The sequence below is a fragment of the Amblyomma mixtum genome, chromosome 7 (genome assembly GCF_055824585.1).
Source record: "Amblyomma mixtum isolate Tamu chromosome 7, ASM5582458v1, whole genome shotgun sequence".
Classification (NCBI taxonomy): domain Eukaryota; kingdom Metazoa; phylum Arthropoda; class Arachnida; order Ixodida; family Ixodidae; genus Amblyomma; species Amblyomma mixtum.
Genome location: NC_143018.1, coordinates 132,956,865 through 133,028,953, shown reverse-complemented (window position 1 = coordinate 133,028,953; position 72,089 = coordinate 132,956,865). Strand labels below are relative to the sequence as shown.

Sequence of the window (72,089 nt, the reverse complement as noted above, 5' to 3'; positions counted from 1 at the left end):
ATGCACTCCAGCACCTTGTCGTGGTTTCCGTGCACCTCAGCGGTCTTAAGCCACTCCTTTAAGTTGACCTTCAGCCGGTACGCGAAGTCAGTGTGCGACTCTCCGCCTTTCTTTGCCCGCCTGAATCGCTGCCGAAAGGCTTCAGCAGAAAGCCGGTACTTTCTAAGCAGTGCGCTCTTTACTTTCTCGTAGTCGTCGCACTCTTCCTGTGAGAGACGAGCCACCACTTCGGCCGCCTCGCCCGGAAGGAGAGGAAGTAGCTTCTCCGACCAAACGCTCTTGTCGATGTGCGCCTTCCCGCATGCGCGCTCGAAATTTACCAGAAAGAGTGCAATATCGTCTCCCACTCGATATGGTGAGACGCGATCCTGTAATCTCTGCCTCCCCTGCTCCTCTGCCGAAGCTACGGGGCTAGGACCCGCCGTATTCTTTCCGTTCGACGCGATTTCTAGCTCCTTCATTTTCCGAGCATGTTCTCTCACTTTTTCCTCTGCCTCACGGACCTCCCGTCTCTCTTGAGCCAAGCGAAGCTCTTCTTGTTCTTTCTTCTCGCGCAGCTCCCTTCTTTCTTGAGCCAAGCGAAGCTCTTCCTGTGCTTTCTGTTCGAGCAGTTCCCGACTTTTCTGCTCTTCTCTGCGTGCGACAATCGTTTCCCGAGCCTCGTCGACCTCCTCCGCCGTTACCTCCTGCTCCCGCATAACCTCTAGAATATCTTTTTTTCTTTTCGCAGAACCTAGCGAAATTCCAAGCTCCTGGCAAATTTCGAGCAGCTCCTGCACTTTTAACTTCTCCATCGTGGTTTCCACCATGCGTTACCACGCCCACTAAAACAAAAGCCTTAGCTTAAAGTGAACAAAACGGTTTTCCTTAAATCAATTTCCCAGATAACAGATCCGCACCTAACATCTGCCTGTGCTAGTACGGTCTGGCGAAATGAGCGGAAAACATGGGGCACTCACCCTGCCAAGGTATAGCTGACGCCCGTCAGTCCCGTAGCTGCCGAGGTCCGTTGGAGCCGGTAACTTGACGTGTCCATCCCGTAGCTGCCATCCAGTTGTTGGGATCGGGGTAGCGTGATGGGGCCGGAGAAGGGATGAGGAAGTCGGCGAAGAGGTTATGATGAAAACGAAGAAAACTTTATACAGGCTATTTACATGATTTACAGAAGAGCAACTGAGAGGGACTCTCAGTGGATGAGGACTGCTTCGCTAGCGGGAGTGCACACACTAGTCCTCAAAACAACACCCCGTTAAATAGCGCACAGATTCCCCAGATCCCCGTCTGGGGAAATAGTTCGAAGAATGACGCCCAATCAGACGGACAGTTGCGGCCACTGTTGATACCGCCCACGGCAGGGGCGGCGCTGGGCCGTGGTGCTCTGCCGCAGCTCGGTTGATGGGAGAGGGTAGAGGCTCAGTAATTAAACACTGCTGTCTTTCACTAAGCACACCACCACTCTGTTCGTTGACCCGAGGGTCGACTCGGCCACGGAACGCCGCCATCGTCGCCGCATCTTCGGCCTTCGGCGATCTTTGACCTTCGCTGCTGCGACCATGGTCCCACGGTCCTGGAAGGTCGCTGCCTAATCCACTTAGGCAGCAGGGGAAGCATCACAGGTCCTACAGCACCCCTCTTTGAGCTTCGCCGCTACCGCCATGTTCCCACGGTCCTCGAAGTTCGCTGCCTTAATCCCCTTAGGCACGAGGGGAGGCATCACAGGCGCTACAGCGCCCAGGAGCGGCTTGATATCTCGATTTCGGCGCTCGCTCACATTGGACTGGGGATGGTAGCACGTGGTTTTCTGCTGCCGGACACCCATTGCTGCACACGTATCACGGAAAACTTTCGATGTGAAATACGTGGCATTGTCAGTGATCAGCCGCTTTGGGAAGCCGTAGCGGCAAAACACTTCACACAGCTTTGCCAGGATCTCCCGGGCAGTCGCTTTTCGCAGCGGGTACAATTCAGCGATCCCACTGAAGTGACACGTGACTACCAGCACGTATTTGTACCCTCGTTTGCTGCGCGGCAGCGGCCCCATCAAATCGCACGCCAGGATCTCCCAGGGTTTGGTGCTTATGACGGGTTGGAGTAAGCCGGGTGCCTTTCCACCTCTAGGCTTTCTCTCTTGGCATACGTGGCATGTTCGTACATATCTACATACGTCAGCCTTCATTCCCGGCCAGGTAGCAAACCGACAAAGCTTCTGCCATGTCTTTGGAGCGCTCCCGTGACCGTCTGCGTCGTGATAGTGCCGCATAGCGGCGCGCCTCAGTTTGCGCGGAATAACGGCTTTGAAACTCTCATCCGAGGCCTCTTTGCCTGGCACGTATTTTAGCAAAGCTCCATCACGGTCCAGCAGGAAGTTCTCCAACTCACTCGCCGCAATACCAGCGACACTAGAGTTAGCGCCAACCACACTACCAGTGGCTTCACAGCGCAATTTGGCCTGACTCGTCGGAGTGTCTGTCTCTTCACTAAGACTATTGATCAACTCCTGACAGAATGAGTCTTCCTGCTGAGCCTTGACAAGCTCTTCTCTGCTGAACGCAACCTCGAGAGGGATCCCCGCTCCAACGAGGTGCACGTGCTCTCGGGGCTTCGAAAACGGGGCACTCCCCGCAACGAGCTCCTTCCGCAGAGGGGGAGACAGTTGCCACTCTGCCTCCTCCTCGTCCTGGCCGGCCGGTTGGGTGTCAGTGACCGGCGCCCGTGACAGCGCATCGGCGACTACATTTGCAGTGCCTTTGCGGTAACGCACTTCGAACTCGAAGCGTTGCAGTGTCAGGGCCCATCGCGCAAGCCTCCCGCTGGGCTCACGCAGGCGTTTCAGCCAGGTTAAGGCCATATGGTCGGTCTCGACCGTGAACTTTGTTCCCTCTACGTACATCTAGAACCTTCGAAGTGCGTAGATGATGGCCAGGCAATTCTTTTCTGTCGCTGAGTAATTGCGTTCTGCCGGCGTCAGGGCGCGGCTCGCAAATGCCACAGGTAGGAGTTCATGCCCCTCCATCTGAAGGAGTACTGCTCCCACCCCGATATCACAGGCATCTGTCTGGATAACAAATGGGCGGTTCAGGTCGGGCAGCTTCAAAGCCGCCGTCTCAGCGATAGCGTGCGAGAGCTGATGAAAGCTCTTTTCCTGCTCGTCTCCCCATATCCACGGAGAAGACTTTCTTAGCAATCTTGCCAAGGGCGCTTGCAGTCGCACACAGTTAGGAATGAAATGGCGATAGTATCCCACCATGCCAAGGTAACGGCGAACACCGCTCACATCTTTAGGCGCAGGAAACTCCAGGATCCCCCGAAGCTTCTCTGGATCAGGAGACACCTGTCCCCGTTTTACTCGATATCCAAGCAAGCTCACCTGAGCCTGGCAGATTTGCACCTTTGCGGGATTGAGCGTGATGCCAGCCGCCCTGAGATTTCCCAGGACATCTCTCAGGTGATCGAGGTGCTCCTCGAAAGTTTGAGAGTAGACGATCACATCGTCCAGGTATGCGAGAGCGTGATGCCATCTGGCGTCTCCGAGTACACGGTCCATCAGCCTTTGGAATGTGCTCGGAGCTCCGGACAAACCGAAAGGCATTCTCGTGAAGTGAAACAGACCTCTGTGACACGTGAAGGCCGTTTTGCACTCATCGCCCGGTCGCATTTCGACCTGCAGGTACCCCTTACTTGCGTCAAGAATCGAGAAGAACTTAGCGCCGCCGAGATTTGAGACGATCTCGTCTATTCTCGGGAAGGGGTACGCATCTTTCTTTGTGACCGCATTCAGCCGCCGATAGTCAACGCACAAGCGCCACGTGCGATCTTTCTTCGGCACAAGAACCACTGGGAACCCCCAGGGACTGGAAGAGCGGCATATGAGACCAGCAACGAGCAACTCCTGGAGCGCCTCGTCGATAGCTTGCCGTCTGGCAGCACTGACGGGCCTTGGGTTACATTTCCAGGGCAGCGCGTCACTCGTATCTATGCGGTGCTGCACCAAACTAGTGCATCCCGGCTGGTCCGTGAATATCTCGTCAAAGTCATCCAACAACGACAAGAGGCGGTCACGTTCGAGCTGTGTCAGCGCACCGGCATCTGCCAGTAAGTTGTGCATTTTCTCCCCCGATCTCGGAGGAAACCTGTGCTGACATGCCGCCGCTGCCGATCTCGGCATTGGGCGGGGAAACCCGCTGTCTCTTAGCTCGCCGACATCTGTCGGTACAGCCTGCTTTCCCTTCTCCGACCTCGGAGAGGGCGCATTGAAGTGGGCCGCTGCTGCCGATCCCGGCATTTGGCGGTGCGGGCTTTGCTCGTGGGAGGTATTTCGCTCCTCCGCGGGCGTGTCGGCCGTGCGTTCTGACAACGATCTCGTTGCAGTCGGCGGGTCGACAAAGGGCCTCAGTGGGGCGCACGGGTTCTCCCGATATCCGCCACGGGCGATGTCTACAACCAGTCCAGTTTTCGCCAAGAACTCTCGGCCTAGAATAACTGGCACTGTGAGACCAGGCAGGTGAACGAAACGCATTCTGCGCACACGCTGATCCCAGCGCACTGCGAGGCGAACGTCACCACAGGACCGCACTTCTCCGCTAGCTAGCTGGAGTGGCGTCCTTCGCTGTCGCAACCGAACGGATCTCCGCCGGAGCTGGGAAACGACCTCGTCTCCTATTAGCGAGATGCTTGCCCCCGTGTCCAGCAACGCCTTAAAGGTTCTCCCCGCAACTGCGAGGGCCATGAAAGGCGCAGGCGTGTTAGTTGGTTCTCCAACTTTGAATGCGGACGTGACGGGGATGGGCTCCCGAGCGTTGGTAGCCTCCGCCGGTGCTGCTACCGGCGGCCTGCCTCGTTTCCCGATCTCGAGGGGCAGTTTCTGGCTATGTGACCACTCTGGCCACAATTAAAGCAGCGCACAGATCTCCATGCTTCTCGCTGCGACGCTCGGGGGGTCTCAGTGGCACCTCGGCCATCCAGCCGTACACGGACCTCCGTGGGTGCTTTCTGAGCAGGCGTGGGCTTTTGTGGCGGTACCCCGCAGATCTCCGGGGGTTGTGTATCAGCACTCCGCAGCCCGTACCTGTAAGGATCCAGAGCACGATCCGATATTGCGAACGGCATCCGCTCGTTCGTGAACGCACCTGCCATGGGAGTGATCTCACCCCTTAACGCTGCAACGCCGCTCCAGGCACACCTAGGCTCGAGGCACTCCTCAGCCGGCGGTGGGGGCCGGTATTTACGGGCCGCTGAAATTTGAGCCTGGACTCGGCGCGCTTCAATGGCAAGCTCGTTCAAATCGCTGCATCTGCAGCCCCTCAAGTAGAGGGAAAATGTCGGATGGCTCTGCCGGATGACACGTTCCACTCGCTCCGAACTCGGAGCTCCTGGGTCTGCATATTCATACAGCTCTTGCATCACTCGTACGAACTCGACAAGCGATTCATCCGGGGCCTGTGTCCGCAGTTCAAGCTCTCGTCGCATACGCAGCTTGTAATCGTGTGGAAGGAACTCCTCCCTGAACAAGCGTCGAAAATCAGCCATGTTGCCTGCTGTGTGGCCAACCAACTGGTACCACCGGGCGGCTTGATCAACGAGTGCGACGGGCAGAACTCGTCTCAGAATCTCGCTCTCGCTCAGGTCACTCGCTAGCTCGTACCGGCGCAGGGCCAGCAGAAAGTCATTCGCACTTTGCTTGTCGCTGTAGCCACTGTAATTCGGTATCGGCACTCCGATCCGAGGGCCGGGCGAGCGCGCTAATTGCAACATCTGCTGCAAAGCGTTTGCGAGGACGTTTGCGATGTTCTCTCCCTCTGCCGGACACACTGCGCGCTCTTCAGCCACCTGGCTGGGTGCGCGTCCCACATTTGCGGGCGTAGTTAGAGCGGGGCCAACTGGCCAGCTTTTGTTGCCTTCGCCAACTGGCGGTGGCTTGTAGTGGTGCTCGGGACCTCCCGGACCAAGTTGCGCTGCGTCACCCTCTGCCATCTGGCGGGGAGCGCGGCCCGCATCTGCGGGCGTTGACGCAGTTAGACCACCTGGTCTGAATGCGTGCGCAGGAGTTGAAATGAGCGAGTAGCCGACGCCAACTGGCAATGGCTCAACGAGCAGTCCAGGATCTCCTGGGTGGAAACTCGGTTTGCGAACCGCATCTGCGGACGCGCCTGAGACGTAGCGGAGCGTTTGGAAGCCACTGACACCTGACTTTGGCTTTCCTTGCTGGCCGGGATCTCCCGGCGCGTAACCAGTTGCGCGACCCACATCTGCGGGAGCGCCTGGGGACACGTTCAGCAGAACGGAACTCCTGTAGCCACAGCCATCTGGCTGCTCCAGCTCGGAGTATTCACCAGGAACTCCTGGCGCACTATTTCGGACGCCAGCCGCGCCTGCGGCTTCATGCATAGCGCCCGACGGACCTTGCGCTACCGCATCCGCGGTCGTTTTAGATGTGGCCACGGAAACGATGCTCGAGATCTCCCGTGCTTCGCCGCATACATCAGCCAACATCATTAGGTCCGGCAGCCCGTAGCGCGGGCTGGTCATGCTGTTCTTCGTGAGCTAGCACCCCACCTGGAACTCCAGAGGGGCCCCACGTTGGTGCGCCAAAATGTGGGGTTACTGGCACGGTTCGGACCCTGAACTCAGGGCCAACGCCACTCCGCTAGCTCGACCACACCTGTGGCCGCGAAGAACAACACCTCCGAGGAATAAGCCCGCAGGCAAGAGCTTTAATTGGGATCTCCCAATAGTTTTCCTCGGTCGCGCGCAGACAGCCGCGGCAGGCAACGGGCACAGGACACAGGCACAGGAGACAGGCACAGAGCAGTTCAGGTCACCTGGGCCGCCGCTGGTCTCGCGTCCGCTCTCTCTCAAGGCTCGCTGTCAACTCTCCATCCGACTGTCCCGTGGGCGCGGCCCGCGCGGCCGCCGAAACCGAGAGCGGTGGGCAAGGAGGGCTGCCCACGTGACGACGCGTAGTCGCGGGCGCCTCCCCTCCGCTCCATGTCGGGGGCCGCCAGAGGAAGAGCCGTGGTAGGCCACGAGAGAGAGAAGGGTGCATCCGGCGGGCGAGGGGCAACATGAATCCCCACAATACATAACATAGTTAAAATCACAAAACAAAAGCATAACATTAAATTCCGCTGGGTTCCTAGCCATGTTGGAATTGTATGTAATGAGAAAGCAGATGTATGCGCTGCACAAGCCCGGAATGGCCAAATAAAGTAAGTGAACATACCGCACGGGGATTGCTTAAAGTTTATCTACAGTAAACTCAGAAATAAGTGGCAGGCAGCATGGGAAGAGCACTCAAACAACAAATTACATTCTGTTAAGCCCATTTAAGGGGAATGGCAATAATGTAGGCATCAAGAACGTTTTACCGAAGTTATTTTATGTCGACTCCGCATTGGACACACCCACCTCACACACAACATTCTGCTAACCAAACAAAACAAACCTCTCTGTGAAATGTGTGGTGCTGAACTCAGTGAACCACATTTTAATTTCATGTATAGAACTAGAACAACTAAGAAAGAAATATTTTACATTTTACAGGGAAAGCACCCAATTACACCCCATGCTACTTTTAGGTGATCGAGCAATGGTTGACATCTCATGTATTTTTAGGTTTCTCAAGGAAGCCAGCATTTTAAACAAACTCTAAGTATAGAAATCTTCACCTTTAACAAAAACTCTAACCTTGTATTTGGGGTATCATAGCCTCAGTTGCTTTTGCGCCATTAAAATCAATATAACTAACTAACATAGGCGTGCAGCTCAGAGAACGGAACAATCGTGGCGAGCTGGCCGTGGTCTCCTATACGGATATTTACGGTAGAAGTACTTTGATTTGGGCTAGTTGGTTCATATTTTGAAAGTAGTTCGGACGGTGCGAAAACAACAAAGACAAAGGAGACACGAACACAACAGGACGGGCGCCCGTCCTGTTGTGTTCGTGTCTCCTTTGTCTTTGTTGTTTTCGCGCCGTCCGAACTACTTTCAAAATTTACGGTAGGCATGCCGAATGCCGCATCAAACACTCAGGGCTTCTCTTCCATTGGCTGCTGACGAATCATCGCTGCGTCACCGCGCTCCAGATGGAAAAATGGGGAGTCTTTGATTACCAAATGTACACACCTATTTTCTACGACGCTATGGTTAAGTTCACTGCCCTTAGAAACCTGCAGTTTTCCATGGTATTCCAGAGGACATCGACTTACAAGCAGCTGCTGGACGCGCTGCACTGCTTGCCCGACCTCGAGGAGATCGCCTTGGAAGTTTTCGACGCCGGCGAAGAATACAAGAACGTGGCCACCCTAGCTCACGTAATTAGGACAAAAGGCAAGCTTAATCGGCTGGCGATCGAGGACTTAGGTGTTGGAGGCGTTGGGCCATATATGCAGTGTGATCCACCAGTCATGTGGTGCATCACGGCAGGGCTACGGAGCAACACGATCATCAGCGACCTTTGCATAGACGTCAGCTGGTTGAAAGCAGAAGTCTGCTGTCTTTTCTCGCAGTTTATCAAACAAAGCGGCTCGCTGAAGTCGTTGCGCCTGTTCAGTTGGATCGAAAGGCCCACCTTTAACGTAGCCGATGTCGCAGGAGCGGTGGAGGACTCGAAGACGCTGGTTAGTTTACAGCTGAATGGCTTTATCATCGACACCAGTGAGACTTGGGCACTGGAGAGGTCCCTGTCCAGTGCCAAGAAACTGCAGCAGCTGGAGCTCATCTCCTGCGGACGGGCCTTGAGAGAGCCGAACAGTGAGCAGAACTCAGGATTCAAAACTGAAAGCGACTCATATAGCGTGGTTCGAAGGATTATGAAGCCCTTTGTCCACATGGTGCGCAATGTGAAGTCACAGCGAATGCTCAGATTCCCTTTATATCTCCATACACCGAAGGACCAGCGGGTGTTGTTCCACACATTGGCGAATGAAGACTCTGTCGAAGATGAATTCATACGTGTTCGACTCATATCACATCGTCAGTAAGCCAGGAACCGGCGTCCAAGTAATAATCGATTGCCTTTATAGAGGTGACCCGCTGATGGACGGGGTAACAGAGTGGGCCCGAGTTGTAAGCATTTTCCTGCTGGTATGCGGAGCAGCGCGCTCGGTTGGCCAATATAAGCAGTTGCACACATTCCACAGCCTATCAACCCTGACGGTGGAAGTTTATGCCTCTGTTGCTGCCGAACAAGCGGAAATTCTTGCTGAATTCCTGAGGCTCACCAAGTCACTGAGCACGATCACATTGAGCTTTGAGGCGAAACGCGTGGAATCAGTGGTTGTGCTCGACGGACTAGCATCACGGCTCTCATCATTGAAGGCTGGTGTAGGCGTATGCGAGCCGGAAGCCTCCTCGCAGACGTCGTCTGCTCGAGTAAGAGGTTACGGGCGCTTACGTACAACTTGCACAGCGGGTATCAATCACGAGTGTTCTTCTCTACGCTCGCCAAGTCCATCCGGAACAACATCACCCTCCTTTCGGTGACGACGGCTGACTTCACTGTTCCAGACAGACAGCCAGACTGTGTTAACGAAGTCCTCACCCGCAACAGCCAGTTGCTGGCTCGCAGCGCACAATTCGTAAGCGGCCGCGCCTTCGACAAAACTGGTGCAGAGGCACTCGAGTTAATCGGCTCGAACCTCATGCTCGTGGAAGAAGTTCAAGAAATGGCGCCAGTAAATAAAACAGAAGCTGAGGACTTGGTCAGAAAGAGCATTGGTGATCTGTACGAGATGGACGGCTTCATGAGAGCAGCCGGTGTTGCCCGGCACAGCGTCGTCTGCAAACAAAGCCCCGACGGCCGGCCCGGCCTAGATGCACTTCCGTGGCTTTCCTGGTTGCACCTGCGTCGATACTTGCGCCTGATGGACGTTGTAGGCCCTTTTATCCCTTTATTGGTCCTCTAAAAAAAGGTAGAAAAAAAATAAAAGAAATAGAGAGGATGCCTGAGCAGCAATGCTTTGCCAGGCTTAGCGCCAATTCAAAATAAATAGAAAAGAACTAAATGTTCCAAAGAAAAAAAATTTTCAGCAAAAAACGGAGGATTTAAAAAAAACTCAGAAGAAAAGAAAACAAAAGGTTCAGCACAGTAAACGTTAGTCGCAGGCAAACAGCCAAAGCACAACGTGAAGTCCGCGGAAAAATAATAAAAAAAGAAAATCCAAGTCACTGCAAAGTAAAGAAGTGCTTTGGACTGGGCTAGTTGGGACATATTTCCATAAATGCTGCGCTGCTTAGTTGCACACGGACAAAGAAACTGGACAAACGCTGAGGTTAAGCGCAATCTACCAACTGAAGTTTTATTCCTTGGAATAGGAAAAAGGAAAAGACCAGCTCATGACGTAATCAGAGGATCGTGAAAGCACATAAAACATAACAGTGCACTGTAACAGCAAGAAGAACTATGGAATGAAACCATGACAAAAAGATCATATGAAAATAAAAACTTTATCTAAGCCCGGGATGAAATCGCACTCAACCCCCACCCCCCCGCGCGCCGCGCATCTGACACGCGCGGTTGATCCTATGCAAGTCTTTTGTCTCTCCGCAGCATATCTATTTCCCTGCGGGAAAGGGCTACGGAAGGGGCGCTAACGTAATCGCCTTATTTGCCAGAAATCATCCGAAAGGCCTCAATTACCTCACGCTTTTTCTTTTCTGTTGCCCGCGCCAAATTACCGTGTTTTGGAAATATGGGCTGCGCTCGTGTTTCAGGCAATGGTTCGCCAAGTTTTCTGCATTCTGCATGGAGCGACATTTCCTCCTGTGCTCCAAAAGCCTTTCATTAAGGCATCGCCCAGTTTGCCCCACGTAGCACTTGCCGCAAGAGAGGTGAATTTTGTAAACCATCCCCTTAGAGCATGGAACAAAGGGCGAAACATGCTTAACGCCGCACGCACTTTTCTCATCTGCAGGTCCTTCCTGGTTAACTTTTATTACAGATGCCTTTAAACTTTAAAGGAGCTGAAAAGACAACCTTCACATCAAACCTCTGCCCAATGTTCTTCAGCCGGTGCGAAATGTCATGCACATAAGGGAGGACCGCGAAAGGCTTCTTTCCATCACTTTGCTTCGGAGGCGAAAGCTCTTGATGTATTCTTAAGTTTCTTAGGCAAGTTTCAGCAACACCAATTAGAGGCCTTAAGGGATATCCAGAAGAACCAAGCCGGCCCATTTGGATAAACAAGCTATCATCCATTTTATCGTCACATGAGGGCCTGCTTCATACAGGACATCGCGATGCCTCTTTTTACAAGCTTGGTGTGCCCGGATGTAAAAGGAAGAATGCCCTTATCTCCTCTCGTTTTATAAAACCAACACATGTGGTCGCCTGAGAACACCATACTAATATCCAAAAATTGGAGCTGGGAATCTGAGGGGCGTTCTGACGTGAATTGGAGCCCATGATGTGCACGCGGGATTAGTGATAAAATATCTTCAGTTCTGGTCTTCGAGTACAAATCCTAAGGCAGGCAAATGAGGAAATCGTCGACATACCTGAATGACCCTGTGATCCCCAACTCAGTTAACTTCGGATGCAGCGTGCGGTTGCCTCTGGCCAAGAACAAATCACTCAATATGGGCGCAATACATGAGCCTATGCAAATTCCATCCTTTTGGGAGAGAATCACACCCTCAAATTCGACAAAAAGTAACTGGAGGTAGGCTTTCAGTAGGTTCAGAAACCGATCCACTGCAACACCACACTTGTTCTGAAAGCCAACTGCCCCGTAGGCGTCAATGCATTCTTCGACAGCAATAGGCACCTCCCTCTGCGAAATATTATAGAAGAGGTCCTTGACGTCCACTGAGAAGCACAGCACCGGGATAGACACACGCAGAAGCGAAACGAGATCTCTCGAGTCCCTTTTTAACATGGGGTCTTCAACCGGCAGAAGGTCCAAAGCGCTCTGCAAGAACTTTGCCGCGCACCTCTGCCAGGTGTCCCGGTCCTCAACAATCACTCGGAATGTCGCTCCTTCTTTGTGGGTCTTCACAGAAAAGAAGGGTTGGAGCGCAAGATTTTTGCTGTTGTTTATGTCTCCAGCAAGGCGGTGTAGTCCCCCTCCTTCACAAATCTTGGCGGCTTGTGTACGGGCAGCACTGAGTAGTTTCAAGTCGAGCTTTTTTCTGCACTCAAAGTTCTTCATGATGCCTTCCTTTGCCTTTTTTCTGTATTCTTCCTTGTACATCACCGCAAACTCCCCGGTTTTGTCTGTCAGAGCGACGCGTAAGTCCGAGTCACGCAACCAGTTGACAGCTCGGTCTGGCCTCAACCGCGACGTGTCCCCGTGCGTTCTAGCAGCCCCCGCAACCGCGCACAAGGCTTCAGCTGCGCACACCTTCCTGTCTTCCTCAGGCGCCCTGTCTGATACCTTGTGGACCATACTGATGATATCAGCAGCGTCAGCTCTCGGTTACACGGAGAACTTAGGCCCTTTGCTCAGCACTTCCTCGACCTGCTTAGGTAGCGTTAGTTCTGTCATATTAATTGGTCCCTTCCTGTCACCCGGAGGCCTGACGCGCTTCTTCGTAATTGTTGGGAACGCTGAGCCCCACATACGCTCACCTTCGGCCTCAGCGACATCCAGAAAGAACCGTGACATGACTTTTGCGTCTCCAGGCCTAAGGTATGCCGAACAGGTATTCCTTATCCCAAGTTGGAACAAAAGTACTTGGCACAATGTTTCTGATCGCAGGATCTTGCCCACACGTCTTGAAGCTGCTTCCGTTCGGATCACTCTTCCAAACACGGCAGTGAGCACAGGTGACGACAGACCATGGCCGAGGGCATACGTCAGAGTACGCGTTCGCCACCGGGCTTCAGCGATGAAATTGATGAACACGCAAATACGAAAAGAAAAAGCGTGAAGTAATTGAGGCCTTCCGGGTGGTTTCTGGCAAAGAAGGCGATTACGTTAGCACCCCTTCCATAGCCCTTTCCCGCAGGAAAATAGATATGTTGCGGAGAGACAAAAGGCTTGCATAGGATCAACCGCGCGTGTCTGTTAGATGCGCGGCGCGCGCGGGGGGGGGGGGGGGGGGGGGGGGTTGAGTGCGATTTCATCCCGGGCTTAGATAAAGTTTTTATTTTCATATGATCTTATTGTCATGGTTTCATTCCATAGTTCGTCTTGCTGTTACAGTGCACTGTTATGTTTTATGTGCTTTCACGATCCTCTGATTAAGTCGTGGGCTGGTGTTTTCTGTTTTCCTATTCCAAGGAATAAAACTTCAGTTGGTAGATTGTGCTTAACCTCAGCGTTTGTCCAGTTTCTTTTTCCGTGTGCAACTAAGCAGCGCAGCATTTATGAAAAGATGTTCCAACTAGCCCAGCCCCAAGCACTTCTTAACTTTATTTCGAGTTCAACGGGCTTCTTTGTTCCCTCCAGACCCCCTCTTCAACGTATTTGTGTGTTCATCAATTTCATCGCTGAAGCCCGGTGGCGAACGCGTATTCTGACGTATGCCCTCGCCCATGGTCTGTCGTCACCTGTGCTCACTGCCGTGTTTAGAAGATTGGCCCCAACGGCTGTAAACGCCTGTTTAATCTTCTCGCTACTGTTGTTTTGTCAGAGTCTAACTCTGTCTTCTTCTCCGGTGCCTTAGGAGGGTCCCTTCCACTGTCCTGCACTATGGTTTCTCTTGTGTGTAGCATCTTCATGTGGCTCACCATGTCGATGCCCTTGAGCGTCTCCAAATGCAGTGGGCATTGCATATTAGTCTTAGAGCGGGTTTTCGATGTGTTTGGGTCCAGCATGGACCTGAGTGAATTATGATTCCTTTTTGTACCCATAGTACCCCTTAATCTGTTGTAGAAACCTGCCCATTTAGTCTGCTCCTGTGACATTGAATATTCTGCTGCTTTAGTTATCCCTACAATGCATCTGTGTAAGCTTCTATTTAGGCGTTGTCTCTTGTTCTCCTTAACTAGTCTGCGCCTTGCCCTCGACAAGTGTAGCAAGAGTGGATTGACAAAAAAGGTGTGTAGTGTTTACGTATTTTTGTTTCTAAGCTCATTCTGAGGTTCTTTTGAAACCTCAGCGAAACTTTAGGCATGCGTCTTTAGTTCTACATGGAATTCAGTTTATTGTCCCTATTCTAGTACTCTTATTTAGTCGTGTGTGAACACTGTATTGCTTAGTATGTATATATGAACACATCAAAATCTGTCTATCATGGTTGTGTAGGCAACAGTTCACGAGTATTACCATGCCTCATGGTTTTAAAATACGTGTGTTTTTGTATTTACAAAGTGTGCATACATATTGGCTGTTTTCTTGCTGACATTAATGATGCCAAGATGTGCACGTGCTTTCAAGAGCTATAGTGTCGTGGTGAATTCGAAATTGCTGTTGGTGATGCTTGTTGGCCGGCTTGTTGTAATGCTGTTTATGCTCATTTGTGTCCCTTCGATCGCTGGTTAAGTAACTTTCCCATCTGCCCTTATAGGTCCTGACCCTGGAAGCATTGGGTATTGGAAGATCAATGGAAGAAAAGTATTGAGATCCGTGGAGGCGGACAAGAAAATGGCCAAAAACCAGGGTGACCAGGAGCGAGAAGTTGCAAATTTTTTTAAGAGTTTGCCCTTGCTCTTGCAAAGAGAATATAACCTATTCGACAGCAAAGCCACATACTGTCGTGGATGCTGACCGTCGCGGAAACAACTATGCACATGCTCCGTCTACAAGAAGCAGGACAACAAGAAGAAGAAGGAGACATAAAGCCGGTGATTGCTGTCCTTTTAGACATGAAGCGACAAGGAGAAAAACAAGAAGACAGAATGCCAGTCATTCCTGTCCTTCCAGACACACTTGTCTTTTATTCTGCGCTTTTCACACCAGTGTGCACTGTTAAAGGTGAGCACTCCGAAAAGTGGAAAGCTAAATCAAGCTTGTGTCTTTACACTGAAGGAATGCAGAAAACAATTTCATGAATTGTCTTGATGGCGGAAACATTGGCACTTGCTGTCCTCAGGATTATTTCTCCAGAGTTCATTTCTCCACACAGTTCCATTTATATGTGCAGCCCTCATCTTGTTACAAAAAAAAATTAAACTGTTCGCTAGAAGGCATACCAAGGGTGAAATGTTGTTATAATGATCATTTGAAGTAGATGCTGAAGTAGAGATCAGTATAGAATTTGTAAATGCATTGCATGGAGTTCAGGTTCGATGACATAATTTTTTTTCTTCCTGTGCCTGAGTTCATGGGCCTCCCTGCGGTCATTTCGCTGTTCACTCGGGCCATCCAACATATTGTCGAAAGCACACCAATCCATGCCGTCATAGGCTTTCGTGCACATCGTTAGTCATGGAAATGCACAGTGCAGTGTACGAGACATGGCTTGGAAGGGTTTGTGCGATGTTGCAGTACTGTTCCTATTTTTCAGAAGCCATACAGTTAAATCCGCATTGGAGTACTGCTGCGACATTCACCGTACAAGTGGCTGCTACAACACCGTACAACAAGTGCCTCATGCTGTTGTGCCTATTTGCGCCTCGTGACAACAGTAAAACGGTAATTTTAGCATGCTTATTTTTTTTATTATGCTGTTCTGTTAGCCAGTTCATGCCTTGCATTGTTGTTCTGCCAATCACGGCACATTTTATTTGTGCTGAAATTTTAAAACTACTAAGGAAAGTACAGCGTGTTTCCAAAGTGGACCTAGTATTAACGGCATGTGGTTCTCAACTACATCTTTGATCTGGGCTGTTTGATTTGCTCTGCTGCTGGGCAAAAGGCACGAATATAGCAGACAGGTGCTTATTTTATATTAGTACTACAGCTGTGCAAGTTAACACTAGATATCTAGCTGAAATGAAGTTTTAATTGGAATGAAAGGCAGATAATTTACTGCTTTTGTTGTTGAATTGTCTGATTTTGGAATATGATAAAACATTTGTACGGCGGGATTAAAAGCACTGGTAGCCGTCACAAACGCAGCACCGATGTTCTGGTTTCGAAGCTCGTAGTTGCCTCGTAGTCTGCCGGGCGGCTGCACTCCTTGTCTTCTTTTACGTCTACGGGTTCGGCGCAACTTCTTCACTACAATCAACCCCCATCCAAGAAAGGGGAAGCCATCCTGGCGACGAAATGATAACGGGGTCGTAGTATGGCTTCAAGCGGTCGACGTGAACGATCTCACGGCCACGGTGGCGAAGGTCGCTGGAGTGAGCTAAAGGTTCTACGAGGTAGTTGACAGGGGCAGTCTGTTGGATGACACGATAGGGCCCTTGATATTTCGCAACCAACTTGATGGACAGGCCCCCTGGTGATGAAGGGACCCACAGCCAGAGGCGATCACCAGGAAGGAAGGTATGGGCTTTCTTGGGCTTTCTTGTACTGGTCTTCTGATGTCAGGGAACGGGCCAGCTGGCGGCACTCTTCAGCATGCCTCGCAGCTTCGGAAACCGATGTGTACTCCGAAATGTCCGCTCGGTAGGGCAGGATGGTGTCTAGCGGAGACGAAGGCTCGCGAGCATACAGGAGAAAGAATGGAGAGAATCCAGTGGTTGCTTGGACAGCGGTGTTATACGCATATGTAACGAATGGTAGAATCCGGTCCCAATTGGAGTGATCGGAGGCGATGTATATGGACAACATATCGGCCAGTGTGCGATTGAAGCGTTCGGTAAGCCCATTGGTTTGCGGGTGGTAAGCGTTTGTGGTCCGGTGGACTTTGTGACATTCATGGAGGAGCACTGCAACAACCTCAGATAAGGATTTGCCTCTATCGCTGAGAAGCTCACGAGGGGCGCCATGCCTCAAAATGAAGTGGCGAAGAAGAAAGGAGGTGCCATCAGTTGAGGTGGCGGCCGGAAGTGCTGCAGTTTCCGCGTATCGAGTGAGGTGATCGACGGCCACGATTATCCAGCAATTCCCCGCTGGCGTGTACGGCAGACGCCCATACAAATCGATTCCCATACAAATCGGTCCGGGCAAGGGAGAAACTGTAGCGGAGCAGGAGGATGTGGGGGAGGAGGCTTGCGACGCTGGCAGTCGGTACACGAGCGCACATACATAACGACGAAGTTATACATGCCGCGCCAGTAGAAGCGCTGTCGCAACCGTTCATAAGTCTTCAACACTCCCGCATGGCCACACTGGGGATCGTTGTGGTAAGAAGCGCAGACAGCACTACGGAGGTGGCGAGGTACGATAAGCAGCCACTTATGGCCGACTGGCATGTAATCGCGTCGGTAGAGGAGGTCGTCACGAAGAGCGAAGTGCTGCGCCTGACGACGAAGGGCACGAGGGGCCGACGAGGGGGCGTCTGCACTACTGTCTTCTTGTATGGGGTACGACCACAAAAACAAATTTAGAGAACCTACATGTACTACAAAAACATTTCTGCGCCAAATAGAAAATGTCCCACGCCGAACTCATTCAGCACCGTTATTCCAAAAACACCGAATCCTGACTATCACAAACATCCTATGTAAAAAACTAGCACTAGCTATATACACTCAAATCAAACAGAATGCATCATCGTTCACTGAGAAATATCTTCATAAAGAACACATGTACAATCTCCGGCATACCATTTATAACAGAGACAGGATTCGTACAAACTACGGAACACAAAAGTTAACATATCAGATTCCTGACTTCTTGAATAAGCACGCCATGGTTATGAATATCATTACTGACAGTTCTTCAGCTCTAGCCTTTAAAAGAAACATTAACACATTTTTTTTGAGCACACAATTTTGACTATTTCCTTTTTTTTTCTGGGTTCCAAGTAGACACCAGATGGTTTTTGTTGTGAATGTTTTATTGTTCCCGCTTGTTTATTTTCTCTGCCTATTACTGCATGCGATTTATTTTGGCTGTTTGTTTCCTCGCAGTATGACTTAGCCCTGTATGCTATGCTGTATTAAATGTGTTCCTTTTATGCTGATCGAAACTTTGTTTAACGATCTGACTGTACCTGCTGTTGAGTGATGTGTTTGGGAAGGGGGAAGGGGGCCGACACTGAGTCAGGCATTAATTTGCCTTTATGTCTGCCTCCTAGGCACCTCCTTTATGTCTGCCTTTATGTCTGCCTCCTAGGCAGATAGTACTTTATTGATTTCTTGGAGGGTAATTAGACAATTGTATTTTTCATTTGTGCCTCCACTTGTTGGGAGCCTCTGTTTTTCCGCTGTGTTTTTGTATTTTAAAAAGACTGTGTATAGTGAGATGAACTTGAGACTGCAGCGAAATGTTCCCCTAGTATGTCTGCCTGTTCCTCTATGCTTGTTTGTGTGCCGGGTGTTGTTAAAAAAGGAATTGTGAAGGGTGAAAAGTTTCCATTTAATTTGCGAACCTGCTCCCACATTTTTTTAGATGTCATCTGACTGTTAATGGATGAAACATAACTCTGCCATGATGCTTTCTCGGCACTCCGACGGACGTACCGAGCTTTAGCTCTTGCCTTCTTAAAATTAACGAGATTTTCATGTGTCGGATACCGGCGAAATTTACCCCAAGCTCTGTTTTGTACTTTTTTTGCTTCCTTGCACTCTTTTGTCCACCATATTTTATGATTTTGTTGCACCATTCCCGACGACTGTGGAATAGCTGTGAGTGCGGCAGTTATGATACAATTAGTGAACTTTTCATTTATCTGGTCGATGGAGAGATTATCTAAAAGTATATTTTCTAAATTTGCCTTTGCTCTAAAAAGTGACCAGTCGGCGAGGTGAAGCTTCCAGCGCCGTGGCCTTGTGGGGATTATTTCGGGTGGGGATGTTAAAGTGATTAGTATAGGGAGGTGATCGCTGCCATATGGGTTGTCAATGACATCCCATTTAAAATCATTAAAAACAGAAGGTGAGCTAAAAGACAAATCTAAAAAGGTCATTTTCCCCGAGGCAGGGGAGCAGTAGGTGGCTTTTCCTGTATTTAAAAGACATACATTGTTTGTGAGGATAAAATCTTCGATTATTTGACCCCTAGAGTCACAGTGCTCGCTTCCCCAAAAGGGGAGTGAGCGTTAAAGTCCCCAACTACTAGATACGGTTCTGGAAGTTCATTGATAAGTTCTTGTAAATCGGCGACTGTTAATGTAGAATGTGGAGGAATATATACAGAACAGAGAGAAATTGTTTTATGGCTGACGACACTGACCGCAACAGCTTCAAGCTTCGTTTTGAGTGCGATTTCTCGAGCAGGGACGCCGCTTTGCACGACAATCGCGACGCCTCCAGAGAGTCTATTTGCCTGTTCACGATCTCGTCTAAAAGTTTTATAATGCTTCAGGATGTTCATATGTTGCGGACCTAGATTGGTTTCCTGGAGACATAAGGCTACGGGTGACATTGACCCTAAAATGTTTTTTATGTCATCGTAATTTCTCAATATTCCTCTACAGTTCCACTGAACTAGAAAAGCCATGTTTATGTTTTGGGGTAGGATCAACGAGAGGTTTACTTATGTTCTGGGGCCGTTATGGTAGCCCTGCCTTTTTTTCGCTCAAGAGAGCTGTTCCGCCGCTGTAGAGCAGGCGGGCTGGGAGTTTGGTCCATCACCTCGGAAGAGGTGCTGGACGACCGCGAAGAAGCCGCGGGTGTGTCGGTGTCAGGCCTCCCCCGACGGGGGGAAGTCCTGCGGGATGCTGACTTGTGGGCCGGCACTCCCTGGCTTGTAGTTGGCAGAGCAGCTTTCGCTGTCTCTGCCTGGGGCGTGGATGGCACTGCCACAGGCGCGGTGGAAGTGGCCGCGGCAGGTGCCGGAGCGCTGTGTGGTGCTACGCCCCCGCGCACCACATCAGCGAAGTTTGGTTTCGCTGTGAAGGAGAATGTGTTGTTAACTGCAAAACGCCTCCTCGCTTCTTTGAATGAAATGTTTTCTTTGGTCTTAATGGTGATGATTTCTTTTTCCTTTTTCCAGGACGGACACGCCCTGGAGTATGCAGCGTGATCTCCTTCACAATTCGCGCAGCGTAGGGCTGCGTCGCATTCCTCAGAAGGGTGGTCCTTCGAAGCGCATTTCGCGCAGGTTTTGCGGCCGCGGCAGCTCTGCGAGCCGTGGCCAAACTTCTGACAGTTAAAACAGCGGCGGGGATTGGGTATGTAGTGTCTGACGGTGATTTTCAGGTATCCAACATCGATTGTTTCGGGCAAACTGCTGGTGTTAAACGTGAGGACCATGTGTTTGGTGTCTATTTCTTTGTTGTCTTTGCGGATTTTGATTCTGTGCACGTCAATTACATTTTGATCAGAAAGTCCTTCAAGCATTTCGGTTTCTGTTAGATGGATGAAGTCAGCTTCTGAGATAACGCCTTTAACTGTGTTAAGAGATCGGTGGGGAGTCACGGAGACAGAGATGTCCCCTATGGAAGCGATGTTTGAGAGTTTCGAGCATTGGATGCTCTCACGGAGTTCGAGGAGTAGGTCGCCGCTGGACATTTTGGATACCTTGTAGCCAGGCCCTAAGCTATCTGTTAAACATTTGGTTACAAGAAATGGGGATATTATTCGAGCTTGCTTTTGGTCACTGTTGCTATGTATCACATGAAACTTTGAGAATGTAGGTTTCTTTTTCGAAAAAAAGTCTGATGCTTCGTTCCGCACTCTTTTGAGAGAGCGATCAAGTTTGGAAAGGGGGGGAGCCATAAAAAATTGATGTTTTTCGGTCATGGTGCCAGCCACCCACCACGGAGTCCAACAAGGGGACGCGACAGGAACTTGAAAGAAAGTCCTGCCCACGCCAGCTGTACACCTTAACTATAACCTAATATGACTCAACCCAGGGTAGTTGGTCACACACGGTTAACCCTCGCCACCAGGAAAAAGAGGAAAAAATGAAGAAGAGAGGAGGATACAGGAAAGTTGTAAGAAAGGAGATAGGACAGTGAAAGATGGAGAGGAGAACAGGAAAAGGTGACTGCCGATTTCCCCCGGTCGGGTAAGGCCGGAGGTGCCGTCTACAGGAAGCTGGGGCCAAAGTGGTGTGTTGCCTCCGCCGAGGGGCCTTAAGGGTCCAAACGCTCGGCATCGGCTCAACCACCAGGATTCCCTTTTCCCCGGACACGGCGATGCCACGCACGGCTAAGCGCGGATGCTCGGGTCCGTGGTGACGCATTGTTCACCATCATCCCCCTGCGGGAATGTCCCTGCGGATGCTCGGGTTAACCCCGTGGTGGCGCCACTCACCAACGGCTTGAACAGCTCTAGTGCATATGTTTTAATGTACACAAAACAAAGAATTGATTTGGTAACAGAGGTTGTTGCTGCTGCCGGACGGCGCCCTACAAGCCCAATTGAGGCTTTGGCGCGTCCGCGTCTTGTATTGTTTATTTGGTGTGAATAAAGTATTTATTATTATTATTATTATTATTATTATTATTATTATTATTATTATTATTATTATTATTATTATTATTATTATTATTATTATTATTATTATTAATTCTCCCTGTCCCGCTTGATATATGGTCGGGGAGCGTATTTCCATTTCAGCGTACGTAGCCGCATTCGGCCGCTGGTTGCGTTGATTGTCTGCAACGTCACATCAGGCGTTGTCATGACAGCATTGAGACGCCACTTTTCGCGCTTTGCTTGCAAATGGCCGTTCGCGTCGTCAGCCGCTCAGGCGCCTTCGGCTACTTCGTGCTCTCTGGCTGGCACGACTGCCTCTGTGACGCGTTCCTTAGTATTTTGCTGTCTGGCTGGCCCGACTGCCTTAGTAACGCGTACCTTATCGTTTACAAGGTGATAGCGGGAGTACAGTAAGTGCATTACTAACATGTTCACCGCCGTTCGCGTCGTCCGCCGCTCAGGCGCCTTCGCCTACTTCGTGCTCTCTGGCTGGCACGACTGCCTCTGTGACGCGTTCCTTAGTATTTTGCTGTCTGGCTGGCACGACTGCCTTAGTAACGCGTACCTTATCGTTTACAAGGTGATAGCGGGAGTACAGTAAGGGCATTACTAACATGTTCACCGCCGTTTGCGTCGTCAGCCGCTCAGGCGCCTTCGGCTACTTCGTGCTCTCTGGCTGGCACGACTGCCTCTGTGACGCATTCCTTAGTATTTTGCTGTCTGGATGGCACGACTGCCTTAGTAACGCGTACCTTATTGTTTACAAGGTGATAGCGGGAGTACAGTAAGTGCATTACTAACATGTTCACCGCCGTTCGCGTCGTCCGCCGCTCAGGCCACTTAGGGTACTTAGTGCTCTCTGGCTGGCACGACTGCCTCTGTGACGCGTTCCTTTTTGTTTACAAGGACATAGCGGGAGTAAAGGAAGTGCATTAACAACACGTTCAACGACGAGGACCGCACGGCTGCTAAGGATCAGAGTTTGCATGCTTCGTGACACGAAGGAATACTGCTGTGCTGGGATCGTGCAAGAAAACTTATCCATCCAAGCAATATACCAAAGCAATTGCAGTTGATAAAAATAATTAAGTGAACGCACAGACAGAAGAAGCAAGAAACCAAAACATTTGAGAGTAATGCAAATAAATTAGTAATGATGGCAAGAAATAACTCAGCACTTGGCATCTGTAAATACATTTGAACACCTTTAAAACAAATGCATACATAACGAAATGACTTTTCTAATGAAGGATTTCAGATGTCCTGGCCCAATTCCCATCTTTCATATGTACTGTGAATATCTCCATAGTGAACACCGCCACAACGAATGTACCTGTACAGTGAAGAAATCTAGCTAAACCTGATGGCTAATTTGTTGCTTTGTTGATTTGTTGCTTTGCAAGTCTTGCTGGTGTCTTCCTGACCGCTGGACTGCCGTCACTACAACGTGACAATATAAAAAAAGCGTGCAGAAAATGTATTCTGCTTGATTAGGCCGCATAACACTACTCAACCTGTAATGTGATCGCAGAAAATGAAAGCCAGGCCTATTTATAAGACGCCCCGCGGTCAACGAAACAAAGAACTGCCAAGAATGCAAAATTGCAGTTGAGCCTTGTGAGGCGGCTCCATCGCACTAACGCCTGTAAGCCCACGATGAGCGCACTATTTGGCGTGCTGAAAGAATGCAAACGGCGTCGGAACAGCGTGACTTCGTCTAAAAAGGAAAAAAGAAAAGAAATGAGTAGTGACGCGCCCGTCGGCGTGCGAAACCGGCGTGGAGTTGGGATTGGACTACAGGCGAATATAGACCAGATTCTTTTACCCTCACACGCAGGCTGCTGGCGCGCCCCTACTCTCGACACCAGTCGCCATCTATCGGCGCGCGCGGACCGAAGGACTGCGGGTCGCGCCGGCGCCGCGCGTAGAATGCATGTTAACGTGTTCGCTTATGCCGTTGTTGTGCTCCATCAGCTAACGTATGAGGGTGTGTGCTGTGCCTCACTACTCACATTTTCTCTCTACCAGACAGTACTGTGGTTATCTTGCGCGCAGTTAGCCGTTAACGTGACATCTGCAATTTTTTTTCCGTTCAATTGGATGTGAGTAAGTGCGGCGAGGCAGTGCGCGTCTGTCTCGTTGTTTGTGCCCACCATGATGATATTGATATTGATGATTAGCGCTCGTGTCCTGTCTTCACCTTTACTGTGTCTCGTTTTTCGCGCTACGTTTTTCAATGATGATATTCTGCTGGCTCAGAATTCTAAACGCTGGCACCGCAGCGGCGACGCTGCTCCACCGAGCCGCTGGTGCGGCGGCGCTGCTCAGGGAAATTGTGGAATAGTATTTTAAACAGCAAGGATTTTTCCCGCGGAGTAGTCGGCCAGGTAGCGTACGGACTGGAAACCGGCACTTCTAAGCAGATTTCTGCGCTGGCGTGTCGTTTGTTGCCGTCTTTTACGTGCGCTAGCATCTATGATAATTTCAGGCGCAGGAATGTGGATTTATTGATTTGAATCAGTGGTATAGTAACTGGATAGGCGAGCTACAGACTGAAGGTTGTCCCGACGAAGCGCGTCTTTTCGATCACCTCCTTGCGCTGAGCTTGCTCTAGCTCCCATTGAACACAATTCATGCACAGGATTGTAAGCACGACCGCTACCGATTTCAGTTGCTCTCTCCGCACGCATGTCATAGGGATCAAGGGGGGGGGGGGGGGGTAAAGAGTTTACCGTAGTGTCTTTCTGCTTTTGCTATCTACCTTAATCATAGGAAAATATGCGCGATTTTAATACATTCATTCACACTTAGCCAAACGCCTACGCAACGCTGTCACACGCGCCGAGAGCTACGGAATGAAATGAACGCGAATGGGACCTCACAATTCGTGAAAGCTGGATTCGCTGCTAATATCTATTCAAGCTTTGATAATTAGAGCGAAAGTACGTTTTTACGCACCAGGTTGCATAAACTATGAAAAATGTTGTTTTTTGTTGGCGCTGCGACTCAGTTAAGCTCACAGCGGTAATTTGTTGATAAACTGGCGCACCACGCATGCGACAAGAAAGCCCTGTTTGCGGGTGGTACTTTATGGCCGAAGGATTAAGAGTGCATTGGTATTGGAACTGCATGCTAACCGCACACCTAATACTTGATATTGAACAAAAAGTTTTTTTTTTGCAGTGGAGCACCAAGACGGTAGCGATATAAGCACGTTCGCGTTCTAAGCGTCAGCACAACTCAAGTGAATGTCAAACTAAATGCCATTAAAACGCATCAATGTGCTCCCTTTAATAGCGTGAATACTTCCTGCAACACAGCCACGCAGCGGAAGTATGCTCGGCAATGTTTTTTTAGCGCCCGAAGCGCGGCTATATGCAGGCGCCGCCGCGGTGCTGCCGCAGCCCCGCAGTCCCCAAAGAAACGCCCGCACCGCGGCGCACCAGTCGGCGGAAAATGGCCGCGCCCAGGAGCGGCTCTGGATTCTGGTCTATACGGGCCGACAGCTGCACTTGCCGCAGGCGAGCGGCGAAGCTCAAAAACCGAAACTACCCGGCCAGGCTATTTTTGAAGCGAAAAGCTTCACTAGGCTCGTCAACATCGCCTTCGCGTGAGCCACACTGCAGATTTGCCAAAGCTGCGCATGCGCGAACCCGAGTGACGTCACGCGGAGCGCAGGTGGCCGCAGCTGCAGCAGCCTTCGTCGCCGCTGCGCGCTGACTCCGTCGCTTGACCTTTCGCCGCAGCCGTGCGCATTTGAAAGGAGGGATATGTAAGGCGCGCTTGCTCATAGAACAGGCGCAGACACTCGCCACGGAAGGAGAAGAAGAAGCAACAGTCGGACGGCGCAGAAACACCGATCCAGAAGTGGCACCTTGGGGGTTGGCTACAGTGCTTCACGTAATAGGCTGGATTTCTACAGAAACGCTTGCCCTGTTGTGACACTTCGACACCTCCCATGGGGACGCTCATGCGAAATTTCGCAAGTAAGCTTTCCCGCATACTGGAGTTGTCCACAGCTAGATGGCGGAGGTCACGCTGAGAGAGTTATGAAGGCGACGAAGCGAATGGCATGGGTGTGCTCATTAGCTTGCAACATATTACGAAACGATAAAAAAAGAAAGACGTGCTTTCGCGTTGCCATTGTTCGAAGCGGGTCGTAGGCCATCCTGATCGCAGCACGTGTGATATGCAGGGAAGCCCACTTGCGGAATTCCGCACGCGATCAAGGCTAGCGGAGTCGAAATGCGATCGGTTCACGCGAAAAACGGCGGATAAGGAAGAGAAGAGTGCCCTTTGTATTGCTTTCCTGGCTCTGTAAACTCTATCGGCGGATAATTTCAGCAGATATTGTGGTTTTGCCACGGTAGAATTTATGAAAGTCAGCGCGGTATACGACCGCTGACGAGTATTCGGGAATTTTCGAATGATCTAAAATTCTCGAATATTAATTTGTCGAATACGAATTAAATACCAAATATATTTGACTCTTATTCGAAATTTTGAACATTCGCGACCCTACTTCAGAGATATAATTTGCACCGAAGTTTGCATTTTTCCAAATGCCATTTTATACCACCCCTTTTTTTGCTGCAGATTGATCTTCTACAAGTTCTGGACATGCCAGCATCACAAACGTAATAAGAGAGCTGACAAGAGAAATACGAGCAGCCCAGGAAAAATTGTCATCAGGATAAAAAAAAATACTGCCAGCACACAAAGGGCAGACAGCCTCCTCTCCCAGCAGTCAAAGTAGTGGGCATGCACAACCACAGCACAGAGTCCGCGGATGCACTAACGATGGATGCTTCGTGCTAGATCCAGCACCAAGGAAACATTGGAATTGTATTTTGAGGACGGCATGAAACCGGCACGTGCCATCCAGCTACACGAAGATGTTCTTGCCCAAGATGAGAGCAGCCACATTTTGTTGCCAAACGGTGCTGTAAATCCACTTCTAAGGACTGTGTATTTACGGCATGATCAATGGAGAGCTGCCAAGTTCGATCCATTGGGAAATCCCCTGCCAAAGCCTGAAGAGAAGACTGCACAGTATGCACCTCAAGGTAAAACAACCTACCATATAAACGCGTGCAAGGGCCGTACTTTTTTTTTCCCAGATTCGAAGGCCAATTTTCGGGGTGCGGCCCATACTGTTTTTTAAAAGAAAACACACACCAATCAGGGAATTAGCAGCATTTAATCTGCGTTCAATCGTCCCTCGCGGAGTCCTCAGACTCCGAGCTGGTGTTCTGCTCAGGTGCACACTCATCCCACAGGAAGTCGTGCAGTATGTCCGCTGTCAACGCGTGGCCTTTGTTACACACTTCCATCACATAGCAGAGCAGCTATTCTTCCAGTTGGGGAACCTTGCACAGCTTGCCGTGGAAAGCGCGCTTTTTGCAGCTTGTGTTCCTCAATGCATCATTTTGGTTGCACCATTGTATGGCGCAATTCATGGCCGCGTCGAATTTCCTGCCCGCCGCACGCTTGCCGTGTTCCAGAGCTAACTCCCAGCCGTGTAGCTATTAAAGGGGCACACAGTCAGGGACACAGACACAGTAACACAGTCAAGACAGAGTCACAGTCACACAGTGAAGAACGCAGTCACAGTCAAAGTCACACCACGACAAAGCCGCCTATGCTCAATAAAGGAGCACGGGGCGCTCCTCTGTGCAAAGCTTGGGGAAGAGAAATTAGAGGAAAGAGAGGAATCAGCGTGAATAATTTGGAATTGTACTACTTATGAGGTGAATCATTTGAAGGAGAACAGGACAAGCAGCAGTGACTCGAAGAACGGAGGGGCAAACAGATGGTGTGATGTCCGATGAGCAAAGAGATTTTAAACGGGAAACTAAAGGAGCAGTAACGGAACAGTCCCGGAAGTAATGACTGATATCTTCACATAAAAATCTACAGGAACAAATTGAAGACGGAGACAGGCTAAATCTTTTAAATCACAACGGAAATCTACCATGCCCAGTAAGTAAAGTTATTAGAGGATTCCTGGGTAGACGAATAGGGGAAATATTAGGTGTATCAGGGATACAATTGAATATTTCAGTGCCACCATTACTCTCGCGCCAAAAAATGCCCCATAAATGAAGTGAATAATGATGCAAACGGGAATGCACGCAACGACGTGAAAGGGTAGAAATATGTAAACTTACAAACTGCCCGGCACTACCAGCAGCTTGGTCGGCTAACTCGTTACAGAAAATTCCGGAATGACATCGTATATGAAATAAAAGAAATGGGGCTAGAGAAGACAAACGATAGAGATCTTTCTTAATTGCAATAATAGTAGGATTGTAAGAAGTAACTGAAGACAGGGCAGAAAGCAGAGATACAGAATCAGTGTAAAAATGAACAGGCGCAGAGTGAGGGTTGTGAATAGCATAAACAACAGCAGAATGAAAGGCTACAAGATCAGCGGCATAGGCGCTAGAGGGTGCCAAGAAGCCATCGATCGCAGCATGTCATACAATGGAACAGTGAGAGAAAAGAAAAAATTACGAGGAACTTTAGCGGCTAAAGTGGTGAAAGGTGAAAGCCTGAGTGCTGCATTCTGCTATGCGATTGTTCACTGCACATTTTGTTGGTGGATTAATTAACTGCCAATTAATGACGCTCAAGCTACGCCTTTAGGAGTGGAAGGCGACAGCGTGTTGTAGCGCTGCCACGGAGTTCAAGGAACGCCACTACCCGTTCGGAGCGGTGCGTTGCCCTTTGAACGCAACGCTTTTTGAGGAAAGGAAATGGGGCTGTAATTCTCTTTCATCTCGGTGGACACCTGAGCCGCACCACAGGAAGGGAGCAAGTGTGAGTCAAAGAAGAAAGAGGGGCCGTAATGAAGAAAATGAAAATTGTATTTGAGGAAAGGAAATTACGCATTAACGGTCTCACATATCTCATTAGACGCTAGTCGAAAATTGTATTTGGCGAAAGGAAGTTGCGCAGTAACTGTCTCACATATTTCAGTGGACACCCGTCAAAATTCCCACGCGCTGACGTCACGACAATTTGCACCAACCTGAAACGCGGACAAATACGCCTTGCTCGTCGGTAAATTGGTTTTTGAGGAAAGGAAATGTATCTGTCTCTCATATCTCGGTGGACACCTCAACCTCGCCGTAACGGGAAGAGAGGAAGTTGGGAGTGAACGAAGACCCCATATTTACTAGACGCTCCTTTGTTCATTCCAAACCATCGAGTTGGCATGGCGGAGTCAATAAAGAAAAAAAAAAGTTGGCATGGCGGAGTGGCAGCGTGCTCGACTCGCACTCCGGAGACCGGGGTTCGATTCCCAAGCTCGGCCAATTTCTCACTCGGTTTTATTTATTTATCTGGTCTGACTAGAAAGATTAATTAGACTAATTGGTTAAGTAAGCAATTAACTAAACTCAGTCATACTTGCTTGGAGCATCACTATACGATCCCTTTAATTGGTGGCATGGTTAGTAGTCAGAGTACAATTCGCCCCGTTTGAAATTCGCGCACTGTGACGTCACGACCTTTTCGGCGAATTGAAAAGCGTGACATTTCTGTCGGCAGCTCCTGCTTACAACGATGAGGCATTAAAGGCTTCCGCCTTAAAAGTTTATTTCTGTGTCACGTCAGACGGTCTTCGCACGAGGCCGGCCACCGGGAGCGGCAGATGACGGCTTCGGCAGCCGCCCCACGTGTGAGCCCCAGTTGTTCCCCTCTGGTGGGGCTGTGCTTGGCACGGCGGGGACCTGTGCAAGAACAAAGCGGTGGCGTCACGACGTGTAAACACAGCCCCGGCGCAAAGTTGCTATCCTGCTTATCTTTTACTCGCGAATACTTCAGCTCCGGTATGGCGCGCACTGCCGAGATTCCCGACCGTGGTGGCTGCTTCTAGACAGAAGCGCGCAGTGTGAAAATACTCCTGTACATAGATCCTGGTGCGCGTCAACGGCCCCGAGGGAAACAAAACTAACCACAGACCTCCGCTCCGGCGTACCTCATAAGCGCAGCCCTGTGGGAGAACATGCCAGAAAATAATCTTGGACCCTTTAGAAAACCGGTGAGTCCCCGGCGGCACTGGGGATCGTACCCAGCACCTCCAGAATGCGAGGCGGATGCTCTACCGCAAGGCCACCGCTGTACTAAGGAAGCTCCACTAAGGACGAACCCTATAGTACGGTGCCGTGAGCTATGCAGTAGACCACGTATAAGCTCCGTATGTGCTCACTGTGGGGGCATGGAAAGGAACTCTAGCGTGAGCGCGCTGTGGCCAGCCTCGCAGCCGCGGACGCCGTTCTGCCAAGTGATGAAAGGAATGTTGTCCTCAAACATCAATTAAAAAAGCTTTTAACCTAGCTCAAGTCAAAAGAAGCATGATTATAAATTACCTCTACTGACAAAATATTATGCAACTTGTTTTGAAGGAGGCGCGTTAAAAAAAAAGAGATACTCTTTCACCGCCACTAGATCAACTTTTCTAAACTGATTGTAGTAGAAATGAGGGTTTCGCCACTAGAACGCGATACGCCGTTCACTATTCAACGGAAACCAAGACCTTTCAAGACACGTTACCACCCTAAGCGAGAGCCCATGCATTAATTTCTTTACGTCCCACTACTAAAATATGTCCTTGGCGCAACCTGGAGGAGGCCTGAATTGGGCTTCAAAGCAGCCACCCCGCGATTGCTCGTTGAGGCGTAGGAGAATTCGCCATTATATGCTTGCGTCATGTGAATTTGTTAAAAGGGAATATAATGTGGAGACAAAACTCTCCGTGTTTTCTAATAAGCAGGGAACTGGCCTGCCCTGTGTGCTACCGTTCATAAAGACACATTCCCGTTCTCACCTGTCCGCCCAACGTGGCCGCCTCCCGAGGATGCTCTCTGCATGGCCCAGGTTTGTTGCGAGCGGCAGCTCTCTCCATGCTTCCCAGTCGAAGCTCCTGCCTGAGAAGCTCGTTTTCTCGCAGCATCCGACGCATTCGTGCCTGAGCCTCCGGCTCCGAGAGTATGCACAGCACTTCTTCGCAAATGTCGCCGCTGCAACTCCTGCTCTTCAAATGCCATCACATGGCACGCCGGGACTTCATTGTTTCGCCAGAGGGCTTGATATGGACTTCGAAAGAGGGAATGCATGAACACACTTCGGGGGTCTTTACAGTAGCTGGACCCACCATACTCGTTGGGGGAGGAAGAAGGGTCTGTGTGGCCCAATCCAGCTGATCGCGGTGTTGTACTAATTTCTGTTTGCAGCTGTATCTCTGCAAGTGGTTGACGGGCCGTGGCCAAGTGCAGCGGTGCAGCGGTGGCAGTGGAATTCTGGGTGGACGGCCCTAGGTCGTTCACCGGGCTTTCGTCTTCGACGTAAATGCTGATCTCGGGCACGCCGTACTCACGACCCTCGCCAGGCGGCAACGTGCTTTCAGGGAAAGGAGTTGCATCGAGAATCTCGCCGAGTGGTGTTGACGTCCTGTACAGGTGACTGGGCCGCTCAGTTATCGGCACTGTACCCGCCGCTTCACTGTTGCTGGTGGCTTCCTCGGCGTCGTACCAACCAAGTGAGCCACGGGACAATTGGCAGCAGTCTTGTGCGGAACCTGGCCGTCCTTCGTCTTGTGGTTCACTGTATTTGTTCCCTTGTCCTGAAAACTGAAGCTTATCCCCCGCGCTGCTCTCAGCAGCGACGCTTCAGCGGCTGTTAATTGTTCTACGTTTTCCTCATTCAACACATGACTTTGGGAGCTTAGGTCTTGAGCCAAATTCACCGATGTTTTCTGCTGAGCCATGTTTACTTCGTTGGTAGTCTCTTCAGTCTTTTTTGGGCTTTTGAAGCTCCGCACAATAGGCAATACAACGCTCACCTCTTCAGGTGTTATGGCGACTTCAGGACGTCGACGCGTCGGCGTTGGGGCCACACGAAGCGAACGTCGCTTTTGACCAGTCGGAACCTGAACTCGTGCTGAGCCACCTTTGCAACGTAGCTTTGTAGCCGCAAGCTTGCGCTGCGGGTTGGTAGTAGAGGGGGCGTTCGAGCAGCTCATGAGTGCACGCAGCTCGCTGCGTAGAATGTTCCTCAAACAGCATCGGTCACTTCCTTTCGGAGGTTCAGCGGCTCGCTATGCGGCGTGGCGAGCTTTACGCGGCCGTTTTGAGTTCTCTGAAGCCATCGCAGGATGCGCGAAATCCCAGTAGGGCGCACCGGTCCTCAAGGGGTGCCGCACGCAATCTTCTCTCTGATGTCTCCGCCTTCGTAGCTCTGTAGCTGGTCCCTGATGGTATGAAACTTGATGGCTCTTCCATCAAAGCGGGTGCGAGACTGAAATTTCTAACCTCTTTTTTTTTTCTTTGCAGTAACCAACTTCTTCCTCTTCTCTCAGTCTGAGATATCTGCGCGTAGAAAACGGTAATGAAAATTGTTTGTGACGGAAGCATATCATTTAAAACCTTCCTGATCGCATATCGGCTACATTTTTTTGCGTAATCTGAATGCCAGATCGCAAGCAATAACTATGAGCGCCTTGGATTCCCATTTGTGTGAAAGGAATATAACAAACCCATTGGCTCATCGCCGCAGGAATGGCTAGCACCATTAAATAATTGTGTGACGTACGTCTTAGAAGACTAAAAAGGCCTATAATCCCCATCGACCGCGCACTAAACGCTCCTCTCACAGTACAGGTGTGGACTGTTCACATTTTGCTCGAAGCGCACAGACACGATTTATATTCCTTGCAAAATGCGTCTCGACGCAGCACTACCTGTCCTATGAAACTTAAATAATTTATTTAACTTATTATTTGTTTATTAATTCATTTCTCTTAATTAAGTTTGTAGTTAAATGGAACATGCCTCAAAACGCTTGTTACTGACACTGTAGTCTTAGCTCGTTTGGTAGCTTGCGCGAGGTTGAGGTCATGTAATAGCTGCTAAGAGAAACATATCGTTTAGCTTGATCTTGAAGCTTTACGGCACATCTGTATATGTAGACACTCTAGGGAACACGAGGAGGAAGCTAGACGCCTCGCGCGTAAACGCCGAAATAGCGCGGGGTACAGCGACGCCGGCATCATCAAACGACCAGGCGCTACCCCCCCCCCCCCCGCTTCCCATGCAACCAGGAGGAGAGGCACGAAATTTTTGGATGCGTGCTTTTTTGTTTGCAATTATGCGCAACACAATAACGTACATGAGTCACGTCGTGGAATTTAGCTACGGCAGTTAAATAATTTATAACTGATTTTTTTTCTTACGTTGTTTGGGTTTCAACAGTCGAACGATGACTTTGACGTCATGAAAAACTTAAGGTCAGCGAGTCATGCAAAATCTGCGATATATTCGCTGTTTGTTTATTTTTTTGAGATCGCAACTCTTGGACTGGCTTAATAGTTGGAATGCATTGAAACGAAGAAAGCAGGGCCCATACTGCAGTTTTTGTATGCCTCACGTCACTTGAAATAGGCTGTTACGTCACAGCCGCCGTTTGGCTGCTGAAGCCGAAAGATACATGTCAGAAAAAAAAAATTATCTTATAGTCAACATTACACTAACTGGGAGACCTGATATTATATCCTTTATTGATCAGACTGCACAGTGGGTGCATATCATATACGCTGAGAGCCCGATCGCACCAATGCTCTTGTTCCTTCCGGAGTTTTGGTTTTCTGCCATTCCCACGAAATGAGACGAAGAGCGTTGACAGTGTCCACAAATGCTGGAGAAAAGCAGAAGCCCTCGATGACCCTGAAAGTGGCCCCCATCAACTCAGTGTCCGAACTTTCATTTGAAAGAATCCATGGTGGTCGTCCTGAACAAGGCGTGTGTCTTGGCAGGAGGTGAGAGGCTTCCGCAATGAAGGCTCAAGCAAACTTGTGTTGACTAATGCTCTGATTTTTCTTTCGACAGGGCAAAGAACAGAGCCGAAACATAGGCACAGACGGTTATTTCCATACTTATTCAACTTACGAGTCGGTTACCAAGTGTTCTTAGTGAAAGCGATCCATCATATTTACTTCTTGAGCTTATTTTCATTGTCCGGCTGATGTCGACGACGAAGCGGCAATGACACATGCTCGCAGTTCGCACTATGGGCCGGAGAGAGAGAGAAAGAGGAAAAAGAAACTATCTTTGTTGGGGGCCGTAGGGCCCCTAGTCGAGGTCTCCAGAGGCCGCAGATGTCACGCGAGCCCGGTTGATAAGCTTGAGCTGGTCTTCCAGGCGTCTGCATTGTCCTATACTGGGGCCGTGTATCTTTGGTGCTAACTGAGATTTTTGGCAAACTCTAATGTGATATAAGGTAGAAGATTCTTTGCATTCCGCGAATTGCCGATGTACCGGCTTGTCGAGCGTGCTCACGAGGTTAAGGCTGGACTGGGCTCGTCCTGTATACATATACCACCGCATGATCTAGCGAAAGTCTACTTGCCTATGCGAAGTTCGAGCCTAATTAAACAGGTAAACAAGCACAACCAGTACATTAAAGAGGAGCGCACCTTGCTCCCTCCTCCATCTACACATCTCATCTCACAACAACCCCATATTGTTCTCATCAGATCGGAAACACCGAACATATGCTTTTCACATGCAACGCACTCCTTACCCCTCCGCCCCCCCACGCACGCGCACAGGCACACACAACCTGGAGCGCTTGGCCATACTCGGTGGCGCTGGATAAACAGCGGGCTCTAGCCTAAAGGTGTCCCACCCTCTGGGGTCTTCGTCTGGCTCCGAAATAAGGCTGTTCTGACTGACTGACTGAGCCTCACTCGATTAATGAGAAAGACGGAGAGGCTGCTAGCTGTCCGTTCATATAACTCTGCGCAGAGAACGGATCAACCTTATGTCTGCACACGGGCTTTGAGACACGCCGCAGTGGAGGGCTCCGGATTAATTTGGACGACTAGGGGTTCTCTAACAAGCGCTTACTTAAGCCAACACACAGGCGTCTTTGTATTTCGACTGTAACGACGTGCGCCGCCGCGGACGGCGTCAGATAGCTTGCGAACGGCAAACGAACGCACAGCCAAACAGCCACCACGACGGGTTTCATGGTCACGTCATGATAATGGGCATTGCACATTCTATTCCGCCATTATAATCATAACCAACGCCTTCTTAACACGAGTGTCACTGGTAGTCATCAAATTAAGTTGAATACCAACATTCGCAAGGAAGAAGAGGAGGAGAAAAGCATTTATTTAGTAATGTACAGAGAGGTGCTCGGGGAGAGGCCCCTAATGGGTCTCACCCCTTACAATACTAGGCGGAGTCCCTCATTCCGGGATCCCGTTGGTCGAGACCGCTAGGACAGAACAGAGTTGTTTGCAACAATAAAATTCCTACCGGGATGCAATCGAGCACACTTCAATGTGTAGATAAAATTCGCGCCTTTTCTACCCGTGTTTACACAAGGCGTGGTCGCTTTGAAGCTATGTCACAAATGATGTGGGATCCAGCTTAGAGCACGTTGCAACGTCGCTGTCGTACGATTCCTTCGCAGTTCGCTCGCAAGCTTGTTTATAATCATCAGCAATGGCGAAGAGTTTGCGTAGTAAGTGGAAGCGAGAGATGCGAGCAAAAAGCGAGAGAGGTACTCTGTCAAAGAGCTGGCTAAGCTGAAAGAGATGCTGGCTGCTGCTGTTGGTGGTTCGAAGAACGACAGTGAAATGTCCGACATGTGCATCGTCGTTGATGCCAAGCAAGCCACCGGGCGTCCTGATGCGCCTGATGAGCCGTCTGGCGCACAAGTTGATGACCAGATGGGAACAATGGACATTGACAAGCCTGTGCGAAAGTACGATCCAAAGACACTCAGAGATGAGCACGGCACCTACCCTGTTTGGATGAGCCAGAGGGCAATACGGAAGCTAAACGCTCAGCATGGACGAAAGTCTCGGAAGTCAGCTCGCAAGGGTGTCAAGAAAAACAGGCAGCGGAAGTCCACGCATTAGTTTTTTTACATTTGTTCATTACTTGTTAATATAAAGCACATGGAAATAAAAATGGAATGCTCACTCTTGAAAAAAAGAGAAAAAAAGAAAAAAGAAAACAAGATGACACTTGATTTTTCTATGGTTCCAATTTATGGACGACTTTCGTAAGAAAGCAGCTCATAGAGGATGATGCAAGAGCAACATAGCGGTATCCACTGAACGAGAACTCAAACGCTTGGAAATGCCCTGTCTTCGTACATCGTTCGTACATCGAACGGCAGCAGCGACGACAGCTTGCGAGACACGCCTAACGCGCTCCCCTGCTTCCTTGTGCAGATCACTTTTGCCGGGTGCACCAGCCGCCCGAAGTACGCCGGCGTATTATCGCGCTTCGTCAGCACGGTCAACCACGGAACCAACGCCAACAGGCGTCAGGAGGCGATACTCGTCAGCAGCACACGTGGTCTTCAGTCCTGGTTTCCGGTGGAGCGCCGCTTGCTATATAAGAGGCATTCACTTCCTGGCCTGGTCACTTGGCAGCAGCGACGACAGCTTACGAGACACGCCTAACGCGCTCCCATGCTTCCTTCTGCATGTTAGTGCTCGTAAAAGCAAACTTTCCTGACTCCTTTCTTTGCCATCGCTGCTGCCAAGCACAATTCTACGAGTATCTGTGTGTGTGTGTGCTAGAATGGCTAAGGATATTGCAAAATTGAAAGAGGAATTCCGTAATGAGTTCGTGAAGCTAAAGGAGGAATTTCAAAGAGAGGTGAAGACGTTACTTGAATCTTCCGAACGGGGCCTGCGGAACGAAGCGCACGAAGTCAAAAAGGAGCAGACGGAACTGACTCACAGCATTGAGTATACGCAGAAGGACATAGAGGAACTAGAGAAAAAATTGCAGCTAGAAGTGGAGAAAAATTCGAAACTAATGATCGAAAATCAGGAGCTCAACTCCCGATGTGCTTCCTTAGAAAAAAAGTCTCGAGATCTTGAGATCCGGCTTGTTCAATGTGAACAATACTCTAGAAACCACAATATTGAAATTCAAGGTGTCCCAGAGAATGAGGAAGAAAATTTGACTCTGATTCTGTGAAAACTTGTTGATGCAGTCAAAGAACCAGTCACAGACTTGGATGTCGAGGCCTGCCATCGCGTTCCCACTCGCAACTCCGGCAAATCTAACATTGTTGTTAGGTTCAAATCCAAAGCCAAGCGTGATGATATGCTGCAGAAATCAAAAAAGATGCGGCTTATTGTCGAGGATGTTGGACTGGAAGGCACGGCTTCAATCTATGTCAACGAACACCTAACGCCCGAAAACAAAAAACTTCTTGGAGCTGCAATAGCAAAGAAAAAGGAAGTTGACTGGAAGTTCGTGTGGACAAGAAATGTGGCTATTTACGCACGCAAAACTCATGGATCCAATGTCATTCGCCTGTATCTGCACGATGATTTGTCAAAAATGGAATAGTAACTGGTCGCTCAGAAGATGCATCTTTTTTCCGTTTGTTAGACTAACATGGAAGATACGCCTCTTTTCACACCATGGGAGTTAAACTGCTCTCTAAGAAACAATAAGTGCGGTAAATGTTTGCAAATGCTACACTTGAACATGCAGTGTGCTTTAAATAAGACGGATCATTTGAACAGTTTTCTGTCAAGCCTTCAGTGCACACTAGACGTAATCATGCTATCTGATACTTGGTATCGCTTCGATAGTGACGTTATTCGATTTCCAGGCTATAATATCTTCTTTCTTAACCGAAGCTCAAAACGTAGTGGGGGCGTCGCCCTTCTAGTAAAAGAAAGCTATTCGTGCCATATCTTATCGGAACACAGTGTGAGGAACGAGAATATTGAAATGCTTACAGTCCAATGTCGCCGTCAATCATTTACCGTCGTTTACCGCCCACCACAAGGCAATATGAATGAGTTGCTGCGTGTTTTTGAAAAAGAACTCACTTTTTTGTCCGATAATTTCTTATCTTGTATAGGAGGTGATTTTAATATAGACATGGGTGTTAACAGTCCTGAACAACAAGAATTCACAATATTGCTTAAAGCCGCTAGCTTCCAGAACGTTATAAATAGCCCAACACGCATAACTCCCCTTCATCTACCATTATCGACCTTTTCATCACAAATTATGATGTGCCTCTCACCGCAGGGCGTTTTGCAGTAGACATCAGTGACCATCTACCTGTTTTTCTGCGCGTTGAGACTAAACCCCTCCAATACAAACCTTTTTAGGCATAATCTTTGAAGAACACTTGAGTTGGACACTGCATATTAATAAGATTCATGCCAGCATATCAAGGTCATTATGTGTATTATATAAACTTCGAGACCTTGTTCCGAAATGGCTGAAGTGGCAGTTATATTATACCCTAATTCAATCACATCTTCATTATTGTTTACTTGTTTGGGGATCTACAACGAAAACTAACCTCACGAGGCTGATAACATTACAGAAAAAAGCAATACGATATGTCGAAAACCTTGCATACAATGATCATACAGGTTTGTACTTCACTAAGCATACTATTCTATAAGTCAATGAATTATTTGAGTTGAAACTGCTTTCTTATGTGTTTAACGATTTCAAACATCATCCCACTAAATATGTTCAATTAAACTCTAGTAGTGACGCGCCTTATAAATTAAGGCACGTCAGTTACAGAGTACCATTTGTAAGGACTAACTATGGAACCGAAATGCTTTCATATTTAATTCCCAGTCTTCTAAATAAACATACACAGGCCATAGAAATTATTCAGAAATCTGTTTCCCAAAAGTCATTCAATAGAAATGCTAAAGCTTACCTCCTTTCTCGCCCGAATGATTAAAATTCTTGATGTCCCTGTTTTTCCGTCAACTCTTTGAATTCTCGTGTTTTTCTTGTTGTGATGTGTCTTGTAAATATTTACTTTAATTATGTCATTGCAAAAGTATGCACCTTCCTCCTACTTTTACCTTGTATAATTATGTGTTGTTTTTTCTAATGAGAGTGTATGAAGCTCTTGCTTCTTTTGCCGCTTGTCGTGAGCATTGTGTCGGGTGCTTGGGCCCCGTCAGGCAGAGTGCATCTGCCTTTTGCCCCTGCATCCGAGACCTTGTTGTCTAAATAAAGATCTATCTATCTATCTATCTATTTAATCCACGTCGGCAGTGTATTTCCCAGAAAAACCTTGAAATATTTAGAAGTCGCATAGAGCTAGTAGACTGGGAGCCTGTTTTCTTAAGCACCGACTAGGATGCTGCCTACACAGCTTTCTTGCGACTCTTTTTACCAATCTATCACGAATGTTTTCCCACTGTTGAAGTAAAACTGCCGAAAAATGCTCGCAAACCATGGATGTTCCCAAGACTTATAAGACTTGTAAAACAGAAGCACAGGATGTTTGCTGAATTTATTAGGACTAGGGATACTTCACTATTGGCCCGTTTTAAAGCATTTCGGAACTCTTTGAACAAAGGACTCAAAACAGCTAGGACCACTTACCACAATAACCTTTTTGATAAGGAACTCTCCAATCGCCCTAAAGAAAAATGGAGGCGCCTTAATCTACTTTTGAATAGAATTACGCATCCAAATAACATGACAAGTTTAGTAGTTGATGGAGCTAACCTAAGTGGGTCTCGTTTGGCCGGTGCTTTTAATAAATTTTTTACTACCGTTGGCAGTCGGTATCACAGCCCTGACTTCTCAAAATTTCTTGGTGATAGACTTCCACAATCCCTCTTCTTTGAACCTACAGATGAAAATGAAGTGTACTCTATTTTAAAAAACTTGACAGACACGACAAGCTTTGACTCTTGCGATCTCCAGAGCCGCCCAATAAAGTATGTCCTGCCTTCAATAGTTCCCTGCTTAACGCATATATATAACACGGCGCTGACTACAGCCCACTTTCCTGCTGATATGAAACTTGCTAGGGTGGCAGTAATCTTCAAAAAGGGGGATAGAAATAATTTAAGTAATCACAGGCCCATATCTGTCTTACCTTTCTTCTCCAAGGGGCTAGAACGCGTAATTCATCATCGAACTCATAATTTCCTTCTAAAGCACTCTATTATAAATGACTGCCAATACGGGTTTACCAAGAACAAATCAACAGAACATGCATTACTTGATCAAAAAGAATATATATTAGGTAATATTGAATCCCAGAAGCTCACTCTTGGAATCTTCGTAGATTTCAGCAAGGCGTTTGATACCCTCAATCATAGCACCCTCTATGCAAAACTTGAACATTACGGTATACGTGGCCATGCCCTCAACCTTTTCAAGTCGTATATGTCCTCGCGTTCACAATATCTTGTCATCAATAACTGCCACTCTGATGTCCTACAGATTTCAAATGGAGTGCCACAGGGTAGTCTCTTGGGTCCTATACTTTTTAACTTATATATAAACGACATCACTAATATAAACAACGACATAAAATTTACTATTTATGCTGATGACACCACTTTGTTCTGTTCCTCCACTGCTATTAACCAATTAACCAATTCAGCGAACTTAGTATTGACTGCTCTGAAGGAATAGTCATCCTCAAACTCCTTGACAGTAAATAAGGAAAAAACAAAGGCGATAATATTTCATGCTAAGGGCAAGTTGGTAGAGAATGGTCCGCCTATCTTTTTCAGTGGCACACAAATTGAATATGTTCAATCATTCGCATCACTTGGTGTATATTTTACCCCTTCAATGTCATGGGATGCTCACATAAACAAGGTCTGCATCAAGCTTTCTAAATCCATAGGTATCGTCTCTCGCCATAAGTATATCTTACCTACAAAGACAAAACTTGACCTTAACTATGCATTCTTTTTTTCATACTTAGGGTACTGCTATTTGGTATGGGGAAATACTACAGTGTCCAATTTGCAAAAGCTTTTTCTTCAACAGAAGAAAATGCTACGAGTCATTACAAATTCCTGCTATGACGCCCCAGCTCGTCCCATTCGAATAAAATACAAAATAATTCCAGTTCCTAGGTTGTTTGAGTACAGGTTTGCCTGTTTTTATAAAAAGCAGACTGCAAGAGATGACCCCTTTTTGTCCCGTATTGTGCAGCTGGTACACAACATGCCGTATACCACTAGAAACGCTGAAATGTTTTCGGTACCCAGATGTAGAACAAACTATGGTTTTGCTATGCTGAAATATATACTACCAAGATGTTTGAACTCTTCTCTTTATAACAATATAAACACAATGTCTTTTCGTGGACTTCGTGAAACTTTTATTGATTAGGTTGTATTAGTACTGAAATACATATGTCGACCGTTTTTTTTTTCTTTCCTTGTCATTGTTTAACATATCTAACCCCATACCTGCATTAAAGCAAAATCTATTTTGTTTGATGTGTGAATTGTTATTTGTATGCCGCAAGAACTGCCTCTGCTGTCATCGTCGACTTTTTCGGGTGACAAAGCCCGTCAAGCGGTTATTGTAAACCGCTTTTATTTCGTCACCCACGCTTTCTGTAATGGCAAAAAGCGAAATAAACATTCATTCATTCATTCATTCATTCATTCATTCATTCATTCATTCATTCATTCATTCATTCATTCATTCATTCATTCATTCATTCATTCATTCATTCATTCATTCACTTTGGTATGAGAACACTGGCTGAGACAGCTTTGTCATTTGCAAACCAAAGGAGGGACGCACAGCAGACGGTTGAATGAGGCACATTGCCAACTTAGCCGCAGAAAGGTTGACGCTTTCAACAGACGAAAGAATTAGAAGGCGACTTACTTTTGCTGAAAACGAGGTGCACCTTTCAGCGCAGTCCTGGTAGTAAAAGGCATCGCGGGAAAACTGCAAACAGCAGCGTGAAACGAAGTGCCTACAAGCGCGAGACAAAGAAGGCAGAGAAACGTTGTGAGCGTCCACTTAGTGCGCGTAGCAAGCGACCGCTAGCGACCGCAACGCCAAATGGCCAGACGAAGTACTACATTCCAAAAATGCAAAATAAACAAAGCAGCAACATAAAAATAATCACAAATTGCATCTCATACTTTTATGTCACGCTAAGCATTTATAACTTGCAAAAAGGTTTATTTTTACTTCAAACAGTTAAATTCACGTAGACAGACTGTAGACTATCACCACCGAGCGGAGCGACACAAAGCAGCAAGCTGAGGCGTTCAGGCGCCCCTCTTGAGACCTGCCGTGGCGAAGGGAAGAATGCGCGCGAGCCTCGAGCGGACTGCGCCAACATGGCGAGGACAGCATGGAAGAAAGCGGCGATGGCGCGACGGCAACATTCTTTGCTCGTGGCCAACCGAGGCCGAACGAAGAGGCGTTCGCAACAGGAAACAAATTTCATGATTTGCGTAACTTTAGTGCACCTTTACAAGTGGTGGGCTAGTTGTACTCGATGTGGACCGTGATAAACGTGATCTCGGAGTAACTATGACAAAATGCGCTGTCAGAGTTTGAGCACAAAGCGCGGACTTTGCACCGGTGCGCCTTCTCTTAAAAAGGTGCAAATATCGGTGTAGGGCACTGAAATCTAACAGTTTATGTGCCACATTTGCATGTTTCATTCATTGCTTGGAATAAAACGTGAAGGTTAAAAATGCTTGTCATGATCTATATCATGTTTAATCAATGGTGGCAGCTTTCTGCCAATCGCCTGAACATATTGGCCCGTCTTCGTAACATAGTCTTGAGTTAGACGTTTCAGTAACCGCGGATATCTTAAACGGACGTCTTGAAGTTTCCAAAAGACATCTGGCCGTCGACGTATATGAGACGTTTCATTCTAGCGCAAGACATGTGAAGCCATTTCGAGCTGTTCAAGGATGTTTATAAGATGTTCTGTGTTTCGTGGGACTTGATTGCAAAGCAGTGCTACAACCACTTTTTTGTGTGTGAGAAAACACCCTGATATTGTTTTTCTGCCAATAGTACGTGTGCATGCGGCTATCTGAAAAACAAAGAACCACTCGTTCGCACACGTGAATTTACGCACTAAAGAAAACAGCTGTGCATATAGGCAACTTCCACACAGATCAAAATTACGAGGTGGCGTACGTAAATTGAGAACTGACTTCATGCCGACAAAAAAAATAAGAGGAGTTAAGCTTTATGCACACATGCTCGGACCTCGTTTTGTATTTTGCCTGTGAGAGCATAGTGTCCTTCCAGAAGTTCTGCACGAAAGACTTCGGAGCTCTTTTTCGACTCTTTAAAAGTGTGCCACAGTATTTAGTCTACAAAAGCACTGTGCTGAATCTCACTGTTTCACATAGTCTGTCACATGGAACAACTGCAGAAACAGAGTTGTATGCCCTGCTTGTAGACTAGAAGCAGATTTCCGTTATTCTGCGCGACAGTTTATTTGTACCCTCGAGATGTCATATATTTGTAGAGTGAAGGAGAGGGCGGAACGTCGCTTGTCGTATAGCCGCTCAGCATTCACAAAACAAACTGATCGCGGAAGTAATTCGGAATGTAAACTGAGTGCGTACGCACTGGCCCTACTCGACAGATGTAGTACGACTAACATACACACCTAAGACAGTCGCAAAAAAGGGACTGACATCACTAGCTTCCAAGAATATTCCGAGCTGGTTAATCTAGTCATCCCTCAAATTAAGTAAAATATCTCCTAAAGTTGCTTGACAGTTGTCCTGCGCAAAGTCCGTCGACCGCTGTCACAACCAGCGTTACGCGCACGCTGTTTTTCACCCTCTGGGTGCCGCCAAACTCCTCCGATTTTTTTTTTACCTACGTCAGTCGTCATCACAACGCTCAAGCTCTTGCGACGCCATAATCAGGGTATTTTCCGGCAGTTTTTTACCGGACTGCCTCACTGCGGAATGAAAAGCTTTTTCAATCATTGCACGATTTTATAACGAAAAAAAGAAAATTAAAGTGGAAGCTCCGACATGCCGATTGGCGCCACCTGCGTCTTAGTAGTGCGTGTAGCACGAAGCCGATCGCGCATGCCAGCACGGCGGTAGTTCCCAGCATAGCCACTAGATGGCAACACATTTCATTGCGCATGCAATCATAGTGGTCGTTTCGAACACAGACACTAGACGGCGCCATATTCCCAGTACAAAACAGTCTATAGAATTCCAGCACACCTGAGAATCGGTCCCACGGCTCCTTTTCCTCGGTGGCCTTTCCTTGTGGCATTCGCAACGTCCCAAATCCCGCCACGCAGATCCGCCAGGGCCCATTTTAAGTACCCTACCCGTGTGACTCACACGGCGGGGTCTTTGCGAAGACTCACGGGTGATGCATGTCTGCATCGATTATTCACGTCTACTTCGAAGCGCTTTAAGAAATGTTTTATCCCAAGCAATGCCAGCCACGCAACAAGAATTATGGTCAACCTGCCTTATTGCGGTGTTCTTCGTTTAGCTTCAACAGGGCTTCGCTTCTACACTCTCAACTGGCTCACCGCATAAGCTAGCAGATGTATGTGCTCGATATGCGAAGTGAGAAAAAGCAAGTTTTGAGAACTAGGCTTCATACCCAACCATTGTCAAGCGGTTTGAGGATTTCCTTGTGACACATTCTTGAGACATGGACTGAGCAATCTGTTCTTTATTTAAATGCCTAAGCGCACATGAGCAGCATAGATAAAAGAACAGACAACGGAGGCCTAATCAAGGCACGAGGCCGTGGTAATTTGGTAACTGCTGTGGTAATTTTATTGCAATATGGAGAACGTCCGAAGCCCGACTTTCTCACTCTCACTGTAAGCAAGTATTTGGCAGCGAGCGCTGCCTACCGACGTTCCTTACATCTGTAGCGGTCATGAATCCTGTACACTAAGTGACGCACCCCGAGAAGCGGACCGTGCGCTCAGCGGCCTAGCCAGCTTTTGTCTGCAGGAAATCAATGCGAATATATCAATGAGAATATCCTATGCGAATACGATTACATGACTCATCGAGAAACAAATGCGGCGTCTGCGATCTCACAAAAATACCTGATGACGTCACCGTAATATCAAAGAAAAGTAGTAGTAGTAATATTGATTTTAATGGCGCAAAAGCAACTGAGGCTATGATGCGCCAAACACAAGGTTAGAGTTTTTGTTAAAGGCGAAGCTTTCTATACTTAGAGTTTGTTTAAGATGCTGGCTTCCTTGAGAAACCTAAAAATACATGAGATGTGAACCAGTGCTCGATCACCTAAAAGTAACACGGGGTGTAATGGGATGCTTTCCCTGTAAAATGTTGTAAAATATTTCTTTCTTTGTTCTTCTAGATTTATACATGAAATTCAAATGGGGTTCACTGTGAGTTCAGCACCGCACATTTCAAAGAGAGGTTTGTTTTGTTTGTTTAGCAGAAAGTTGTGCGGGAGGTGGGTGTGTCCAATGCGGAGCCGAGATAAGATAACTTTGGTAAAACGTTCTTGATGCTTACATGATTGCCATTCCCCTAAAATGGGCTTAACAGAATGTAATTTGCATTAACAGAATGTAATGCTGCCTGCCACTTATTTCTGAGTTTACTGTTGATAAACTTTAAGCAATCCCTGTGCGGTATGTTCACTTGCTTTATTTGGCCATTCCGGGCTTGCGCAGCGCATACATCTGCTTTCTCATTGCCCACAATTCCAACATGGCTAGGAACCGAGCAGAATTTAATGTTATGCTTATGTTTTGTGATTTTAACTATATTATGTATGATGCTTCCTATTATGGGTTCAGCAGCATTCCTGGAGTGCAGTGCTTTGAGCATCCTGAGGGAATCGGTGTAAATGATGCTGTTTTTGATGCTCTCTCTTACTATTTTTTCTACAGCTACAAAGACGGCATAACACTCAGCAGTAAAACCTGATGCGCATTCTGGTAGTCACATTATCTGTTTAGTATTTTCTTGGATTACCGCACTTCCAACGTGACTGTTTTTGAGCCATCGGTATAAAATTCAATGTAAGTGTCACACTTTTCTTGCAGTGCAAAGAATTCCTGTAATATGTACTCGTTTGGCGTTTGCTTTTTGTCTAAATGTGTCATTGTGAAGTCACATACTCAAGGCAGGCTGTACCATGGTGGCAAATATTCATTCCTTTGTGCAATATTCGGCAAGCAGTCTATTACTGTTAGCTCTTCACATTTGTCTTGAAAGCGCAATAGTAATGGTCTGATAGAATGTTGTTTGTTGATGAATAATCTTTTAGATGGGCCCTTCTTGACAATTGGATGGCAGATATGTTTCGGAAGAGAACGGATTTTTAAGACATATGTGTATGTAAGTGCGATTCTTCGCTCCTCAAGAGCGGGCTCATTAATTTCAACGTATAGGCTGGCTACTGGTGATGTTCTGTAAGCTCCAGATGATAGGCGTAAATCAATATTATGAATGGGGTCTAATCTTTTCAAGTAGGATGCTCTTGCCGAACCATATACTATGCACCCATAGTCAAGCTTGGAGAGCACCAGAGAGCGATATATTTGTCAAAGGCTTGCTCTATCGGACCCCCACCGTTTCCGTGAGAGCACTTTTAAGATATTGAGGGTTTGAGAAACTTTCTTTGTAAGGTTAATAATGTGTGGTAGAAATGTGAGTTTCTTGTCGAAAGTTAGGCCTAAAAATTTGTATGCTTGTTTAATGGGTAGCGCAGTATGATTCATGTGTATATTGGGATCGACCTGCAGGCCTCGTCGCAATGAAAAAAGAACAGCTACTGTTTTTTGAGGGGAAAATTTAAATCCATTTCTGTCTGCCCAAGCACCTAGTTTATTTAGTGTGATTTGTATTTGTCTCTCACAGGTTGATATGCTGGAGGACGAGCACGCAATTTGTAGGTCATCTACATAATCTGAATAAATTATGGACTTGGGTATTTCTTTAGCTAAGGAATTCATTTTTATTATGAAGAGTGTCGGGCTTAGAATGCACGCACGGGGTACGCCGTTCTCTTGGGTGAAAGCGATTAAGAGAGTTGCTCCTAGGCGGACTCGGAATGTGCGGTTAGCCAGGAAGTCGTTCAAGCAGTTCAGCATCTTGCCGCGGATACCTAGCTCTGCAAGGTCACGGAGGATGCCGAACTTCCACGTGGTATTGTAGGCCTTCTCCAAGTCGAAGAAAACCCCAATACAGTGCTGCTTGTGGATGAACGCCTCCCGGATGGTGTTTTCTAGGCGGGCAAGGTGATCTGTGGTCGAGCATGCTTTTTTAAACCCACATTGGTGTGTATCTAATAGTTGCCGAGATTCAAGTACGATGGTCAGTCTAATGTTTATTACGCTTTCGAAAGATTTAGCAATGCAGCTGGTGAGGGCTATTGGTCTGTAACAGCTATGACTTGTTGGTGGTTTTCCGGGTTTGAGAAAAGGTATTATGACTGCTTTTTCCACTCGTCAGGTATATTTCCAGTTATCCAGATTTTAATAAAGAATTTTAACAGTGCCTCTACAGCAGCCTCGGAGAGATGGGCAAGCATAGCGTAATGCACGTTGTCTGGTCCTGGTGCTGTCTTTTTTCCAGAATATAATACCTTATTTATTTCTTGCAGTGTGAGAGGCTGGTTGTAATCCTCATGTATACCTGCTCCGGATGGGAATTTGTTTTTCAGCTATTGCTTTGTGTTTCTGAAATGTGTTTGTGTAGTTGGATGAGCTTGAGATCTCAGCAAAATGCTCGCCCATTATGTTGGCCTGTTCTTCTAAAGATGTTTGTGTCCCGGGTGCTGTGAAGAGAGGAAGTGTGAAAGGGTCACCAGTAAATTTACGAACTTTTTTCCACATTTTCGTTGATGTTATTTAACTATTTATTGAGGAGACATATTTCTGCCAAGAGGTTTTCTCTGCATTTCTTCGCACATACCGCGCTCTGGCTTTTGCCTTCTTAAAGGTAAGTAAGTTCTCTCCAGTGGCATATCGACGCAGAGCACTCCAGGCTTTGTTTTGTTGTTTTTTTTTGCTAATGTGCATTCTTGTGTCCACCACACTTTATGTTTCTTTTGTGCAAGTCCTGTTGTTTGTGGTATAGAGAGTGTTGCGGCCGATATTATGCATTCAGTAAATTTCTCATTAATTTCATCTGTGCTGAGGTGGTCAGAAAATTCCTTTTCCAGAGTGGCACTTTTTAAAACATCCCATTTAAAATCATTAGAAAGTAATGGTGATGCGAAAGCTAAATCGAGAAAGCTCATTTTTGCTGAGCTTGGGCAGCAAAATGTGGCTTTTCCCGTATTTAAAAGACAGACATTATTCGAAAGTATCTTCGATTGTTTGGCCTCTAGAGTCACAGCGTTCGCTTCCCGAAAACGGAGAGTGAGCATTGAAATCGCCAACTACCAGAAATGGCTCCGGCAGTTCATCGATCAGGCCTTCTAGATCTTGGCATGTTAATGTTATGTGTGGGGGAAGATATACAGAACATATTGTTATGATTTTGTAGCTGATGACGCTAACCGCAACTGCCTCAAGGTTTCGTTTCAGTTCGATTTCTTGAGCCGGGACTCCGCTTTGAATGACGATTGCGACGCCTCCCGAGAGTCCATTTGTAGCTCGCGATCACGCTTAAATGTTTTATAATGTCTTAAGATATTTGAATGTTGAGGACCAAGATTGGTCTCTTGAAGACATCAAGCTAGATGCATCACTGACCCTAGAATATGTGTTATAGCACTGCAGTTCCTCAACATTCCTCTACAGTTCCATTGAACCACAAATGCCATGTTTCTGTTTTTGGGTTTGATTGGAACGGAAAGAATTTACTGTTCCGGGCCCGTTACCGGGCCTCTGTCTTTTCTTCGCTCGTGAGAGCCGGTCCGCCGCTGCAAAGCACGCGGAGTAGGAGTTGTATCCATTACCTCACGAGAGGTGCTGGAGGACCGCGAAGTTGCGGATGTGTTGGTGTCGGGCCTCCCCCGACGGGGGGACGTCCTGCGGGATGCTGACCCGTGGGCCGGCACTTCCTGGCTTGGAGTTGGCAGAGCAGCCTTCGCTGTCTCTGCCTGGGGCGTGGATGGCCCTGCCACAGGCGCGGTGGAAGTGGCCGCGGCAGGTGCCGGAGTGCTGTGTGGTGCTACGCTTCTGCGCACCACATCAGCGATGTTTGGTTTTGCTGTGAAGGAGAATGTGTTGTTAAGTGCAAAACGTCTTCTGGCTTCTTTGAATGAAATGTTTTCTTTGGTCTTAATGGTGAAGATTTCTTTTTTCTTTTTCCAGGACGGACACGCCCTGGAGTACGCAGCGTGGTCGCCTTCGTAGTTTGCGCAGCGTAGTGCTGCGTCGCATTCCTCAGACTGGTGGTCCTTTCATGCGCATTTCGCGCAGGTTTTGCGGCCGCGGCAGCTCTGTGAGCCATGGCGAAACTTCTGGCAATTGAAACAACGGCGGGGATAAGGTATGTAGTGCCTTACGTTGACTTTCAGGTATCCTACTTCAATTGTTTCGGGCAAGCTGCTTGTGTTAAATGTAAGGACCATGTTTTTGGTGTCTATTTCCTTACTATCCTTGCGGATTTTGATCCTGTGGACGTGAATTACATTTTGTTCGGATAGTCCTTGAAGCATTTCAGTTTCTATTAGGTGGATAAAGTCAGCCTCTGAGATAACGCCTTTAACTGTGTTGAGGGATCGGTGGGGAGTCACGGAGACAGAGATGTCCCCTATAGAAGCAATGTTTGCAAGTTTCGAGCACTGGATGCTCTCGCATAGTTCAAGGAGTAGGTCGCCGCTGGACATTTTGGATACCTTGTAGCCAGGCCCTAAGGTATCTGTTAGGCATTTGGTAACAAGAAATGGGGATATGATTCGGACATGCTTTTCTTCACAGTTACTGTGTATAACATGAAACTTTGTGAAAGTTGGTTTCTTTTTCATCAGAAAGTCTGCTGCTTCGTTCCGCCCTCTTTTGAGGGAGCGATCAGGTTTGGAAAGGGGGAGCCATAAAAAAATTGATGTTTTTCGGTCATGGTGTCAGCCACCCAGCATGGAGTCCAACAAGGGGACGTGACAGGAACTTGAAAGAAAGTCCTGCCCACGCCAGCTGTACACATATACTGTAAGCTAATATGACTCAACTCAGGGTAGTTGGTCACACACGGTTAACCCTCGCCGCCAGGAAAAAGAGGAAAAACGAAGAAGAGAGAATGATACAGGAAAGTTGTAAGAAAGGAAATAGGAAAGTGAAAGATAGAGGGGCGGACAGGAAAATGCGACTGCCGATTTCCTCCGGTTGGGACAGGCCGGAGGTGCCGTCTACAGGAAGCTGGGGCCAAAGTGGTGTGTTGCCTCCGCCGAGGGGCCTTAAGGGTCCAAACGCTCGGCATCGGCTCAACCACCAGGATCCCCTTTTCGCCGGACACGGCGATGCCACGCACGGCTAAGCGCGGATGCTGGGGTCCGTGGTGACGCATGCTCACCATCATCCCCCTGCGGGGATGTCCCTGCGGATGCTCGGGATACCCCGTGGTGTCGCCAGTCACCAACGACTGCATGCTGCAGACGTCCCCCTGCGGGGAAATATCAAAGAAAATAAAATATCTTTCCAAGGTGCGGGGAATTGATCCAAGGTCTTCCAGTTTGCGAGGCCAGCATATAAAACCACAGGCCGTAAAACCACGTCGCTTCTTCAAGAGCATAGGCGAACGTAGTGCATGCGTTGCCTTACGACAGTATGCTAATGAGTAGGTGTGTCACTAAAAAGGAAGATAACATAATAAGAACGTAAATAAAATTAAAAAGAGATGAAAATACAGAAACGATGCTTTCGCATTCATAGCACACAAGTAGACTTGAGTGCCCTCCGCAATGTTTGTGGCACAGCTCCGTCAGTATACAAACTTTGGTTGGTTTAGTTTGGTTCATTGGGGTTTAACGTCCCGAAGCAACTTAGGCTATGAGGGACGCCGTAGTGAAGGACTCCGGAAATTTCGACCACCTGGGGTTCTTAAACGTGCACTGACATCGCACCGTACACGGGCCTCTAGAATTTCTTCTCCAAAAAAATCCTACTGCCGCTGCCGGGATCGAACCCGCGTCTTTCGGGTCAGCAGCCGAAACTGATTTTCAGACAAATGCCGAAGCAGTGATGCCGAGTACAACTCTAAAATGTGACTTATTAACAAAACGGTGTACCCGCGCGCAACCCTGAATAAGGAATAAAACCTGCGAAATCTTGCATTTATCTCCCTACATTAAGAAAGTCGTCGTTAGTTTTCGGTGTCAGTCAAACTTCAAGAAAAATACGTCTCGTGTGACGGTTAACTGAGCACGCTTAATTGAGCACGCTAATATTATGTGGTAAGGCGCACCGGATTGTACACCAGCGACAGGCCCATATTGCTGACATCGGCACGCCTGCCTGAATATTTCGCTGCCCGTGACCGTACAGGTGGTCTCTGAGGCTATGCTTACCTGAACACGTGAATGAGCCCAGGTTATAGCGATAGCCCTCCTCGCTAGCATGCGTCAGCCTAGGGCGGTTTAAACTAACTGGCCGCGACGTTGCATAAGGACAAATGTCGCATTTGAAGCGTCTGTCGGCGGTGTGTGTTAGATTGTGTCGAGCAAGAGTATTAAATTTCGCAGCCGCAAAAGAAGGGTCTTTTCGTTGTGTGCGTCCGCTTGTGCGCTGTTGAGTTGCAAGGGTTTGCCGTTAAAAAGAGTGCGTGTCGCACTTGAACGGTTTTTCACCCCTGTGTATACGCTTATGTCGAGTGAGGTTGCCGGAGTTGGCAGCTGCAAAAGGGCACACGTTGCAAATGAAGTTCTTCTCGCCAGTATGCATTCGCTTGTGCACAGCTAGATTTTCAGAATGAGCAGTTCTGAATGTGCGCTACTAAAATGTGGAGTGACATTTCTAGACTCCGCTGGTGTAGAGGGACACGCGTCGCGATTGAAAGGGATATCACCAGTGTGCGTACTATCGTGTGTAGTGACACATCTAGGCTCTTCAGGTGTAGAAGTAGACGTGTCCCGATTGAAGAAGCTTTCGCCAGTGGGCATACTATCGTGTGTTGTCACACATCCAGACTGCATGTGTAGGACACGTGTCACGATTTAAGTTGCTTTCGCCAATGAGCATACTATCATGTGGAGTGACACTTTCAGACTCCGCAGGTGTAAAAGGAGACAAATCGCGATTGAAGTGGCTTTCGCCAGTGTGCATACTATCGTGTGTTGTGACACATCGAGACTCTGCAGGTGTAAAAGCAGGCGTATTGCCACTGAAAGGCCTTTCTTTAGCATGTGTATATGCTTGTGCGCAGTTAACGTTGCAGAGTCGTCAGTTGTAAAAGGGCACAGGAGACACTCATGCAGTCGGCCTCCTGAGTGGCATAGCATATATTTCTTAGCCTCGCACATCGCAAACACCTCAGGGCCCTTAGAGCATTTAAATGGCTCTCCTTCTGTCTCAGTGTGCATGTGTCTCGTAACATCGGCAAAGTACGCTGAAACGTAGGCGCAAAAGGCGCAGCTGAACACATCTCTTTTCAATACTGGTGCCTGTCGCCCGAACGAGTTCTGCTTAATAAGTGAATACAGGTGATAGGGTGCATTGCTGGTAGTGTTCACCGCCTTTTCATGCTGGTCGTTGTGTTCGAATGAGCCCAGAACACAACTTCCGTCGGGCTAGTCGGGAAAGCACACCAGCTCTGCAAATAATACTGATACAAGGTATTTCGTTAGAGAAAATCATTTTTGTTTTCCCGCTTCCTCCGTCCGCATTATTTTCGTGCGACGGTTTAAGCATGCCAGGTTGTTGGTCGCAGCGAAGAACAATTCTCCCTAAGATTCATGCTAAAATAACGCACCGTTCGCGGACATTTTTAGGAAACGCACCACGCCAACTACATCTCTAGTATTAAGGAGAGGATTTATGCAAGCTTTCAAAATAGTACTTGTAGTGTATCTACCAAAAATATGTTGCAAAAGGATTTGCCGGGCTAGTTGGTTCATTTCTGAAATAAAGAGTTACCTGCGGGAAAGGGTTAGGACACCAGGGAGACACATTCACTACACAGAAGAGTGACAACTTTGTCAGTCTGCGCTTCTAAGTGTCGTGAATGTGCCACCCTGGTGTCCTAACCCTTTCGCGCAGTTAACTCTTTATTTCTGTATCTACCGTCGTGTGCTGTTAAGGCAGCTCTGACATCACACCGAATGTAGGCAGCACTGTGCATGACATTGTGCTCGTATAAACCACTGTATGTGGCGGAGCTTGACGTTGACGTCTTTTGTAACGCTCTAGCACTTAAAGCTTGAAGCGGTCAGTTGCCCAAGTTTGTGCAAAACCGTGTATGTACTACTGTATTATATGTGCATTGATGCGATGAACTTGAAGCTGTTTTCCTCGTGCTCGTCAGCGCAAACAAAAAAAATGCTTTTCATTTAGGTTGGTTGGTTGGTTTATGGAGTTTAACGTCCCAAAGCGACTAAGGCTATGAGAGACGCCGTAGTGGAGGGCTCCGGAAATTTCGACCACCTGGGGTTCTTTAACGTGCACTGACATCGCACAGTACACGGGCCTCTAGAATTTCTCCTCCAAAGAAATTCCAGCCGCCGCGGCCTGGATCGAACCCGCGTCTTTCGGGTCAGCAGCCGAGCACCATAACCGCTGAGCGACCGCGGCGGCCTTTTCATTTAGGATGACAAATTTTGTTTTGAGGAGAAAAATCGTATCACAATAACCACTTAGCAATATCTATCTGCTCATCACACAACTGATATCATGCCTGCAAGTCTCATATACTGTGAAAAGGAAGCACGAGCTCTCCAGTAAAAATTTGGCAGTCATAACACACACGTGCAGCAAAGTACAAATTGTCACTCTTGGTGTGTTGCCTCCGCCGAGGGGCCTTAAAGGTCCAAACGCTCGGCACTGGCTCAACCACCAGGATCCCCTTTTCCTCGGACACGGCGATGCCACGCACGGCTAAGCGCGGGTGCTCGGGTCCGTGGTGGCGCAACTCACCAACGTCTGCATGAATCAGACGCCCCTGCGGGGAACAGAAGGCAGTGACGAATCCTGCCTCCAGGAGTGGACATAATGGCCAGTGATGCTGGTCCTCCCTCTTCTGACCTTCCTGGCCGTTTTTGAGCGCGTTTACGTTGTTGGGGGATGTCCATCTTGTTTCTGTTGAAGCTTTGGTGGGGGACAGTCCTCTGCCACCACCTTTCTGCGGGTGGTGGTCTTGGAAGTAGGCCCTTAGAATGAGGCAGCCACAAGCGAATTTGTACCGCCACAAGTACGTGTCTCAACGGTAACCGGTGCTACTTCTGCTTCGCGAAGGCGGGGTGTGCCCACGTGGGCAACGGTAGACACCTTTGAAGCTGATTGAAGACAGTGACGAGTCCTTCGAGGAGAGGAGATAACGGCCAGTGATGCTGGTCCTACCTCTTCTGACAGTCCTGGCCGTTTTTGAGCACGTTTACGTTGCTGGGGATGTCCATCTTGTTGCTTTTAATGCTTTGGTTAGACGTAGAGGCTGCCACAAGCGAATTTGTACCGCCACCAATACGTGTCTCAAAGGAAACCGGTGGTTCTTTCGCTTCGCGAAGGCGAGGTGTGCCCGGGTAGGCAACGGGCTCCAGCTTTGAAGAAGACATTCACGAGTTCTGCTTCGGGTAGAGGAGACAGTGGTCCAGGATGCTGGGGCTAGCTGTATTGATCGCCCTGGCCGTTTTTGGCATGTTTACGTTGTTGGGGATGTTCATTTGGCTTCTGTTAAAAGGAGACTGAGGAGAAATTGAAGTTGGCTTGTATCGACAGAATACCAGCTCCTAATTACAAAAACGCCACACACACTGACAACAATGCTCTCGTAACGTAGAAAAGAGCAAGAACCAAAATACAGGTATCGCCACCACAGGTCAAACTCGCAAGTACAAGCGTGATGACGTAAGAGGACAAAACAGTGTTGCTAGAACCATTGGTTCTAGCAACACTAGGACACGAGAAGCCACAAATCACTGAGGCGCACCCAATGCATGCGCAAATCTCCTTGACGTCGCCAGATGGCATCGCGTAAACGGCAGCTACGCGCGCGCCTGCAGCATCGGGACCAATCAGCACCTGCTCACCGGCGGTAGGCGGGCTTCCGGTATTCCTCTAACGGTAACAAGGTACACAACTAAATGTGTCTATTTGAGAGAACTTCGCTGATGAGGGGGAATGGCAGGTGCAGCCAGTAGGTGTTCACCCCTTCTCCATTCAGCCAGGAGGAGGTCGACTCGGAGGCGGTGGCGGAGAACAAACTTGGGGTCGCAGTCCAGGCTGGTTGCCCTGCGCTGGCTTGTGCCCTTAAGGAGGCCCCGGCCACTGTTGACGAGCTCGGCCTCGCCCTGGGGGGATGGGACTGCTTCAGTATGTCCAGCAGGGTCTGGAGGGGACTTGGAGGTTTTCTCCTCCATGACTTGAGGAGGGGGACTTGCTCTCTATGTATACACAGCCAGCCGGGGTGGTACGGGCAAGACGCATGCACGCACCCGTAGGGACTGTCGCTGGCCTGGGAGAGCGCGGCGGCAGGGGTGTCACGAAAGGGGACGGCCGCTTGGTACCAAAAAGTGTCCGCAGAAGTGGAGGCGCACTCTTTCCCACACAGGCACCAGCACGGACACACACGGACGGACACACACACACACCAACTCACACCAACACTCGCACCAACACTCTTCTCTTCAAGCGTCCAGGGCACTTCAGCAGCCACAGGCTGCTCCTGTATCCAAAGGCTCCTGTTCCAAAGGATCTAAGAAGCCCACAACGGCCCTGACATCCCCGGCCATCACTCGGTCCCGAACCCAGTTCCTAAAGACCACTGCCCCCCCCCCCCCCCCAACCCACGCACCACCAAGCGGGCTCAAAGGGACCGTGGACCAAGAGAACCCTCCCGTCAGGGGCCCCCGTCCACCGCTCCTAGCCCGGACAACAACCAGGCCGTCCCCTCACCTGAAGCAACCTACGAAAAGGCCCCAGCACTGCAGGCTCTGCTCCAGGCTGCCTGCTCAGTGCCCCACCCTAAAGGGACTCCAGCTGACAAACCTCCGATGCCCGCTTACACACCTGCCCCTGCTGGAACCATGGTGGTACCCACGGAGCCCTCCACAATCTCCCACCCAGCTCCAACCCAGCCCTCCAACCAGGAGGACGAGCCCAGGGACACCCGGCCCCAAGCACAAACACCAGCTCCCCAGAAGCCACACTACAAGGTCCCCAACCCTTCACATCATCTCCAGAGGCGGAGGACCTGTCAGGATGGATCCCGGTCTGCCGCAAAAGCAAGCGCACGGCCATCCGCAACACCCACCTCACCACCGTCCTGTTTCGGCCCCGACGGCCCACAACGCTCCAGGCCGCGGTCAAGGAGGACTGGAGTGCCCTCCTCTACTCCATGCCAGGCGTCTGCGAGGTCCGCATCAACCGGCGCCGCAATCTCATCTCCGCAGACGTCCTGACAAAGGAGGCCCGACTCCACCTTCTCGACCAGAAGTCCCTCCTATCCAACCCAGTGGTGGCCTTCGAGGAAAGGCCAGCCGACGGCTACATCGGCATCGTCCACGGCGTTAGCAGGGAAGTGGACCCCGTCACCATCGCCGACTCCATCGAGTCCACGGTAGAAATCAAGGGGACCAAGCGGAGCCCCTGTGCGGTGGCTGTGCGCTTCAAGGTCCCACCCCCCGAGGAGGTCCTAATAGCAGGCATGAGGTTCCAGGTCCAGCCACTGACAACCCGCCCTCTGCAGTGCCCGCTATGCGGGGGGTACAATCACGCTGCGGCATCCTGCAGCCGCCCCCCCCCCCCGCTGTGTTACGTGCAGCGGACACCACTACCGCTCAGTTTGCACGGCTGAGGCTCCTACCTGCCACCACTGCGGGGGCGGGCACAGTGCCTTGGACCCGACTTGCCCCACTCGACGGCAGCAAAGCCAAAGAGCGACAGCACTCCGACAGACGGCCAGCCTTGACGACCGAAGGGCCGTCCTGAGAGAGCTCCGTCCTCCGTCCAGGGCCGTGCTCCACCCTGGACCTGGCGTTCACGTCACCAGGGGTCCGGTATGACTACCAAAAGGCGGACGACACCTGGGGGTCGGACCACTTTCCCCTCTTCCTCAGACCCGCCCCCAGCTGGTCCCAGCAGGACAAGTCGTATGCGGTTGTCCGTTGGCAAGTATTCCGCTCCCTTTGCAAGGAGATCCCCGCAAACGGGGACTTCCTGGACCACGTGGCGGCCTGTGCCCGGCAGGCCCTGACCATCACCAAGGTCCCGGCTGGCTCTCCTGTTCCTGACCTCCGCCTCCTGAACCTCAGGGCAAACAGGAGGCGCCAGGAGCGGATCACAATGAGGACCCGCCTGCCTGCAGACTGGACTGCCTACCGCCGCATCTACGCTGCCTGCCGGAGGCATGCCAGACGTCGCCGCCGGGAGAGCTGGACAGGGGTATGCTCGGAGATCCAAAGGTCCAGCCACTCGGGCAAAGCCTGGCGCCTGCTGCGGTCCCTGGTGAACCCGCGTATCCCCAGGCACCCCATCCTGGCCATCGCAATCTCCAGGGCTATCAGCACTGACACCCTGGCAGAACTGATGGCCGACCAATTCTGCTCTCCCAGCCCACCCGGCCCCACCTCCTTCGGAAGCCTTTCCTTCCGGTCCAGGCCCCCCCTCCCTGCTGAGATCCAGGCCCTGGTAGCTGCCCAATGCAACTCAAGCATCACGGCCCACGAGCTACAGGCCGTCCAGGACTGCCCACGAAGACGGACCGCTCCGGGGGTCGACGGCATCACACACCAGATGCTTCGCAACACCATCTGGAACTCCGCGACCCTCCCCGAGGACTGGCTGACGGCACTTGTGCCCATCCTCAAACCCAAGAAACCCTCCCGCCTGCCATCCTCTTACCAGCCGGTCTCCCTCACCTCCTCAGCCTGCAAATCCATGGAGGCAGTCGTCCTCCTGACCCGCCTCACCTGGATACCCCAAGTAACTGGCTTCCTCCCAGAGCAGCTGATGGGTTTCAGGCGGGGCAGGTGCACAGCGGACTCCATAGCTGACCTGGTCTCCACCCTTGAGGATGCACGACAGAACGGGGACGCCGTCATGCTGGTCCTGCTGGACGTCCAGGCGGCCTTTGACACCCTACCACAAGGCATCATTGACGAGGACAACTGCCGCCTGGGCGTCACCGGCCGGCTCCTGGAGTTCATGCGGGCCTTCCTACGGGGCCGCTGTCACAAAATTCGGCGCATTTTAGAAACAAAGAAAAACCGCCGCGCGCACGGCGTCTCGCCGGCGCGAGCCCAACGGGAGAGAGGGAAAGCCCACGCCGAGCGCGTGCCTCTCTCCACCGCCCCGGCGGGCGGCGAAGGAATGAGTCATCCACGTCGATTTCTCTAGAGCATGCGAGTCGTTTCGACTGTTAACCGGGGGAAGAGGGGGAAGCCTTGCGTGCGCTAAGACATGTCCCCCCTCCTCTGCACTCGGACGTCGGCTACGCCGCCACGACGGCGCCACGCTAGAACACGCTGGAACCTTCGCGAAACGACTCCTGACTTTAACCAATGAGGACGCGCGGCCGGCGAGAGCAAGGAAGGGAAACTACACAGGAGATACTGCTGTATGTGCGCGCCTACTTTGGCGCATACAACAAACAGACGTGAGAGCGAGCCTATAAACGAAGGACGCTGACAGCTATCAGTCAGTCCGGACCGCCGTTTAAGCTTCATCGAAGCGCGCCCGTTCGACTCCCGGGAAAACACCACTCGGCCAGCATCGGACCAACGAGGTAACGGTCGCCAGTCTGCGGGACGGCATCGTCATGGAACTCTGGTCGTCGGACTGCCGCAGTGCCCGGTGAACAAATTGTGTTTTGCTTGTTTACCTCTCTCTCTTGTGTTAGTGCACTTTAGGTGCAATATTGCCTTTGTATTGTACTCTCTCTCGAGTTTAACTTTGCACGAATTGCATTGTTTGTTAATCACTTGGTATGTGTTTGTACGAGTGATTGTGAAATCCTCTGTATCGTCTCAATTGCTGTATAAACTTTGTTATTGTTTGTGAACCTTTGGCTCCGACCCATTCTCTGGCTTGCGACCAGCGAAAGCTGGGCACCGAACGCCCAAAAACCTCTTGTCACTTGGTAGCTGGTCTCCGCTGAGTTTGCCACGCTGAGTCGAGGGCATCTCCTTTGAGTCCGAGACTGCTACCCCCACACGCTCTAAGGGTGTCTGGGAGCTTCCCACGTAAAAGTGCGCGAAGTCTGGGTGACAATATATTCTGGCGTCCGCGACAGGACGTTTGGTGTTTGCAAGCACAGAGAACGGAGAAAGAGTCCGATGGAGTTTACGAAAAGGTCGTAAACGAGTGGTAGCAGCAGAGCGATATTGTGAGGTGCCGCTCCGAAGCGGTTACTGATGTTCACCGTTTAGAAGTATCCATTGTCTTGAATGTAGAGTTCGGTCTCCAGATATGAGATTCAAGGAGCTAAAGGAGCTAATAGAGGTCGGCCTCCAGATGGGGATGACCGGCGCCGAACTTCGAGAATGGGTGGACCAGGAGAGAGACAGAGCTGAAAAAGATAGGGAGGGAGAAAGAGAATGGCAAAGGAGACAGGAAGAGAAAGCGAGAGAATGGCAGAAGAGACAAGAAGAGGCGGAGAAGCTCTCTGTGCAACGAGAGAGAGAATGGCAGAAACAACAAGAAAGAGAGCGCGCTAGAGAAGCCGCTGAGAAAGACAGGAAAAAGAAACATGATGAAGAAGAAAAAGAACGGAAAAAGCGAGAAGAAGCGGCTGAAAGGGCTTTTGAAAGAGAGATGGCAATCATTCAGAGGAAGATTGCTGAAATTCGGGGTTTGAGGAACGTCAAGGATCCAGCGCAGCCTAACCCCGGAGAGGCCGGGTGGAAGACTAACGAGTCTAATTTGTTGACAACCACGGAAGAGGTTGTAACTAGCTCCACTAGTGAGAGTGAGGTTGTGGAACAGCCTGTTCCTGCAGCTGAAATCACAGAGAGGGAAGGACAGACCGGAGTGTCGCTTCCTCAGCAAGTTGAAAGTGTAGCTACTGCTCAGGTAGTACGCACTGAAGTAAAGGCCGACCTGACGCTGCAGTCCGAGGGGACCCTAGAGCTGCCGCCTGAGGACGAAGAGGCAGTTGGGATCTCTATGGAGGAGTCCGAGTGCTACACCTCTGAGTCCAGCAGTGCCCACCACGAGAAGGAGTGGTTAAATGGCACTGAGTGTGAAAGCTTAGACGTGGTAATACCTGAAGAGAGCGCACTCAGTGAAGACCCGGAAGCCGTTCCGAGTGAACCCTCGAGCAGCGAGGAGCGCTTTCCCGATGAGGAAGGTGAGGAAATTTGTGCCTATGAAAAAGGCGAAGAAATTTTTGCCACTGGCGAAGGAGAATGTGCAGTGGAAGGAAACGAACAGACTGGGCAAAGGTCTGTTTATGGCTGCACTGAATGTGACCAACTGAAGCTAGGAGTTGACAACAAAGGAGAATTCATAAGTGAGAACGATTCTCCAATGACTCCTGAGCCGAGCTCTGAGCATTGCGCTCGAAAAGTAGGCAAAAAGAAGAAAAGGAAGAAGGACTTGGAAGAAGAAAGCGCAGTCCTCGAAGAACAAAAGAAAGCTGAACCAGAAGCTCCATCGCGAGAGAAGAACTCGGATGACGCAATTGGCAGTGAACCGGGCTTGACCAAAAGGAGAACTTGGAAGAAGGAAAAAAGAAAGAGAAATGAGTCGGACATCACCCAAGCAGGTGAAGCCGAAAAGCAGAAGCCCTGGAGAAAATTCGGGAAGAAAACGGGAAGAAACAGAACCAAGCTGAAGACATCCGCGTCGAATGCAAGCGAGCTACACGAACATCGTAGCAAAGTGAGAAAGAAGCTGCTACGAACAAGCCCAGCGATCAGCAAAGACTCAGTCTGGAGGCGCAAACGCAAACAGAAAAGCGCGCGCCGCGAAGGAGAACACAAGAACTGGAGCCGTCATGAGCGAACTGGCGTTAAATTTGTTCGCAACAGACGCGCTAACCACAGGAAAAGGGGAAGGGTTCGAAGCATGAACCGATGCAGAGAGAGCGGTACGAATAGGAAGCTGGGCCAAAACAGCGTTCGGAAGAGAAGCTTCAGAATGAGGCGGAAGGAGAGTCGAACCCGAGACAGGAAGAAAACACGGAGCCGCGTGCGCAAGAGAATCAAAAGCACGACCAAAAGCTTGAGGGGAACAGTCCTGTCCCTAACCTACTCTGTAGGCCAAACTTGGAAGTGTAGGCGAAAGTGTGCCTTGTATTTGCGTGCTCCATGTTTGTAGCCTTGTGTTAATGTACAGCCCAATCGCGGCGTGTTTTTATGTGCATTCTCAACATTGTACTGTGCTGTGCATGTGAAAACATCATGGCATTGATGTATGTATTTTCGCATGTGGTTTGTGAGCGCATGCATGTGCGCGCGAATTGTACCGCCGAAACGCGGCGTGTTTTGAAGTGTTGTGAAGTTTTGGAGTGCAATCTGTCTATTGTACTGTGTTATGTATGTTAAAGCATCAAGGTATTGATGTATGCATTTTGGCATTCACCACTGACTTTGTGAGCGCATGCATGTGCGCGCGAATTTTGTGTTTTGTGAATATTGTTACACAATATTCTTAAAGTAAGGGGCAGTGTCACAAAACTCGGCGCATTTTAGAAACAAAGAAAAACCACCGCGCGCACGGCGTCTCGCCGGCGCGAGCCCAACGGGAGAGAGGGAAAGCCCCAGCCGAGCGCGTGCCTCTCTCTCCACCGCCCCGGCGTGCGCCGAAGGAATGAGTCATCCACGTGGATTTCTCTAGAGCATGCGAGTCGTTTCTACTGTTAACCGGGGGAAGAGGGGGAAGCCTTGCGTGCGCTAAGACATGTCCCCCCTCCTCTGCACTCGGACGTCGGCTACGCCGCCACGACCAACGTTTGGCCACGACGGCGCCACGCTAGAACACCCTGGAACCTTCGCGAAACGACTCCTGACTTTAACCAATGAGGACGCGCGGCCGGCGAGAGAAAGGAAGGGAAACTACACGGAGATACTGCGTGTATGTGCGCGCCTACTTTGGCGCATACAACAAACAGACGTGAGAGCGAGCCTATAAAAGAAGGACGCTGACAGCTATCAGTCAGTCCGCACCGCCGTTTAAGCTTCATCGAAGCGCGCCCGTTCGACTCCCGGGAAAACACCACTCGGCCAGCATCGGACCAACGAGGCAACGGTCGCCAGTCTGCGGGACGGCATCGTCATGGAACTCCGGTCGTCGGACTGCCGCAGTGCCCGGTGAACAAATTGTGTTTTGCTTGTTTACCTCTCTCTCTTGTGTTAGTGCACTTTAGGTGCAATATTGCCTTTGTATTGTACTCTCTCTCGAGTTTAATTTTGCACGAATTGCATTGTTTGTTAATCACTTGGTATATGTTTGTACGAGTGATTGTGAAATCCTCTGTACCGTCTCAATTGCTGTATAAACTTTGTTATTATTTGTGAACCTTTGGCTCCGACCCATTCTCTGGCTTGCGACCAGCGAAAGCTGGGCACCGAACGCCCAAAAACCTCTTGTCACTTGGTAGCTGGTCTCCGCTGAGTTTGCCACGCTGAGTCGAGGGCATCTCCTTTGAGTCCGAGACTGCTACCCCCACACGCTCTAAGGGTGTCTGGGAGCTTCCCACGTAAAAGTGCGCGAAGTCTGGGTGACAGCCGCACCTTCCGGGTCCGAGTTGGTGGCCAGCTGAGCTCTCCGCGTCCCATCCTCACGGGGGTCCCCCAGGGTCAGTCCTGAGCCCTCAGCTCTTCAACCTGGTCATGGCCGGGCTACCAGCTGCCCTCAAGACCAGGTCCTCAAACAAGGTGCAGTGCTCTATCTATGCGGACGACGTGGCGCTTTGGGTGAGAGGGGCACCCTAGAGGACCCGGTCGATGCGCACCGCCCTCCAGAGAGCCCTGGACTCCTCAAGGACGTACCTGAAGTCCATCGGCCTCACCGTGTCCCCTACCAAGACTGAGGCCCTCCTTTATCATCCCAAGGGTCTCCGGGCACGTATCAACACCCTGAGGCTTGATGGGACCCGACTCACGTGGAAGTACCAGGTGCGTTACCTAGGCCTCCAAATTTGACCGTCGCCTCTCATGAATACCAGCCACAAAGGCCCTCCTGCCTCGTCTGCGGCAGGTCGGCAGGGCAGTCCAACAGATCCTTGCCAGGGGACACGGCTGCAGCCCCTTCCTGGGCCCTCCACCTCTATCATGCGGCTGCCACTTCCCTAGTGACATACGCCCTACCATTGGTGACACTACCACCAGCCCGCTTGAGGTCCCTGGAGCAAATCCACCGCTCTACACTGAGGCAGTGCATGGGCCTTCCTCGGTGCTCTCCCATTGCGGCCACCCATTCAGAGGCTGGGACCTGGCCACTGTCTCTCCTCCCCCTCCAGACTGGGCTTCGACACCTGGACCGCCTGCACCACTCGCCAGACGGTGGGGCCCTCCTGTCCCGTCTCAGCCAGGCCCCGTCTTCCCGCATGGGGCTCCTATGGAGACCTTCACCCGGCTCCTTGCCCCTCCTACAGCCAAGGAAGCAGCCCCCCCCACCACCCACCAGGCCTCCGCTCTCCATCTCCGCGAACCTCAAGGACTGCAGCAAGAGGCTAACTCCGGCCGCTGCCCTCCAACAGAGCATTTCCGCTCTGCTGCACGAGACACTGGAAGGTCACCTACAGATCTTCACAGACGGCTCAGTCCTCCCGACCACCGGACAAGCTGTGGCAGCCTGCGTCGTGCCAACCCTGAGCCTTGGCTTGCCGGCTAGGATTCCCGGCCAGCTCTACAGCGGCAGAACTGGCCGGCCTCCATCTGGCCGCAGACCTCCTCAGTCTGATTCCTGCATGGGCAGCAACCAACCGTCATCCTGACGGACTCAAGGGCTGCCCTCCTGCTCCTACGCCAAGGACAGACAAGGGAGGACACCGTTACCCGCCTAAAAGCCCGCCTGATGACCATCAAGGACTCTGGCCGCCCTGTTTCCCTGAAGTGGGTTCCCTCCCACGTCGGCATTGCGGGTAACGAGGCGGCAGACCAGGTGGCCGGAGCTGTTCACACCAGCGGCTCTCCTATCCACCCAGCGGTGACCCAACTGGACTTTGCCCGCCCCGCTCCCAGGCGGGCCATTCAGGGTCTCCACCCAGATCCCCGAGTGGATGCGGGGGGGCGCTTCCTAAGGGTCCCTGACGGCCTGTCCCGTAAAGAGCACTCCCTACTCCTGCGGCTCCCAACGGGCTCCTCCTGGACGCAGGCCAGTCTCCGTCGCCATGGCAGAGCCTCCTCCCCAGCCTGCTCCTCCTGTGGGGCCGACGAGTCCCTGGACCACCTCCTCTGCACCTGCCCAACCCTGGACGCAGCACGCACCACCATGGTCCAAGGCTACCGTGCCCTAGGCCTGCCCGCCACCTCAGCCCAGGACCTGCTCCACCCTGCCCGCAGCCCCATCGCTGCCTTCAGGCTACTCCTGGAACTCCTCCAGGTGACAGGCCTGGACACTGGGCTCTAAACTGTAACCCCACCCCAGCTGCCCAGCTTTACCCCCTCCAGGGCCCCAGCCCCCGTGCACCAGTCCCGGAGCATAGGAGCCCTCCGCGGTGCGAGCTGCACCACACGCCAGAGGAGCCCTGTCCAAGTGACGACCACTGCGCGCGCGCATCCTGCGAATCCCCCCCGCCCCCATCCCCACCCCGCTTCAAGCAGTGCCTCCGTTCAAAAGGGTGGCAGAATGCGAGCGTGCCCCCCCTCCCCCCCGTAGCCACAAGTAGTACTAGTAGTAGCAGTTCGCTGACGACTTCGAGAACGGGCTCCATCGTATCGCTGGCAAAACACCGGTGCAAACGTAAAAGAAGCGACGGTAGCGACGGCCGCAATAGCCGATAGATGCCTTCAACGTGCGGCCGGCGGTAGCTTTCATTTCGGCTGCTACTAGGCCACACTGCTGGCCGCAGAAATCACGGAGTCTGCGTTACGTCATGTGCACGTCATGTTTCACGTCACTTAGTCCGGTGTCGTCATAAGAGAATCCCAAGTTTGAATCAGAGCGGCGGGAAAAACTTTGTCAACTTCGAATCCAAATTTGTCAGAAATAAATGCATCTTTCGCTGCCGGCCAAGTGGCAACAAAGCCATGACAATGCCGAACTATCGGATTTCGCTTTAAAAGAAATAAAAATAGAGCTCTCTTCACTGTCCCTTTAATGCACCGGTTCTGGACAGTCTTCAGTCACCTCACCTTTCTAAGGGTCGTCCTAGAAGAAGACACGTAGACCGATGTGCAGGCAGCCAGAAGCGAATTGGTACCACCCAAACTACGTGTCTCAATGGGAACCGGTGCTTATTTCGCGTGGCGAAAGCGGGGTGTGCCCGAGTAGGCAACGGGTGCGAATTTTGAAGAATAAATTGACGAGTTCTGCTTCGGGTAGAGGAGAGGGTGGTCCAGGATGCTGTTGCTAGCTGTACTGACCATACTGGCCAATTTTGGGCGAATTTACGTTGTTGCGTGTGTTAATCTTGTTTCTGTAAATGCTTTGGGGGGGGGGGGGGGACCGTCATCCGCCACCTCAGATTATTGCGTGTGGCCCTCGAAGATGGCCCGTAGGCTGGTGTGGAGGCAGCCACAAGCGTATCTGCACCACACGAGCACATGTCTCAACGGGAACCGGTGCTTCGTTTGCTTCGGGAAGGCGGGGTGTGCCAGGGTGGACCAGGGGTGCCATCTTTGAAGTGGACTGGCGAAGTGGTGTCTTCACTCACAAAGAAAAGTCTAAACACGGAGGCAAAACTACACTCCGAGGAGGTGAAATATGTCAACTTTATATCAAAAAGGTTCTGTCACATTTGAATATTAACATCTGCAGGCACGCTTTGGCTCCCTGGTGATGAACGAAATGTCCCTCAAGCAAGAAAATGGAAGATATCGATCCAGAACAGTGAGATCAGGTGCTGCCCAAAATGACCATCAGTGTCTAAATGAGAGGATGAACGACTGAGGCTTCGACCAAGACAAAGGGACAGTATTCATTCTGCACTTAGCAGTCCTGAACGGTGACCTCCGAAGAGTGCTGTCGCCTGAACAGCTCAGTCTTATCTCCATTGCCAAATGACCTGTTTGCGTGAATTAAGAGCATATTACCAATTTTTGGGCACTGAGCCTGCAAGATGTTGATTTAGGAATGAAATGCTTCCAATAGCATTTTCTAGTGTCACTAAGTTCCAATTTGCTTTCATTCTTTCAGGTGCCCCTCAATGAAGACTTGAAGACAATGAAAAGCGCCCCCATGCTAGTAAAACTGGAAGTATCCATCTGTAAGGCGTCTCAGAGGGTACTTGGGTTTCGTCATTGCTGCTGCTGCTGCCCTCTGAGCTCTCTGAATCGCTATCCAAAATGATCAGAGTCAGTGTAGCTGCACAGTCTTATGAAAGCATGTCAGTAGTAACGTAACCACACCTCCATGGTTATCCAGCGATTTTTTAATTTGTGCTAAAAACAGCAAACTTTGCTTGTCCCGCACGTAAGTGGTGGCATCACATTCTGAAGTGTTTCGGCAAAATTCATTTCTGCTCAGCGATTCATTGTGAACATCCGAAGATAAGTTTTTCGTTCAGAGAAATGTGGAGAGTTAAACTATTCAGAGTAACTGAGCAATTTGCCGTTGAAAATTTTAAAACAATTTCTTGCATATCACAGCGGACTATGTGTGATGCTCCGGACGGAGCAGATACCATCCTTAATCTACAGATCAGAAAGAAACTGCGGCCATCCATGGCTTGTGCAAGCGATCATTACTGTGTTTTCATTGTTTTTTTTTGAAGCTTGGAAAAATCAGGACGCTGGAATTGCAATTGCGGCGATGAATAAAAAGCATTGACTTGATGAAGAAGTTGACTCGACGACCAAAAGAATGTTTTCAGCAGCTTTTCTGAGTTGGTTGGTTGAGCGGCTTCGGCAACTGGTAACAAAACAGAAGCTACGAGTGACCCACATGGCTGATAATAAAGACCAATTATTTGTCAAACACTTAAAGAGAAACCTTAAGACATTCTTAGCCACTGCTGGGAAGTGCAGTGGTACTAATACTGGCAAATAAGCCTTCGAGAAAGCAGATGGTTCTTCTAGACGGTTGGAACGCTGGTATTGATTGTAGGATGGCAGGCCACATAATAATCAATCATCATCATCATCATCAGCCTGACTACACCCACTGCAGGGCAAAGGCATCTCCCATGTCTCTCCAATTAACCCTGTCCTTTGTCAGTTGCCGCCACTGTATCCCCGCAAACTTCTTAATCTCATCCGCCCACCTAACTTTCTGCCGTCCCCTGCTACGTTTGCTTTCTCTTGGAATCCACTCCGTTACCCTTAAGGACCAGCGGTTATCTTGCTTTCGCATTACATGCCCTGCCCAAGCCCATTTCTTCTTCTTGATTTCAACTAAGATGTCATTAACCCGCGTTTGTTCCCTCACCCACTCCGCCCTCTTCCGATCTCTCAACGTTACACCTATCATTTTCCTTTCCATAGCTCGCTGCGTTGTTCTTAACTTAAGCTGAACCCTCTTTGTTAGCCTCCACGTTTCTGCCCCATAGGTGAGTACCGGTAGGATACAGCTGTTGTATACTTTTCTCTTCAGGGATATTGGTAAGCTACCATTCATGATCTGAGAGAACCTGCCATATGCGCTCCACCCCATTCTTATTGTTCTAGTTATTTCCCTCTCGTGATCCGGATCTGCGGTCACTACCTGCCCTAAGTAGACATATTCTCTTACTACTTCCAGCACCTCGCTACCAATTGCGAACTGCTGTTCCCTTGCTAGGCTGTTGAACATTACTTTGGTTTTCTGCATGTTAATTCTTAGCCCCACCGTTCTGCTCTGCCTGTCTAACTGGTTGATCATGCTTTGCAGTTCTTGTCCTGAGTGGCTTAGCAAGGCAATGTCATCAGCGAATCGCAAATTACTCAGGTATTCTCTATTAACTCTTATCCCTAACTGTTCCCATTCCAATCCCCGGAATACCTCCTGTAAGCAGGCAGTGAAGAGCATTGGCGAGATCGTGTCTCCCTGCCTGACACCTTTCCGTATTGGAATTTTATTGCTGACTTTATGGAGAACTATAGTAGCTGTGTAATCGTTATAAATATCTTCCAATATTTTCACATAACACTCTTCCACACCCTGATTCCGCAATGCCTGCATGACAGTTGAGGTTTCCACTGAGTCAAATGCTTTCTCATAATCAATGAAGGCTATATATAGGGGTTGGTTATATTCTGCGCATTTCTCTATCACCTGATTGATAGTGTGAATGTGGTCTATTGTCGAGTATCCTTTACGAAAGCCTGCCTGATCACTTGGTTGACTAAAGTCCAAGGTTGTCCTGACTCTATTAGCGATTACCTTAGTAAATACCTTGTAGGCAACGGACAATAAGCTGATTGGTCTGTAATTCTTCAAGTCCTTGACGTCTCCTTTCTTATGAATTAAGATAATGTTAGCGTTCTTCCAAGCTTCTGGTACTCTCGAGGTCACAAGGCATTGCGTATACAGGGTGGCTAGTTTTTGTAGCACAATCTCTCCTCCGTCCTTCAACAAATCTGCTGTTACCTGATCCTCACCAGCTGCTTTCCCTCTTTGCATTGCTCCTAAGGCTTTCTTTACTTCCTCCTTCGTTACTGGCAGGATGTCCCATTGCTGTGCTCGACTGCCTCCCTCAGTAACTTGATGATTACATTCGCTACTGTATAGATTTGTGTAAAATTCTTCGGCTAATTCAACTATCTTATCCATATTGCTGATGACATTGCCCTGTTTGTCTTTTAGTGCATACATCTGGTTTCTACCTATGCCCAGTTTTCTCCTCACTGATTTTAGGCTACCTCCGTTCCTTAGAGCATGCTAGATTTTCTCCATGTTAAACTTTCTTATGTCGGCTACCTTGAGCTTATTTATTAACTTCGATAGCTCTGCTATTTCTATCCTGTCTGTGGAGTTAGAAGCCGTCATGCTTTGGCGTTTCTTAATCAGATCTTTAGTCTCCTGAGATAGCTTGCTGCTATCCTGTCGAACCATCCTACCACCTACTTCTGCGGCGCACTCTGTAACGATAACTGTAAGATTATCATTCATTGTTTCAACATTACGGTCGTCTTCTTCAGTTAGTAATCAATGAACAATAGTTAAATTAAACGCTGAATGGAAGGTCATTAATGAATGTAAGAAACAGGAAGGCCCAACGACAATATCAGGTGGCCTGAGATACCAAATAAAGAAAGGCAGGATGAGTAAGAGTTAGCATAGGCCGACTAGTGGCAGCTGGTTAGGATCACTTGGATCCAGTTTAGAACAGTAGGTTGCAAGTAAAAACATGAGCCCTTAAGATTATGCTGCAAGGAATTTTATCGCATGATTTCTCAGAGAGAGCAACGTGCAAGTGCATATTCCGAAGAATGAAAAGTTGGCTATCAAAAGAATGCTTTTCAAAAAGCGTAAAGGTTTGGGCGCACCAATCTAGCAGTCAGAGTACATAATGTTTTTCATGATTAGGGTTTGGTTTATGGTTTGGTTTATGGGGTTTAACGTCCCAAAGCGACTAAGGCTATGAGAGACGCCGTAGTGGAGGGCTCCGGAAATTTCGACCACCTGGGGTTCTTTAACGTGCACTGACATCGCACAGTACAGGGGCCTCTAGAATTTCTCCTCCAAAGAAATTCTAGCCACCGCGGTCGGGATCGAACCCGCGTCTTTTGGGTCAGCAGCCGAGCACCATAACCGCTGAGCCACCGCGGCGGCACTTTTTCATGATTAGGAACACGTGGTAGTCATAGAAGTGAAGCAACAGTTGCTGTGTGACGACAGGCAAGACGCATATAAGAGGGATGAGGAACTATTTACATTATAAACACTAGATATACACAGGGAGTTTCACATACGAGTTACAAATTTAAAAAAAAATTGACTCTTTTAGATAAAGTGCTTCTTCCTCATAGCATTGTCAGCGGTGTAGTACATCAGAATGCAGCTAAGACATGGTAACGACAGGCCGGTTAACTAATACTGAATAGTTAATCTTAACTCTTAGGCCCCTAATTATTCAGAGGCGTGTAGCCCAGAATAAGTAATATCGCTATCGGTTTTTAGAATTTCTAAAACGAGGTTACCCTCGGCGCAGAGGCCCAACAAATCTCTACTACATCATGCCAAAATGCATGTGCTTTCGAGAAACTTGCAGGCAAAGCAACCTCTCCAGTGCCCGTAACTCGTCGAAATAGCCAAAATATGTTGGGCCACAGCGCAGAGGGTATCTCCCTTTTCGAAATTCTAAAAACTCCTAGAAATATTACTCAAGGTGAACTACACACCTCTAAGTAATTAAGGAGCCTAACAGTAATAGCTAAAGTGTTAACTGTCCGACATTAGTTAACCAGCCTGCTAGTTAGCTCGCCGTAGCTGTATTCTGATGTACAACACCTCTGACATTGCTATGCGGAAAAAAATCGCTATTCTTACCCAAAAAGCCTATACTTAAAAATTGTGTTCAATCTTAGGTGAAACACCCTGTATATATAGGCATACTGCGTCCTGCAATGGGTTCAGCTGGTGTCCTGGCTTAGTGCCACAATGCTTGGACTGGTGGCAAAGCAACAAGGTGAAACTGCACTAAGGGACAACACGACTAGAACTGCTGCCTGAAGCGGTGGCGGTGCCTGTTCTTTGCTGTCATCCTTGTTTTTTAGCGTGGTTTTATCAGCTCTAGAGAGCTCAATTTTATATTTTCCCGTTTAATGTGATGATGTTAGGTATAGACGACCATTATTTTTCCCCCAGAAAACTTCTGCGCCATACGACACATAATTTTAATCATCTCGCGTAGTTTGAAAACAATAAATTTACAACTTGTGTCAGATAGTTAGTTGGGAGTTTAATGGCGCAAGGGCGACTAAGGTCAAAGAGTGCCAGAGAAGTGTTCAAGTTTGTGTTATGTTAGGTAAACCGACGGGATGATTACAGGCCGGGTATTAAAACCTAGACTAAAAATACAGCGTAAATGACTGGAATAAAATAAATCTTATATAGAATGAAATAAATGCACTGATGTGATGTGAGTAAAAATCAAAATTTAAATGGAAGTTAATGACAGGGTTTGCCACTTGCAAAAGGGCGAGGAGTTCCCTCCCCGCCGTGCTTGGCTACGGCGCCCTCTTGTCAGTGCCAGGGTACCCTATTCAAATGTTATGCTGATCAAAAAAATTAAAACTTTGTATGATCATTAAATTCGATTCTATTTCAATAACGCATGACGTCGTCAGATTGCACAATGGAGTCATCCCCTAATAACAGAGAAGGATGAAATGGCATAGAGTACTCATGAAATTTTCAAAAATGCGCGCGGCGATGAGTTTCATGAAATGAACAGGTTAAAAGAATCTGAACAACTAACAGCGGGTCATTACAGTGCTCGCATTCAGACTCTTGTGTTAATAAAAGCAAGTAGCTGTTTGTTAGATGCGTGTGTCCGATTCGTCGTCTTGAATGTATGACTTCGTAAAATCTGTTTTTGCGATGGAAATCCTTCCATTAACTTATATTTGGTCTCACCAAATGCAGTTGGTTCTTTTGTTTGCGGTTCCACTCGAGCTGCAATGTAGACATTACCGCTCGTTGAATTTTTCCTCCATAGTCCTGGCAAAGAACTCTCATCTTGCAGGTATCGATCACAGGTGCTTTTCCTGCTATAGAGTCGGCAAACTCGCTCCCAGCCATACCAACATTGCTTCGAACCCAGCAGAAATGAACGCTGCAACCACGTATCACGAATTGAAGTTTTATCACTGTTTTGAAATAATTAATGTCATAGGGCTCCTCGAGTCTTTGTAAATCACCGCCTTTATGCTGTTTGTGCTCATTATTTTATTTTCTTTATTTTATTATATTATTACTTATGTATTACTACAAATGAGTATAGTGCACACTTCCATCTGGGTTGTACGACCATTTGAAGCCTCCTGCACAGCAGCTGCAGTAATACAGTCGCGTCTTTTGGAGGCATCCGAGCAGAAAGCTAAAAAATCACGGTATTTTTCATGAATTTTCTGAAACTCGCTTTTTACCATTGCCGAAGGTTCGACATTGTTGTTATACTTAGCACTGAAGGGGCATTTTCAACCAGGGTTGAACGTATTTTTTATATTGAAACATATTTTCTACAGAAAGGCCAAATTCGCACTCCAAATGATTCCCAGCGTAGAAAGAGACGTCGACTGACAGAAAAACGGCTGGGGTAAACTATAAACAATGCAACCATAGTCCGTCTTGGTGCGGATTAGCGACCGGTACAGCCGACCGGTACAGCCGGAGTAAGCAAATTCTATCTGCCCCCCCCCCCCCTCCCCCCCCCAAGTCTTGTGGGAAAGAATTTTCAGTATGTTTTTTTTTTGCTTTTTCTTTTGCGCGGTGCCTCAGCTTTTTAATTTGCGGCCCAAATGTCAGTTTTGCATCGAAAAGTACATCGAGAAACTTCTGTTCCATTTTCACAGTGATTCGTTTCCCAGTGATGTTAGGGATGGTTGGTGGAGCCACTGGCGCTCCCAAAGCGTGGATTTAGCAGGGGCGGACGGGAGGGAGGGGTGACAGATTTTCGTATATCAAAAAATAAATAAATAGATAGAACGATTTTTGGTTTCTTTTATTCTCAAAAAAATTTTGTGCGCTTTGTTGTTGAAAAATAAATGACGAACGGTGCAGATGTTATACTATTACTCAGTATTTGAATGTTAACGTTTACGCGAGCAATATTCATTTGGATACCAAGGGAAACATGCCGAAGGCTGAGATAACCCGCCACGGCATGTCCACGAAGGTCAAAGCA

At 49.1% G+C, this 72,089-nt stretch overlaps 1 protein-coding gene and 2 pseudogenes across 1 annotated transcript; all 3 read left to right on the top strand.

Moving 5' to 3' along the window:
• Window positions 1-946: 946 nt before the first annotated feature.
• On the top strand, window positions 947-9,902 carry LOC149337630 (uncharacterized; annotated as a pseudogene).
• Window positions 9,903-34,815: 24,913 nt separating this feature from the next.
• On the top strand, window positions 34,816-35,235 carry LOC149337629 (protein LLP homolog pseudogene; annotated as a pseudogene).
• A 4,695-nt stretch (window positions 35,236-39,930) lies between these two features.
• LOC149337628 (uncharacterized) lies at window positions 39,931-40,502 on the top strand. The gene has a single exon (XM_089554923.1). It carries the CDS (start codon window positions 39,931-39,933, stop codon window positions 40,477-40,479), a length of 549 nt encoding a protein of 182 aa, XP_089411049.1. The 3' UTR covers window positions 40,480-40,502.
• Window positions 40,503-72,089: the final 31,587 nt, after the last annotated feature.

Bases quoted from the DNA above. Each gene is read 5' to 3' on its own strand.
- LOC149337628 (XM_089554923.1), top strand. From the start codon at position 39,931: ATGTCATGGGATGCTCACATAAACAAGGTCTGCATCAAGCTTTCTAAA.